The sequence below is a fragment of the Hemicordylus capensis genome, chromosome 6, assembly GCF_027244095.1.
Source record: "Hemicordylus capensis ecotype Gifberg chromosome 6, rHemCap1.1.pri, whole genome shotgun sequence".
Lineage (NCBI taxonomy): Eukaryota > Metazoa > Chordata > Lepidosauria > Squamata > Cordylidae > Hemicordylus > Hemicordylus capensis.
This window is the reverse complement of record NC_069662.1, coordinates 155,681,158-155,742,105: the sequence shown is the minus strand read 5'-3', so window position 1 is coordinate 155,742,105 and position 60,948 is coordinate 155,681,158. Positions and strand designations below refer to the sequence as shown.

The 60,948-nt window shown below is 44.6% G+C and overlaps 1 protein-coding gene across 1 annotated transcript; it reads left to right on the top strand.

Annotated features, from left to right (window-relative positions):
* Positions 1-12,865: 12,865 nt before the first annotated feature.
* On the top strand, positions 12,866-40,944 carry NOM1 (nucleolar protein with MIF4G domain 1). Its single transcript, XM_053264745.1, has 11 exons — positions 12,866-13,939; positions 14,536-14,660; positions 15,637-15,832; positions 17,358-17,681; positions 18,489-18,599; positions 19,569-19,736; positions 21,199-21,320; positions 33,168-33,300; positions 35,047-35,178; positions 39,125-39,234; positions 40,533-40,944. Exons 1-11 carry the CDS (start codon positions 12,944-12,946, stop codon positions 40,708-40,710), a joined length of 2,595 nt encoding a protein of 864 aa, XP_053120720.1. The 5' UTR covers positions 12,866-12,943; the 3' UTR covers positions 40,711-40,944.
* Positions 40,945-60,948: the final 20,004 nt, after the last annotated feature.

Here is a 60,948-nt window from a genome sequence, read left to right as displayed (position 1 = left end):
GAAAACAAACAGAGAAGGAGATGCTCATTCCATCAGGAGGATATTCCAAAGCCCCAGGGCAGCCACAGAGAAAGCCCAGGCCCGGGTTGTCACCGGACAAGCCAGCAGCTCCATAACCAGACCTCTCCAAAAGATCGTAACAGGCGGCAGGGTTCATGACAAAGAAGGCGCTCTCTTAAAAAACCTGGGCCCAAGCTGTTAAGGGCTTTATAGGTAATAACTTTTATAGGTAATTCTGCCTCATCCCCAAATTGCAGGAAGAACATAAGGACATAGGAAGAGCCCTGCTGGATCAGGCCCATGGCCTATCTAGTTCAGCTTCTTGTTTCCCACAGTGGCCCACCAGATACCTCTAGGACACCCACAAACCAGCAGATGAAGGCATGCCCCCTCTCCATTGCTCTCCTGCAACTGATATACAGTATTCAGAGGCATTCTTCTGCTGAACCTGGAGGTAGCCTACAGCCATCAAGACTAGTAGCTATTCATAGACCTGTCCTCCATGAATTTGTCTAAGCCCTGTTTAAAGCCATCCAAGCTGGTGGCCCTCACCACATCACATGTCCAGAGGTCCTGGTCATGTGACTATGTGATAATGTGACTGTGACTATGCATAATAATTGCTACATCCAAATTACAGATATTGTTGTGGCTTAATGGAAGTAAGGAGTGATGCTCACTGAGGCCTCGGTCCAGTGGCGTAACGGGGGGAAACGGCGCCCAGGGCAAGCTCTGCCCCTGAAATTGCACCCCTCCAGGCCCCCACATACCTGCGCTGGCGCCCCTGAGCACGGCGGCGGCGGCAGATTGCACGGCGTTGGCGGGCGGCGGCGGATTGCCGAGTGCGGCGGTGGCAGCAGATCACCGAGTGCGGCGGTGGTGGGTGGCGATCCCGCCAAGTGCGGCGGCGGCGGATCACCGAGTGCAGCAGAGCAACACCGAGGCCTGCCGTCTGGCCTGGCGTCACTTCCCAACTGCACAGGCACGCCCGCGCAGTTCAACTGTGCAGGCGCGCCTGTGCAGTTTGGGAAGTGATGCCAGGCCAGATGGCAGGCCTCGGCGTCGCTCTGCTGCACTCGGCGATCTGCCGCCACCGCCGCACTCGGCGATCCGCCACCGCCGCACGATCCAGGGGGGGTCGGGGGGCATGCCACTTTTTGGCGCCCCCCACGTGGCCCACCAGAGTTGCGCCCAGGGCACGTGCCCTGCCTGCCCCCCCTATCGTTACGCCCCTGCCTCGGTCAGAAAGGAGTGACATTTTTATTCGCAAAAATTAAGCCAGTGATTTTGCAAATATGGAGAGAGGATGGAGGGGAAAAGCAACATCCTTTAGATATTTACCACTTGAGCTTCAATAAAAAGCACCCTATAAATGACAATATAATGCAAGCAAGTGTTCCCAAGGTTAGGTCAACTTTCAGATTGAAGTTAAGTGTCTCATGGAGGGAAGAATTACACTTCTTGGCATGGACACATTAATTATATAAATTTCATAAAGGAAATGCAAAGTCCTTTAATGTGCGACATTGATTAATTACACTCCTCTGATTTATAGTTGTGTATTTTTGAACTGTGAAATTTAACAAGCAGCTAATTTAAAAGCTGGGTTTCTTTTTCAACTTTTATGCTTCCAGCAATCCCATGGGTAACATGAAAATTATTGTTAACACTTCTACAGCCATCGCATGTTGCAATTCTGATAGTCTTACCTTAGGAACATAGGAAACTGCCATATACTGAGTCAGACCATTGGTCTATCTAGCTCAGTATTGTCTTCACAGACTGGCAGCGGCTTCTTCAAGGTTACAAGCAGGAATCTCTCTCAGCCCTGTCTTGGAGAAGCCAGGGAGGGAACTTGAAACCTTCTGCTCTTCCCAGAGTGGCTTCATCCCCTGAGGGGGAATATCTTGCAGTGCTCACACATCAAGTCTCCCATTCATACGCAACCAGAGCAGACCCTGCTTAGCTATGGGGACAAGTCATGCTTGCTACCACAAGACCAGCTCTCCTCTTCTTCTTTTTTTCCTATCAAGAAAATAACAAGTAATAACTAATAATAATAACTAGTAATAACTAATCAGCCTACTTTCCTTTCTCTATGTCTACATCTGGACTAAATCTGGTGCAAATTGAGTCCACAAGTTAGATCTCCTGTGCCTCAAATGTTTGTGTCTGGCATCTTGGATTGGGGTGAATGTCATCATTACAAACTGTACCATTGAGGTGTCCTTGTGTGTCACTCACTACAGCTGTTCACAATTTGCTTCAAATTGGTTAGACAGTACTCAAGTTAGTGCACTTGTGCCTCAAAAGTTAATGCATCTACCATCTTGGATTAGGGTGGGTGACATCATCACAAACTACACCACTGGGGCATCCCTATGTGTCCATTCATCTGTAGCAAATTTGGTTCAAATTGGTTAGACTGTCCACAAGTTAGCTCACTTGCGGCTCAAAGATTTACATGTCCACCATCTTGAATCAGGGTGGATGACATCATCACAAACTACACCACTGAGGTGTCCACAAATTAGCCTGCTTGCACCTCAAATGTTCACATGACCGCCATTTTGAACTGGAGTGATCGCACACCACACCATTTGGGCATCCCTATGTGTCCCTACAGCTGTAGAAAATTTGGTTCAAATCAGTTAAGTGGTTCACAAGTTAGCCCACTTGTGCCTCAAAAGTTTAAGCATCTGCCATCTTGAATCAATGCGGATGACATCATCACAAACTATGCCATTGAGATGTCCCTGTGTGTCACTCACTGCAATTGTACCCAATTTGGTTCGTATGGGTTAGGCAGTCCACAAATTAGCTCACTTGCGCCTCAAAAGTTTACACGTCTGCCATCTTGGATCGAGGTAGATGGCATCATCACAAACTACACTGTTGCGGTGTCCCTATGTGTCCCTACAACTGTACCAGATTTGGTTCATATTGGTCCAGGTGTTGCAAAGTTGATAGGTGGGGACACACAGACACAGAATGCCAGGTGATCTCATAAGCCTACTGGGAAGTAGGCTAAAAATTGCAATAGAGTAGCAAACTGGTAGAGTCCATTTTTCATTCCTTATATATATCAGACCTCTCCTCATATGCATCACTGTTAATTTCTGGTGGTAAGGCCTTGCTTAGGGCCAACTTGATGTTACACGAAACATCTGTTCTGGACTGGATGGGGGCAAACAAGCTGAAATCTAATCAAGATGACAGAAATGCTCTGCTTTGGCCATCTGAGCAGTGAGGTAAATGTGGTCTTGTACAAGGTCACACTTGGTCTGAAAGACAACATCCGCAGCTTGTAGGTAGGGGTGTGCACGAAACCACGGAGCTGCGGTCCGGCACGGGGGGGGTCCAATAAAGACGGGGGCTTTACTTACCCCCCCAAGAACGGCACCGTATTTTTTGTAGCACTCGGGCGGCAGGATATCTCCCCGCCGCCCGCTTCAATCCCCGCTCGGCGCGGCTCCTCCATTGGTATACATAATCGGGCGGCAGGATAGCTCCCAGTCCCTGCCGCCCCCTTCAAACTAAGCCCCGCTCGGCTGGCGGCCGCCCCCTGCAGCTCTCAAGAGGACCCCTCCCGCCCCCTTCTTGCTAAATGTCCCCCCATTGCAAGAAGGACAGCAGGAGAGCTCCCTGCCGTCCCCTTCCCCTTTGCTGGCTGGGAAGGCTTCCTAGAAGCCATGGCCCTCTGCTCAGCATCTCAGGCCCTGCTCATGGCCTCATCACTAACAGAGATCCGGTTGGCAGGGACAAGAGACAGGGCCTTTTCGGTTGTGGCTTTGGAACACTTTCCCTGAAGACCTTTGCCATTCTCCCCCCTCAATGTTTTTTGTTTGTTTAATTTAAAACACATGTTTTTAATGTGGTTTTTAAATGTTTTATCTGCTGATTATATCTGATAGGTTATTTAGTTCTGAGTTTTTATAGTTCTCAGTTTTTAGCTTTTTATTAATAACTTTTAATTTGAAACTTTTTTTAAAAAAATGGTTTTACCTGGTCTTTTAATTTGTTTTAACTTTATTAATCTTTTATTTTACATTGTATCTATTTTATTAATGTTGTGAGCTGCCCTGAGCAGTAGTGTACTGGAGGGGCGGGATATAAATGTTATAGATAGATAGATAGATAGATAGATAGATAGATAGATAGATAGATAGATAGATAGAATTAAAATACACACACGGTTGCTGCTGAAAACAACAATTATGTGTCCAGCCCGTCTTACCAATCTAAAATGTAAATAGAACTTCCCCATGTTCTGACAACGTGATACTCTGGGCTGGATCTCATGATGATCTCAGTCCCAGGAGGAGGAGGCTCCAGCTAGTATTTGGAAGCTGTGCACCCTCCCAATATGCAGTCATGGGGGCGAGGGGTGGGGGTAATGTCAGGCAGACGACTGGGAAGTGATTGTGTGCTTCAAGCAATCCTGGTAGGTCAGCACAAGCAGCTGACGCCGGTGATCTGAGATAGTGAAGGTTGGCTGCCTGTGCCAACCTACCAGGATTGCTTGAAGCATATGATCACTTTCTGATCCTCCACCTGACATTACCCAGCCACACGATTGCTTTTTGTTGGACCACAACTGGGGAGTCCTCAATCCAAATCCACAAAACTTCCAATCCATTTTAGCCATGAAACTTATAGGGTGACCTTGGGTCTCTCAGCCTATCTCTCAGTATCTCTCAGCCTAATCTAACTCACAGAGTTGTTGTGAGGATGATATTGGATGGGAGGACACTGCCCTGAGCTACTTGGAGAAAGGGTAGGACAAACATGTGGATAGTAATAAACATTACAGAGGGGGAGCAAGACACACAGCTGGCATTTTTGGTGGCAGCTGTGCATTTAGCATCACATCTAATTTGTGTGTGTGTGTGTTTTAAAAGTTTATACAACTAAAAGTATTTCTGTGACAGCAGCAAGGAAGTATTATATGAATTACTATCCACATTATAAAGATTGTTCAAAAAGACAACACAGTGTATCCAAGCCTTTACAAAGGCTTCTTTCTGTTTACCTTCACAAATGTGGACATAAACAGTCCATATGCCCATTAAAGCTAACTTCTAAACCATTAATCTTTGAAAGCATAACATCCAGTTTGGCCCTTAAGCGTAAAGCTATTAAGTGAAGTACATTTTTGAAGTAAAATGATGCATAAATATATTTTACAACCAGCGCACTGCCTGCGACAAAGAATTACCTTATTTCACTGCACTGACATCTATCTTTGTCTTTGCTCTTCATGCTTGACTTTGTTTTTGTCCTGTCTTTTCCAAAAGCGACTTTGATTTGAGCAGGTATAACAGACCCAGCAAAGGAGGAAGAAGTGCCCTGCCCAACATTGCACCTTTATGAGGTCTGCTCAGAGCGCACGAATGGATTGTTAACAGCTCTGGCTTCCTGTTCATTCACTGACTCCTTGGTGCCAGCTTGGAGCCAGCATGGTGCAGTGGTTAGAGTGCTGGACTAGGACCGGGGAGACCCAAGTTCAAATCCCCATTCAGCCATAATACTAGCTGGGTGACTCTGGGCCAGTCACTTCTCTCTCAGCCTAACCTACTTCACAGGGTTGTTGTGAGGAGAAACTTAAGTATGTAGTACACCGCTCTGGGCTCCTTGGAGGAAGAGCGGGATATAAATGTAATAATAATAATAATAATAATAATAATATTCAAGAACTGAACAGCTACAGAATGTATCCCAGCAATCATTTGGAATGTCTCCTTCGGACTGTGATATGCTTTTGGTACAATGCCTTAGTCCCCATTTCTTCTTCTCCTCCCCATAACTAAGCTCAGGTATGTGTAACAGAAACATTAGCATTTTCTGTATTCTTCCCCTGCTTCTTTCTGCCTCTATTTTCCTTCCTTTCCTCTGTTGTTTTCCTTATGTCAGTACTGAAATTGTAAGCCCCTTGGGGCAGAGACCTGTCCTCTCCTTGCAGTGATATATACAGTGTCAGTTCTTCAGTACAGTGTTATGTCCATGTACAGAGCAATAATAATAATTTTAAAATTCAAACTTTAGACATCTATACACTGCAAAATTATACTATTTTTGTACCATTATAACTTCCTACAAAGGATCCCAGGGATTGTAATTTGGTGTGGACGCTAAGAATTTTGCTAGGGATCCTTAGCCACTTCACCAGGGTTCAGTGGTCAATCCCAAAGGAAATGACTATTAATCCAATTTTAGATCTGTAATATAGATATCTCTTTACATCTCTTGATCTTGGCTTTTTTAAAATGCTGCATGCAGAACAATCCTGCTTCATTATTTGCATCTTGCTTTTCAGCATTGACTCCTGCCTTGTTATTGGGATTTCCTAATGCTTCCTATAATTCCTTTCTACTATGGGCCCTTTTCTTCTTTCCCCCTCCCCTAATTATGTTATCTGCCTGCAGATACCTTGACTTACCCTGCCCTGATCCTGCAGAAAACAGACCGGCCAAAATTCACTGGTCTCTGAAGCTAATGGAATATCCTCATCAGACTACTAATAAAATGAAGCTTCCATGTGACTTTTCATTTGCATGAGTAAATCATGGTTTAACCTTGGAATGGTCCAGAAAAATATAGCTGGAAATATAACCCCTAAATATTTTGACCAATCAACTTGTGCCAATTATGGAGAAATAGTCATTAGATACAAAGGACTTTGTCTTGGAACTGAAAAGCTGTAGTCCTGACGCTCGTGCAACCTAAGATACATGATGTAATAACTGAAAAAGGAGAAATGCATAGAAGGTAACAAACCATCTTCTGAAAATTAATGAGCTATTAAAGTTTTCAAGCCAGAATTGGATACAAATGTTCAATATTTAGGAGGAGGACAAGGAATGACAGGCATGGGACAGGAGCCCAGGGACACGGAGTCCACACTGGGCACTGCAGCAGTTACAAATAAGACAAAGCTGGTCTGGCAGCTAGGTTTCCTGCTGGCAGTCTCAGCAATTTGGCTGAAGGGTGGTCAGACATAGACACTCAGTTTCCTTTTCACCTTGAGTTCCTTACCTTTGAGGATAAGATATGAATAAGAAGATACTGGCTGTTTCCCTCCATCCTCTGTGTGTGTGTGTGTGTGTATGTGTGTGTGTGTATACACACACACACACACACACACACACACACACACACACACACAGAGAACCGGCTCACACAATCACAGCAAAAATCTAGTAACCATTATGTCTGAGATCCCCAAGGCACACGTGCTCCCATGGAGTATGTTGTGACTGAGAACCCACACATTTTTGCCAATGGTGCCCTGCCAACCTGACTTTTAATCAGGATTGTTAATCTTAGATCTGAACTCAACTTATCGATCCAGTATGCTGTGTATGGATCTGGGATCAGTGAAAATGCCCAGGTTCTCATGATATGCTCAGTAGAGTTGTTCACGCCACGACAATCTCAGATTTAACAGTTACCAGCTATTACTGTGGTTGTGTAAACCCGTCCATATTAAATTATCTTGCCTGGCTGTGCTTTCGGCATCTACTTAAGTCTATCAAGAGTAGAATGAAGCAGCAGATTCCTGTGATCTGCTCCTCAGGATGCCCAGAGGATCTTCCCAGTGAACCACATGCATTTTGTAGAGGGAAGCAGGGGCATAGCAAGGTTGGAGTGGGCCCAGAGACAAGATTTTTCAAATGGGCCCCCACTTCACTGAAGCTCAGCTCATAAAGTAAAGAAATCTTAAATGAGGCTGAATAGTGGTAACAAAAAGCATATATATATATATATATATATATATATATATATATATATATATACACACACACACACACACACACATACATACACACACATTTATATATATATTAATGTATATAACCTATGTGCCACAATAGAACACCATCCTAAATTATTATTTTTTTAAGGTTTTGTAAATTGTGGATGATGCAAGTCATTTAATGGTACTAGAGAAAGACATGCTGTTCTGGTAGCTCCAGGTCTTAACACTCGCATCAATTTCGGAGGATGGATACAACTGAAGGAAGCCCGGGTGGGTGTGCGGCTGGGGGAGTGAGTCATGTGACTTGTCTTGGGGTGAGGGCAGACAACTGTCTCCCCTTGCCCTATTGTAGTTACGCCCCTGGAGGGAAGCACTGATACCTTCAAAGTGAAGGATGCAGGAGATATCAGAAATGGGTCTTCATCTGTTTGTCAGCCACCTTAAATGGTCTGAGTCAGGGGTCCCCAACTGTGATATTCCAGAGGTTGATGCCTACAACTCCCATAATCCTCAATTACAATTTATTGTGGCTGGGGATGATGGGCATTGTAGTCCAGCAACATCTGCAGTACCACAGGTTGGAAATCCCTGGCCTGAGTGAAAGGATAGAAATAATTCAATAAACATTAACTGAAAAAAATTACATCAAAATAAGCCTTAGCAACTTCATTGATACTCACTGTCACTGTTTTATATGAAGGGCCTCCACTTAGGATTGCCAACCAACTCTAACTTAACCAACCAGACTGGTTTGAGGCATTTCCAGCAAGGGGGAGAAAGCTGATTTTCCCATCCCAGTCTGCTCCCCCACCCCAATGTTTTAACATTCTGTCTTGTCTATTGGGCATGTGAACATTGTGCACACCTGCCATTTACTGTAAAATCTATCTATCTATCTATCTATCTATCTATCTATCTATCTATCTGAATATAATCCATTTTTAAAGAGTATATACACTACATCATTTCTCTTTAACAAACATGAGACTTGACAGAGAATGCTGATATACTGTATCAAGATGCAGCATTTCTCAGATATGTTTTAACTCTTCTGTGGCATTACAAGATATATCAATAGTTCTAGACATGAGACATACGATGCAAGCTTGTCAATATCAGTATATGTCACAGGTTAAAAAAATACTTCCTTCTTAGAACCGTCCCCATAGGAAACCGCATGATCTAAATTCTAACTTTAAAAATGGTTATAAGTCATTACTACACACTTAGAATTTAGATAATTAGTTCTCCGGTGGGGAAAGTTCTCAGAGGAAAGTGGTTTTTTTAAACCTATGAAGGATATTGACATTGACAAGCCTCCATTATATGTCTGAAGTTTCCGACAATTTATATATCTTGTAATGTCACGAAAGAAAACCTGTTGGAGTCAAAACACATCTGGGAAACACTGCATCTCTATATATCAGCATTATGTCAAGTCTCGTGTATGTTAAATTAATGTATATACTCTTTAAAAATTGATAGCATATATATCTGGCTCTGGTCTGTATAATAAATGGCAGGAGTCAACACCAACTCGATGGCACACTTTACCTTTATGCACAATGGACATGTGCAAAATAGACAAAATGTTAAAACCTTGTGCAGTTCGCTAACAATTCATTTATTGGGCTAAAGTATCTAAATGGCCGTCTCCTTCCACACGAACATGTGTATTATGATTTTCTTCAGAGTCCCTTCTGTGATCAGGTAGTTGGCTATTGGTCTTCTCTGCAAAGGCACCCAATCTATGAAACTCTCTCCCAAATCATATTCACCTGGCCCTATCTCTGCTACTTCTTGGGCTCTATTTTTATTGTGATTTTACTGGTGCTTCTTCACTGATGGTGTTTTATTGTATTTACTGACTGCTGTAAGTTGTCTTGAAGGCATTCAGTTCAAAAGCTTGAACTGGCCTTGGTTGGCTTGATAGATGACCTTTGCCAGGGAATTGACAGTCTAACTCTGCTGGTTCTTTTGGATCTCCTTGTGGCTTTTGATACCTTCAACCATGGTATCCTTCTGGATCACCTGAGGGATTTGGGGAAAGGGATTTGGGGCACTGCTTTGCAGTGGTTCTGCTCCTATGTCTCGGGTAGATTTCAGATGGTGGTGCTTTGTGACAGTTCTTCAAAATGGGAGCTGCTATATGGAGTCCTTCGGGGCTCTGTTCTGTCACCAATGCTTTTTAACATCTACATGAAACAGCTGGGTGAGGTCATCAGGGGATTTGGTGCTGGGTATTATCAATATGCTGATGACACTCAAATCTATTTTTCCTTGTCATCAACATCAAGAAATGGCATTAGCCCCTGAAATGCCTGACTACAAGCAGTGATGGCCTGAATGAGGGATAATAAATTAAAGCTGAATCCAAACAAGATGGAGGTGCTTATTGTTGGAATCCATAATCTGCAAGACGGGATAGAACTTCCTGTTCTGGATGGGGTTAAAGTTGGTAGTACTCTTGGATCCAGGTCTCACCCTGGTGTCTCAGGCTGAGGTTGTGGCCAGGAGTGCTTTTTACGAACTGCAATTGATTCGACACCCTCGCCTGTTCCTTGAGGAGAATGACCTGAAAACAATGGTGCCCCAGCTGGTAACGTCCAGGTTGGACTACTGCAATGTGCTCTATGTAGGGCTGCCTTTGTGCATAGTTCAGAAACATCAGAAACATGCATAGTTTTGAAATGTTAGTCCAAAATTCAGCAGTCAGATTGGCCTCTGGGGTCTCCTGGGGAGACCACATTTTGCTTGTTCTTAAACAGTTGCACTGGCTGCCGATACATTTCTAGGCAAAGTGCGGGTTATTACCTTTAAAGCCCTGAATGGCTTAAGTCCAGGTTACCTGAGAGAGCACCTTTCTCTACAAGATCCCCACCGCTCATTAAGATCATCAGGAGGGATCTGTTTTCAGGTGCCACCAGTTCATCTGGTGGCAACTTGGGACCCGGCCTTCTCAGCTGCCGCCCCTAAGTTATGGAACGTGCTCCCTGTGGATATAAGAGGATATAAAAGAGGACTGTCTTCCTTGGAGGCCTTCAGGAGAGCCATAAAGACCCATATCTTCAGCCTGGATTTTAATATCTTAATTAAATTAAACTCTCTTAATTTTAATGATATTTAATCTAGTCTAAATGTTTCTTGATTTTAATTGTTTTATTGTGTGTTTTTTATTTTAATGTAAACCGCCCTAAGCCACTTCGGTATATCAATTGAATGAATGAATAAACAAACGAACAACAATGGGGCCCCCTTTGTTGGGTCAGCTCAACTCACGAGCATGCAGTCCAATGGAAGACCAAAGGTGTTTTGCCCTAAGCTCCTCCCCAGTAGCCTGGCCCTCTCATGAGAGTGCTAGCCCACCAGAAGCAAGCGGCCAGGGGAGCAGGAGTGTGGTTTGGTCTGCATGGATTGCTTTGCTGTGGTGAGCCCTCACAAGAGCATCCTTGGTCATAGCAGAACAGCCCCCCACCCCGCCACCAGGAACCATTGCCCTCCCTCATATAAATATTCCCTCCTAGGAAGTCATCATCATGTTCTCTTCCCTTTCCTGAGTAACAGGGGAAAAGTGCCCCCCAAGCCCCCCACCATCATGTTTGTGTGGGATAGTTTTGTTAGGGGCTCTTAGGAGGGCAGCAATGCAATTGCTGTCAGAAGTGCTGGCATGGCATTTAAAGGGCTTTACTGCAACAACTACAACAAATATGTATATACCGCTTTTCAACAAAAGTTTCAAAAGCGGTGTACATATAGAAATAATAAAATTAAATAAAAACATAAAGATCCCTGTCCCAAAGGGCTCACAATCTAAAAAGAAACATAAGATGGACACCAGCAATAGCCACTTGAAGGATGCTGTGCTGGGGGTGGATAGGGCCAGTTGCTCTCCCCCTTTTAAAAGGTGCCTCTTTGCCCAGTTAGCAGCAGGAAAGAGGCACCTTTTTAAAATGGTGGTTCTCTTTATTTAGCAGGGGGAGAGCAACTGGCCCTGACCACCCCCTTCACAGTACCCCACCACCAGTGGCTGTTGCTGGCATCTATCTTATTTTTCTTTTTAGATTGTGAGCCCTTTCTTTTTAGATTTGTGAGGGGATAAAGATCCATCTTATTTATTTATTTATTAAACGCCCTTTCACTGAAGAGGGCAGGTGGCCCATTCCAAAAAGCCACAATCGCACTTGGCACACCCCATTGAAGATTGTGGACAATAGCAGGTGACGTGCTGATGTCTTGCCCATAGTCTGGTGACAAAAGCGCTACAGAGCTTGCTGGGATGTGACTTCAGTGGACATTAAAGGGGGGGGGGCTCCACTATCCTGAAACTGGAGGGTGAGGCTGGTAGGGAAATGCACGAACCTCTTCAAAGGCCTGGTCCTCCAAACCAATTTGAATGACCGGCTGTTCGGCCAGTTCAGAGGTGGGGGGGCATACATTTAAGGGCGGGGGAGGGTGCCCTTACCCCTCCTGTCACGTTTCCCCCACTAGTGCCCCCACGTTTAAAAGTGTCCATTGGGGTGGCAGCGTACTTCCCTGGGCGCGCATGCACATGCTGCACAAGCGCCAGTGGGGGAAACATGGCAGAAGGGGTAAGGGCACCCTCCCCCGCTTAAAGGTATGCCCCCCCCTTTGAGCCATCTCACCCCCTGCCAGTTCTGTGCACATCACTAGCGGTTGGACAAAACATCTATGATGTGATTCGAGGTTACAAACTGCAACCGCGGCCTTGCTTCCGAATAAGGACGCATCAATTGACCTGTTTTTATTCAGAAACAAGACTCATTGAGTTCAGTAGGACTTGTGTTGTGCAGTCACTGGGGCTAACTCTTGATGGCGGCCCCGGGCCCACAAAAAGCCTGAGAATGGAAGTTTTGTGTTGCGGGGTGTGTGCGTGTGAACATTGTCACCCTAAGCCCGTCAACAAAAAACTACACTTCCCAGGAGGAGCAGGAGGGCTTGACGCCTTGGCCGTCCCAGCCTTGGTATGGCTCGCAACAGTTGAGTTCCAAAGTTTTTCTCCTTCCACCCTCCATGCAACATTGTGCTGTCTCCCCAGTAGGTGGCGCTGCCGCCATCACCACCACCACCACCCCTCCTAGGCTTCTTCCCCCCGCCAATTTTTTCCAAGATGGCGGCGCCCATGAAGCGCAACGCGTGAGTAGAAAGGCCTGGTCTGCGAGCACCATGAAGCAAGCGGCCTCTTCCTCCTTTTTATCGCCCGGGAATGGCCGGGGCCAGACTAGGAGACGAGAGAGGCAACGGCGGCAGAAGCAGCAACAGCAGGCTGGGAAGCTGCAGAAACTGGGGTTGGCTGTGCGGGAGTTCGTGGAGGCCGCGGCTGGATCCGAAGGCGGCGGCGGCGGCGGCGGCGGCGGCCTCCAGACCCCACCCGGAGCACGACCGCAGCAACAGCCGGTGGCGGCAGCAGCTTTGAGCAACCGGAGGAACCGCCGGGAGCTGAGGCGGGAGAAGCGCAAGTTGAAGCGGGGCCGCCGCCGCCTCCTCCTGAACGGCAGAGAGGTGGCCGAGGAGAAGCACAAGCCTCGGCCGCCCTGCGGGGCTCCGGCAGCCCCCGCCAAGAAGCAGCAGCAGCCGCCGAAGAAGGAAGAAAGGCCGCCGGGCCCGGAGGAAAAGAGGCACCTCGTGTCCGCCGCAGCCAGGCGAGAGCCGCCCGCACTGGCCACTTCAACCTCCTCAGCGCGCAAACGCGCCCTGCTAGCGGCCAACGAGGCTGAGGAGCGGGAGATCCGGCGGCTGGAGAGGCAGCTGGGCCTCCGCAAGCGCCGAAAGAAGAAGCAGCAGCAGCAGCAAGGGCAGCGGGAGGAGGCGGCCCTGCCGCAGAGCTTCGTCAGGGACGGGCTGGGCTACGTGCTGGGAGCCCTGGAGTCAGGGGCTACCCTCTCCGGCCTGTACGAGAGCAGTGAGGAGGAGGAGGAGGGGAAAGTGGAGGAGACCTCCGAGGAGGAGGGACTGACCCTGATCCATGGAGGAGAGGAGAGAGTGAGTGAGGAAAATGAGGAGGAGGAGGAAGACCTGGTTATGGAAGAAGATCCAGGAAGCTCAGAAGAATCCAGTGTGGAGGGAGAAGAAGCAGCTGCTGGAGAAGAAACCATTCCCCAAGATTTCAGAAACTCAGGGGCTGGGGCCAAGGAACCCAGGCCTCCCATAGAGGAGGAGGAGGTCTGTTCTAAGGCTTCTGTGGTGGGCTCTTAAAGGGACTTAATCAGCAGGGTATGTAGCTTATACGGGGGAAACACCAGGCTCAATCCTAGACCAGTTAAAGAAAAGAGGGTAACGTGGCTGGCGAAAAAGGTTCTGCCTGAGATCTGGGAAGCTGCTGCTGTTCCTCAGATTATTTTGAAGGATTGACACAATATAAGACCGCTTCATGTGTTCATACATTACACAGTATAAAAAGTTATGGAGTGCTATGGCCAATCCCAGCCTGCTGACAAGTGTACCTGAGTACCTCTCTAATACATGTTTGCACATTTGCATTTGTCACAGTTACTTTTTTTTTTAAAGGAATGTAAATCCTTGATGAGGCCTTGTTAGTTTGTATTTGTTTAAACTACATAACTTCTAGATCTGTAGAACAAGGGATCAGAATTTTATCTTGGCCAGTTGTCACATATTCCCTACTTACATAACTTGTTGCAATAGTCATCCATAACACCTGGATGAATATTTTTTCAAGTGTTGGAGTGTAATGGGACTATTATTATTCTAGTAAAACATGAATGGAAAAAAATCTGTCTCTTTTTTAAAAAATCTAGGGTCTTTGCCCTGGTCCTACAAAGTATGTCCCCCCTCAGCTGCGAAGGTCCGAAGAGACAATAGACGCCAAAAAGAGGGAAGAATTAGAAAGACTGAAGAAAACATTGAAAGGACTAATTAATAGGTAGTATTGGAATGTGCTAAACTGTTTTCTTTACAGAAATAATCTTGTTGAAAAAACATGGGTAGGACTACTATTGCACTGCTGCATTTTAATTTGCAGCTCTGTCTTTTATTGGCCATTCATATTGAATTGCTTGTTTTCTTGTGGATATGTTTTCATAATGTGCTAGATATGGTATAAAGCATAGTTGTTTCAGCTACAAATGTGGTGTTCTAAATATTTTGATAGCTTACATCTGGTATTCTGGATCTTGAGGAAAAACTGATTCTGGAGATAAAAGTATTCTATTTAAATTGATGGAGCTATCCTTAAGTTTGGAATGAAAATCTTTGTGTTAAGTACTTGCAAAAATGTTCATTCTAAACGTTCCATATATACATGCATGTTGCAACTTTTAAGGAGTCATCTCTGAATTAAAATGGGGAAGAACCAAAGATGTTTCTCAAACACTTTATAAAAATATATTATTTTTTTACCCTATATTCTATCTATTTTATTAATGTTGAAAGCCACCCCAAGCAGTAGTGCACTGAAGGGGTGGAGTATAAATACTTTTAATAATATGTCTTGTGGTAGCAAGCATGAATTGTCCCCTTTGCTTGGCAGGGTGTGCCCTGGAGAGGCAACATATGAGCATTATAAAATATTCCCCTTAGAGGATGGGGCTGCTCTGGGAAGGGCATCTGCATGCTTGCATGCAGAAGGTTCCAAGTTCCCTCCCTAGCAATTCCAAGACAGGGCTGAGAGAGACACCTGCCTGCAACCCTGGAGAAGCCACTGCCAGTCTGTGTAGACAACACTGAGCTAGATGGACCAATCACCTAACTCAGAATATGGCAGCTTCCTATGTAATATTCATTTTTCTCCATTTCAAAATGAATGTATGTTGTTTCACATGACTGAGCACTAATGAGGAGGAGGATGAACTGGGACATAAAAACGAACACTTAATTTTTTTTTCCTCATTTCCCACCAGGTTGAGTGAACCAAATTTAGCCTCCATAAGTGGGCAGTTGGAGGACCTCTATATGGCAAACAGTAGGAAAGATATGAATGATACGCTAACAAATATTCTTATAAGTGCCTGTGTTACAGCATCAACAATGCCTTCCAGACTGGTAATGGAACATGTTGTTTTGATTGGCATTCTTCATCGTACAGTGGGAATTGAGGTATTTTTTCTTCTTTATGGGCTTTTAAAAACTTCTCCAGTATTGATCTTGTAGGGCTTTCAGAATTGTGTTTAGGTAATAATTAATTGCAGTTTGGGCAATATTTTTTTAAATCTCTGGCGAGCAAAATAGTGCAATAAATATTGTTTTAGAAAGCACAAATTAATGCCTGAGGTCTTTGAGATGCTAAATGCTATTAGTAAAGAAGTCATTTCCTTCTAATTCTCCTGTAATCTCCAGCACTGCTCTTTTCCTGATATAGTGATAATCTCTGGCAACATTTGTTGTCCTGCCAATCAATAAAGAGGTTTAACACCTGTTCTAGGAGCAGCATTGCATTCTTTGCCAACTGTGTCTGAAATTAGACTTAAATAAAGGAATGTCCCATTTAACTTCATATAGTTGCTAGAGAATTGACTAAAGAGTTGTTTGTTCAATATGCCTCACATCGCACTTCTGATAGCAGTCTCAGATATAGGGCATAGGTGCATCTACTCCATCTTTGGGACCCTGTATCTTTGTGGAAAATGCATTGTGTGGTGTTTGGTCCTATGTGTGATCACTGGCCAGTTTTCACAATCACAGCTCCACTTTAAAGGACCACTGACCTGTGTCTGTGATTACCCTCATCCATGACAATCTAAGGTCATTTTCATTAAGTGCTAGTTAAGTGAACCAACCTGTGCATCATATTAAAAAATCATGTGAATTATGAACATACCTGTGAATCATATTAAAAAGCTATATTGCTTGCAAAAATGACTCTTCCACTCTAAACCCATTAACATTTGCAAGTGAAGCATTCCAAGCTACAAGGCATTAGGGATGTGCATGGAGGCGCGGTCTGGTGCCGGCAGGGGTCTCCCTTTACATGCGGGGGGGTTTGCACTTACCCCTCCCACTGCTTTTCCTCCACCGGCGCTCTGTTTTAGTGAAAGGTTTTTGGGGCGGCAGTGTTCCTCGCTGCCGCCTCGCCCCCGTTATTGTCCGGAAATACCGGAAGTAACGAGTACATGTGCGTGCGCCGCGCACATCACACGCTGCATTCGCACGCAGCCTGTGACGTGTGTCGCAGGCGGGCGGCGGGCGCATGTGTTATTTCAGGACAGTAATGGGGGCGGGTGGCAGGGAGGAACGCTGCCGCCCCAAAAACTTTTCACTAAAACCGCCGGCGGGGGGAAAGCAGCAGGAGGGGTAAGTGCAACCCCCCCCCCCACTGCCCTTAAAGGGAGACACTGCCCCACTGCTGGACCACCGGACCAGCCCAAGTTCGAACCAATTCGGAGGCCTCTGTAATGGCCTCCGGACCGGTCCGTGCACATCCCTACAAGTCATTTGATAATCGCTTGTGAAAGACTCTGACTTGACTGAGGGCTTGTCTATGCATTCCTTTGCTGCCCATTGCTTGGTCAGCAAGTTTTAGAACCACAACATTAGTTTAAAAAATCACTGTTTATTTTAACATGAAGTGCTAAATAGTCAGCTGTTCACTGATCATTTGTGTGGGTGTGTTTAATTATTCCAGGTTGGAGCTCACTTTTTGGAAACTGTGGTGAGGAAATTTGATGACGTCTACAACAGTGAGGTTGAAGGGAAAGAATGTGAGAATCTGCTTACCTTAATTGCCCATTTGTATAACTTCTACATAGTGCATTCATTGCTGATCTTTGACATCTTAAAGAAGCTGGTTAGCACTTTTTCTGAAAAGGATATTGAACTAATTCTGCTGCTGCTGAAAAATGTGGGTTTCTCCTTGAGGAAAGATGATGCTCTGGCACTAAAAGAGCTTATCACTGAGGCCCAGAAAAAAGCAAACGCAGTAGGGAAGCAATTCCAGGACCAGTCAAGGGTATGAATCTTTTTTTAAAAGTACTTTCTGTGTCAGTCTTCCACAAAAACAGAACTTGGCAGGAGCTTTCTCCAGCTTGCATTAAGATATAACCAAGGGTCCCGTTGCCTGAAGTCTGACTAGTAAAGCTGTCTTACTGGACTGGAGACACCATGTCTGGCCCCCTCTCTGCAGACTAGGTGGATGGAAGTGTGCAGTAATACACACTTAATGTGTAGTAATACTCTTATAATTAGATAGCTGACACTCTCAGTAATCTTCACAACAATCCTGTAAAGTAGGTCAGTATTTATTCTTATAGTGCAGGAAGAGGGTAAGGATCAGATTGCCTATAAGTTCATGACACAGGCAAAATTTGGACCCAGGACTTCCTTGTCCCCAGCTCTTAGCTTTTATCCTGCACTAGCTCTTGGCACTTACAGTGAAGTGTGTTGTACCCAAACAAGTCTGTAGGTTTAGACACATCTTAAGGCAGTATAAGCATCCAGATTTGTACACTACATCACAAAACAAAAGAGAAGAAAGTGGGCCACGATGTTTGCCCTTTACCTGCAGATTTGAACATTCTCCAGAAGAGCTGTAAACTGGAGAATGTTCAAATCAGAGCTGTAAACTGGAGCTTTTTTATGTCTGAATAAAAATTTTCCTAAATCATGAAAAGCTTGATTTTTTGTTTGACAAATTTTAATATCAGCCTTAGAAGAACAAGATATAAAATAACATTTTGACTGTGGTCCAGTGATGATCTTTATGCTGGAGATCCTTGCCATTTTAGGTATAATAATTCAGATTTGTCTTTCTTGAAAGGTTTGCTTTATGTTGGAGACTATGTTGGCACTAAAAAATAATGACATGAGGAAAATCCCTGGTTATGATCCAGAGCCAGTTGAGAAACTACAGAAGCTGCAAAGAACACTGGTAAAGTACAGGGGTGGGGGGGCAGGAATCTTGCTGTATCTATTTGCTGTATCTATTTGTGACTTGCAACTTCTAAACCAAGGCTGCACAACTTTGACCTTCCTCCAGATGTTGGACTACGGCTATTGTCCTCTGTGGTTGAGGATGATGGAAATTGTAGTCCAGCTGGAGAGCCAAAGATGTGCAGCCTTTTTTGAAACAAAGAATAATAATAATAATTATTATTATTATTATTATTATTATTATTTCTTGTTTACACAGTCAGACAGGTGTTATTGATTGGTTTGTTTTATCCAGACATCGAGTCCTTCCCAAGGACCTGGGATGGCTGAATTTTATTGTCAGTTGTTATAGATATCGTCGCAGAATATAGGCTGTTCCCAGTAAAGCTGCTTTTTGTAATTGGCAATAATTTATTATTATTATTATTATTATTATTATTTATTCAATTTCTATACCGCCCTTCCAAAAATGGCTCAGGGCGGTTTACACAGAGAAATAACAAACAAATAAGAAGGAACCCTGTCCCCAAAGGGCTCACATTCTAAAAAGATAGACACCAGCAACAGTCACTGGAAGTACTGTGCTGGGGGTGGATAGGGCCAGTTACTCTCTCCCTGCTAAATAGAATCACCATGGTAAAAAGTGCCTCTTTGCCCAGTTAGCAGGGGTTGCCCAGTTAGCAGAATGAGAAACTATTGCTTATATCATCATAGGCCTTAGGAATTGTTAATGTTGAATGACTGACTCTTAATGTAATGAGATTTGATATGCCAAATAGAGAAGTGACTATTGAGTTTACCCTCATTTCTCAAAAAGAGGTCCTCGGGAGCAACTGAGTTTAAGTAAGCCATATAGTAAGACTTCTCCAGCCACCTTTGGTAGCGAAGACACAGGGGAGGTCTAATTACATTGACCAGTTTTGGAGTGTAATTTTTTAAACCCTGAAAACACTTTTTCTCTTATAAGATTCATGGCAGTGGTACTGGAAAAGAGTCTCAGCTCCGGGTGTCATTGGAATGTCTCCTCAGTGCTGATCAGGTCGGTCGTTGGTGGATTGTTGGATCCTCTTGGAGTGGAGCTCCAATGATTGACAGCACCAGCAACAAAATTAAACAAATACTACCTATAGGGAAGGTAAATATGATTCACATTATTAGCTCAAACAGGGTGCCTTTTCTAGCAGTGTGGTTCAGTGCTATTGTTGGGATCTTTTCTTACCAACAAGAATGAAGGTGGTTTTGTAACTTACTTATTCTAAACATACTATATATTCAAGAATATAATTGACAAGGGGTGTGTGAGCCAGCTCGACTCAAAGGGTTTGGGTCAAACCAGGTACAGTTTGTCATCGAATTTGAGCCAAACCGGGCCTGGTTCAGTTCGACCCCACTCAGAAATTACTGGTAAAGGGGAATCTGTTAAGGTGTAAAGTGGGGGGCAAGGGGGCTTCACTGAAGTGAGTTGGGATGGAAGGGGAGTGAATTTTTACCTTTAAAATTGCTGCCAAAGGGGTGGGTGGAGGTGTCTCCCCCAATGGAGCAGGCAGGGCTGGTTCAGCCTCTGCAAATGTGCAGAGGCCTGCACTGGCTCTACCGAAGCTGCTCTCCCCTCCCCCCCCCCCGCCACTGAGGTAAAAATTCACTCTTCTCCCACCCCAACTCGTTTTAGCGAAGTTCCCCTGCTCTCCCCTCTACCAGTAATTTTCAAGCTGAGCTTGGTTCAAACTGAACCAGGCCCACCTCAAGTGTGCTCAGAACCAACTGGACCCAGTTCGGTTTAAGTCCAGTTCGATTTGAGCCGAACTGGATTTTCTGGTTTTCTGTACACCTCCTACAATTGACGTACACATTCCCAGTCATCCAATACAAAATGGGGAGATGCAACTCTTCCTCCTGCCCATCTTCCTATTGGATTGAAGGAGCAAACAGTTCCATCCTCTTCCACCCAAATCCATCTTTGTCTCCCTTCCAAATAAAAATAGGTATCTATGAGCACCTTATGACCTAGTTCTCACATGAAAACAAAGAGATGACTTTCACTGATACCCCTGAACCCCCCTGAAAATATATCACTGAGGTCCTGCAACCATTACAAGGACGTATGTTCTAGGGATGTGCACGAACTGGTCCGAAGGCCATGTAAGAGGCCTCCGAACTGGTTCATGCTGGTGCTGGTTCGAAGTTCGACTCTGGCAGGGGTCTCCCTTCAAGGGCGGGGGGGTTTGCACTTACCCCTCCCGCCGCTTTCCCCCCGCCAGTGCTCCATCTAAAAAAAAAGTTTTCAGGGCGGCAGCGTTCCTCCCTGCAACGTGCGCTGTGTGCGGCCAATGCGCATGCGCAGCCCAAACTTCCTTTATTTCCGGGCAACAATGGGGGCAGGGGCAGCAGGGAGGAACGCTGCCGCCCATTTTGAAAATTCCCAGATAGCATGACTATTAGTTTGATCTTCCTGACCATACCTCGTTAGCAAATTTCGTTACTTGAAAATCAGGCCTTTGAAAACATGAGCAATGGAACACTAAACTCTTATCCAAGATAGGCATATTTTTAATATCTTGTAAATGTCCACCCCTTTCTTTTTCTCCACCTCTTTTCAGATGAGTTCAAAGATAATGGAGCTTGCTCGTAAGCAGAGAATGAACACAGACATCAGAAAGAATATATTTTGTATCTTGATGACCAGTGAAGATTTTTTGGATGCCTTTGAGAAACTTTTAAAGTAAGTGTTCTCCATGATAAAATATTCCTTAGGAGTTAAACTGCTGTTTGGCTGTGGAATAAGTGGCCTACGTACGGAGTAATACTCACTAATTTAATGTTGTTGCACTAGCGCAACAATGTAACTCATTGATATTGTGGGAAGATCTGCTCCAGACTATTTATTGCACTAGTGGAACATGTTGACACCTTGTACAACTGAAGAAGGTTTTCACTAGCAGTTGTGCAGCCTCATGAGCACTCAGTTTCCTGCAGCTGCACAAACTTCAGTCCATGCACCTTCTTTCATTGCACTACTGCAACACTACTCTGGATGTCAGATAGTGCCTCCAAAGCATATGCAGAAGGTTACATCAGCAATAGCTAAGATGCATTTTGTTTAATGCATTTGAATTATAAGCCAGAAACAAGTAGAGAAAGCCTTCTAGAATATAATCAAGGCTTGTTAACCTGAATTGTTAACCTGAAGGGGTACCCATTGATATTGTTGTTTGGCCTGAATCTTATACTACACATGATATTAACTAAACCTTCCCATTAAGCAGGAGAAAAGAAGTTTTTGAAATCTTGGCTCAAAATACCATTGTGAGTTTAGCCTTCTGATTACTGTGAAGGGATCTGTATCTGTGGTTTGCTTAAAATGTTGCCTGATAGAAGTTGGAGATTGGACAAAATACCCTTAATGTTCCTTTAATGGCTATATATGTCCTCTTGAATGAGCAGTCTATCTGCAGGGAGTGAGGTCGGAAACCTGTGTGTGTGTGAGAGAGAGAGAGAGAGAGAGAAACATTGGACTTACCATCAAGAGTTCTTTTGCACAGCCGAGGAGGTTATCCTCAAAATGTGCAGGTTGTGGACTGGCCATGCTCTAAGACAGGACCAATTAGAAAACTTGAAGGCATGGCTAGCCCCTTAGCATGAGAGGCGACCCAGCCCCAGTTCTGGGACTGACATGCTCTCATAGAAAAGGAAAAGATTAGTCGTAGTAGTAGTAGTAGTAGTAGTAGTACAAGACAAGCAGGAAGAAACAGTATAGTATAAAAACAGCCTACAAAGCAAAGCGCCCTAAGAGTCGACTCCACCCAGGAGAATGCGCCTCCCTGAATGTAAGTAACGCACCCCCAGAGCAGAAGAGCAGCATCCGAGGGCAGGCTGAATGACCACCTTGGCTGTGAAAAAGAACCCTTCACAGTAAGTCCAATGTTTCTTTTTCCACAGCCCGAGAAGGTCATCCTCCAAATGTGGAGGACATACCCAAGCTAACAGTAAGTCGGGTGGGTACAGAGAGGATGCAAGTTAGACCACTTGCTGAAGTACGGTGTGGCCCAAAGCCATCTGAGAATCATGAAAGGAAGAGAACTTATAATGCTTAATGAAGGGAGTGATAGACTACCAGGTGGCTGCCTTACAGATCTCAAGCAGGGGTGCATTGGCCACAAAGGCGGCTGAAGTAGCCGCACTTCTAGTTGAATGTGCGGTAATACCCGAAGGCGGAGGAAGATTGAGAGACTCATACGCCACAGAAATGCAGCTCTTAATCCATGAAGTGATCGTGACCTTAGAAACCTTAGCTCCCAGTGAAGCTTGCTGGAAGGAAACAAAAACCGAATCAGAGCGCCGAAGCTGCCTAGTTCTACATAAGTAGATGTGGAGGGCGTGTCTCACGTCCAGTGAGTGCCACAATTTTTTCTTGTATGGCTTGGAAAGGGGCAGAAGGAAGGAAGGACGATGTCCTGAGACCGATGAAAAGCAAAATTTATCTTTGGTATGAAAGTAGGATCCAATTTTAGGATGACAGCGTCTGATTGGAATACACAGAACTCCTTCCACACAGATAGGGCTCCCAGTTCACTCTGTGAGCCGAGGTGATAGCCACCAAGAAGAGGACCTTAAGCGAAAGATGACAGAGGCTCAAAGGGAGTCTTCGTAAGGTCATTAAGGACTTTATTAAGGTTCCAAGTGGGAAACCTATGGATTGGAGGTGGCACCAAGTTGGATGCTCCTTTTAAGAATCTCCGCAGATGTGGATGAAGCTGCGAGGAAGCGCCGGAGTGAAGATGCAGAATAGAAGAGAGGGCTGACGCCTGCCATTTCAGTGTGCTGAAGTCCCATCTCAAGACCCGACTGGAGGAAGGAAAGGACCTTGGGAACTCCTGCCGACAGGAGAGAGACATTTTCTGCGGCCCCATCTGGAAAAGGCCGTCCACGAATTTTGATAGATGCAGTTTGTGGACGGTCACCTTGATGCCAAGATAGTTGCCATGACCGCAAGGGAATATCCTTTCTGAGCTAAGACTGAGCGCTCAATTTTCAGGCGGTCAGATAGAGCCACTGTGGGTCCAGGTGCAGTAGAAGACCCTGAGTGAGAAGGTCCCATTGAGCGGGAAGGTGCTACAGCCTGGAGACCAAGAGTTGGTGGAGGTCGGAGAACCACGGCCTCCGAGGCCAGAATGGTGCAATCAAGATAAGGGTTGCTCTCTCAGTGTGGAGTTTTTGAATGAGACGGCCGATCACCGCGGTGAAGGCATATAGCAGGCCAGGCAGCCACTGAGAGGTCAGGATATCCGTCACCTCCGCATGGGGTGAGAGGAAGCGAGAGAGAAACCTCAGAACCTGATGACTGAGCAGGGAAGCAAAATAGGTCTACCACTGGCTGACCAAATCGCCTCACTACCTGGAGAAAGTCCTCGTGATGGAGTGACCATTTCACTTGGTCTATCGTGCGTCGGCTGAGCCAATCCGCTTGTATATCAGCCATGCCCTCTAGATGTTCCTAGTGATGAAAGATGCTGTTCTGCCCAAAGGAATATCTTGTTGGCCTCTGCCATGAGTGCTCGGGAGCGAGTGCCTCCCTGGCAGTTGATGTGAGACTTGGCGGTCAGATTGTCCATAAGGACTAGGACATCGGCCAGGTAGATCATAGGAAGAAACTGGAGAAGGTCTAAACGGATGACTCAAAGCTTCAGCCAGTTGATATTGTTGAACTGCACCTGAGGTGACCAAATGCCTTGTGTGTATTCGCCGTTGCAATAAAGCCCCCCAGCCCGACAGGCTTGTGTCTGTGGTTATCAGAATCCACATGGGGGTCGTGAGGGGGAGACCTTTCAGCAAGGCGGGTGATAACCACCACCTGAGAGACAGGCAGACCTTGGGCAGCAGGCAGATCTCTTTGTGGACACAGGCCATGATGTCCTCCTGGAACGGGAGGAGGTGCCACTTCAGAGGCCAGGAGTGCCAGTGAGCCCACGGGATGCACTTGAGGCATGAGATCATCAGCCCGAGCAGCTGGGCCAGCAACATCAGGTCCGCGGATGTTGCCTGAAGAAGAGGACGGATGAGGGGCGCCAGTTTTTGGCGGCGGTCCGGGGGCAGGGAGATTGATGGTTGACGGGTGTTGAAGACCACCCCCAGATGTTGAAGAGTGTGTGAAGGCACCAGGTGACTCTTTTGATGATTCACTATGGACCCATGGGAGGCCAGGGCAGACAGGGTATGTTGCACAAAATCCTTCGCTAGTGGGTATGAGGACGCTCGGAGGAGCAGATCGTCCAAATATGGATATATATATGGATTCCGCTTGTCCGAAGACTGGCCACCAGAGCCACCATTATCTTGGTAAATACCCTCGGGGCCGATAAAGGCCAAAGGGTAGGGCTCTGTATAGATAGTGGTTCATGTCATAGCAGAACCGGAGGAATCGGTGGTGACTGGTAGAATAGGTACATGGAGATAAGCCTCGGACAAATCGATGGAAATCAGGAAGTCCTGCAGTAGAATCACCTCCTTGATAGAGCGGAGAGACTCCATGCGGAACTTCCGATTGCGGATGAACCGGTTGAGTGAACACAGGTTCAGTACTGCTTTCCAAGATCCGCCCTTCTTTGGCACAAGAAAAAACAGAATAAACGCTTTGCCATAATTCGGTCAATGGCACTGGTTCGACGGCATTGATCAGAAGATGCTGAATGGCTAGATACATCCGCTCATGCTTGTCCTGTAGCGTGGACCTGGGAGAGATGGTGACCTGATCTGAAGGCTGCGCTTGGAAGTCCAGGGCATAACCAAGGGCAACGGTAGACAGGACCCAACAGAGTGCATAACAGGCCGATAACAGGCCGAAGCCCAGGTGAGAACTGGGGCTGGGTTACCTCCCATGCTAAGGGGCTAGCCACGCCTTCAAGTTCTCTGATTGGTCCTGTCTTGGAGCATGGTCAGTCCACAACCCACACATCTGGAGGATGACCTCCTCGGGCTGTGGAAAAATAATTTGGAGGAGAGAGTTGAGATTTATAGCTGATGTTAGCCAAACTGAAATGCAGCTTTGTGTGAATTGCTGTACTCTTTGGGGATTTGATGCAGTAGCATTAGATTTGCTGCCTACTGAAGGAGTGCCTACTTACTTCCAAGATGCTTTATTTACAAATATATTGTTTGTAAATAAATCGTATGACAAACACATCACAAATCTCTCTCATCAATCTCTCTCAAGTGGTCTCTCAAAGGCAACTAAGCCCTGTGGCATTTACTCCAGAATACAGCCATGAAGAAGATAGATTGAAAAGTGCTTCTTGCCTGTCATTTCTGATTGACACTTTGACTAATTTGATTAGAGTTTCCTATATTCATGGGAACAAGCTTAGAGGTCGTTTGCCAAGCAGAAGTAATTGGTATGGATATGGGATTCTACTCAACCAATGGATGAGAGAAGCACAGCTTATCAAGGAAAACGTGTGTGGTGGTGATTCAGAATTATAAAAAGCTATCCTCGCACACATCAGGGGTTTGAAATGTCTAGGAATAAAGGTATTACAATGTGAGCTGCCAAACTGTATTTGGGGACAGCAAAGGAAAAAGAACCAGTTTGGTTGCTGAACTTTTATGCTTGTTTTGGTGAAACTCCATTAATCTTATGCAGTTGCTAAGTACTGGAGGACAGAGGAAGGGTTGGCTATAGTTAAGGAAATTCTAACCTGTGTTAAGAGCAGCACAAAAGAAACTGGTAACCAAAGGGAGGGAACCAAGATTAGGTAATGTGGGTGCTACACATTGCCTTTTAGATTTGCTGTTGTTGATGGTTTGAAGAGAGAGAATGTTTTTTGTCTATGGGAAGAAAACATTTTCTGGTGAAGATGGGTGGTTGAGGGGACATACTATATTGTATGTAAATAGCCAACCATCAATCATTTGGTCTGTTTTTGTTGTCCAGTTGTCTCTTCTCGCAGTCTTAAGATACCTTGCATGATAGCTGAGCCTCTTTCTGAGAGTGAGGATGGTTGTGTGAATCTGATTACTGTGAATGGTCTATCACTGTGGTTTTGCCTAAAGTGTTTCCTGATGGTGTTTGACAGAAGAACATTAATGTTCTCCTATTCACATCCATAGGCATATCTAGGGTAGGGTAGGCAGGGCACGTGCCCCGGGCATCACTTGAAGGGGGCGCCACTTTTTAAAAAAAAAAAAAAAAAATTTTAAGGGCTGCCAAAAACAGAATGGCCACCGCGCATGCTCAAATAGCTGCTGAGAGGCCCTAAGCCATGCCCGGCCTCACAGAAGCCATTTGAGCATGCGTGGCGGCCTCCAAAATGGCCACAACGCCGATCTTTGCAGACTCAAACAGGCCCAAAAATCAGCCCGGGACGGACTGCGGCGGTGAATTGAGGCTGGCGGGGGAGGGGGAACCTTTGCAGACCCCCCATGGACTTTAGGAAGCCCACCGAAGGGGCTACAGGTAATTTTTTTTAATATAATATAAGTCACTGTACACATATTCAGTTTGACACTATGTACAGAGAATCAGGGCTTGTGAATACTGAGCTGAATGGTGAGTTTGTCTTCGAATCAGTGTGAAATCCTTAGTATTAAGGCCCACTGGGAGTTTCTTGCTCTCTCTCTCTCATTTTAACTGTCTTTCTGAAATACTAGAATATATTCCAAGCAGTGACACAGTTTACTCTGCATATCCTTTAATTATTTTCAGAGTATCTGGGAAAAGTCAAATTCTCCATTTATTTTTAAAACTTATGTAATAGTGATGCTACAATGCATAGTAGGGAATTAGACAGGCACTTCTGTTTAGTTTTCCAGGTACACCTCCACATAGTATTTGGGTATTTCATGAGCCCCAGCTTACTGAAATTTGTAGTTCTGCAGCATTTTTTGGTCTGGCTACGTCCACTGCTAAATAGTTTTTGAAATATTAAAAGATTAACGAGCTTGACTTGTATTTTTGAGCTGATATTATGGTAAAGTTATCTGAAAGATGGGTGTCAGATGTTTAGACAGGGGGCACAATTTCAGTGCTTGCCTTAGGCACTATTTCCCCTAGATACGCCTCTGTTCACATCCATTCAGCTAAATGGCTGTGGATGCACTCCTTGAATAGGCAATCTACTTGCAGGGGGTAGGATCAGAGATCAGTGAATTGGGGGAGTGGAGGGTGAGAGGGAGAAAAGACCATTTTGCAGTTTGAACCCAGAGAAGAGAGCGATGAGATTTCTAGCTGGAATTGATGTGAGATAAAGCCTTGTAACAGCTACTTTCTAAAGATTAGAATCAGCATCAGCAGATACAATGCCTGCTGAAGGAATGTCTTTTTGCTTCTAATACACCTTTCTTATACATTTGTAAATCAAACTGATATCTCAAAGAGACTGCAAGTCCCCAGTGGACTCTTAACAGTGTACCAAGGAGGGGCCATCCATGTCTGTCCAGCCCCAATAAAATACCACTTCTGGAAGATGCTCATGCTCAGTCCAGAGTCCAAGGGGAGGGAGTTTCACAGTTGAAGAGCACCTACAGGAAATATTTTTCTGTGCACCCTTGTTTGAATGTGATACATAGACAGCATTCTTTAGAGGGTGTTCAGAATCGGTCCTTGTGGTTTATTTTAACATTTATATCCCATCAACCGGCCCAGCTGTGGATTCACTTGGTAACTTAAGTTGGAGGCAGTCTGTGATTTATAGCTTGTTTTTCAAAGAAGCTGTGCACCTCCCCAGTACCTAAAACTAGATGCAGACAGGAAACAGTTAAATGCATTGGGCAACCTCTAGACTAGTCAAACATGGCAAAGTCCTATTGTAATTAATGAGAGTTAAATTAGTAATGACTAATCTGTGTCATTGATTTCATTGGTGTTTAATCCTGACGGGATGGGGATGGAGCTCAGTGGTGGAGCATCTACTTTGCATGCAGAAGGTCCCAGGTTCAATCCCTGGCATGTCCAGGTAGAGCTGGGAAAGACTTCTGCCTGAAACTTTGGAGAGCTGCCACCAGTCAGTGTAGATAAAACTAAGCTAGATGGACCAGTGGTCTGACTCTGTATAAGGCAGGCTCCTGTGACTAGTCCGGATGGTACCTATGAACTAAAATTCCCACAATGGAATATTTTATTCAATTTATATACCGCTCTTCCTAAAGTGGCTCATGGTGGTTTAAATCAAAATAAAAACACATATTAAAACATATTATTTTTTAAAAACCCATTTAAACTAGATTAAAATTGAAACTAGACATCATAAAAAGCCAGGCTAAAAAGATACGTGTTTAAGGCTCTCCTAAAGGTCTCCAAGGAAGATAATCCTCTTATATCCACGGGGAACACAACCTAGGATGACAACTGAGAAGGCCCAATCCCAGGTCACCACCAAATGAACTCGTGGCTCCTGAAGATGGATCCCTCCTGATTACCTTAATGAACGGTGAGGATCTTGTAGAGAACGGTGCTCTCTCAGGTAACCTGGGCCTAAGCCACTCAGGGCCTTAAAGGTAATAACCAGCACTTTGTACTTTGCCAAGAAACATATTGACAGCCAGTGCAACTGTTTAAGAACATGCTTAATGAGGTTCTCTCTGTGATACCCCAGAGATCAATCTAGCTGCTGCATTTGAACTAACTGAAATTTCTGAACTACATACAAGACAGCTCTACATAGAGCACATTGCAGTAGTACAACCTGGAGGTTACCAGCTGATGTACCACTGTTTTCAAGTCATTCTCCTCAAGGACCGGGTGGAGTTTTTGAATCAATCGTAGCTGGTTAAAAAGCTCTTTTGGCCACAGCCTGAGGCACCAGGGTAAGACCCAGATCCAAGAGCACTCCCAAGCTATGAACATGGGGGTTTTTTGCGGGGGGGGGGGGTTGTTTTTGTTTTTTGTGGGGATTGTAACTTCATCCAGAACAGGAAATTGTATCCTGTCTTGCAGGTTATGACCCTCAAACAATGAGCACCTCCTTCTTGCTTGGATTCAGCTTCATTTTATTATCCCTCATCCATCCCATTACTGCCTGTAGGCAGGCATTTAAGGAGCTAATACCATTTCCTGATATTGATGACAGAGAAATAGATTTGAGTGTCGTCAACATATTGATAACACCCAGCACCAGTTCCCCTTATGACTTTTCCTAGCTGTTTCATGTAGATGTTAAAAAGCATTGGTGACAGAATGGAGCCCTTAGGGACTCCGTATAGCAGCTCCCGTTTTGAAGATAAACTGTCACCAAGCACCATAATCTGAAATATACCCAAGATGTAGAAGCAGAATCACTGCAAAACAGTGCCTCCTATCCCCAAATCCATCAGGCATTCCAGAAGGATATCATGGTCGATGGCATCGAAAGCTAGTGAGAGGAGAATAATAACAATAATAATAACGATGATAATAATAATCCCTCTGTCAATTCCCTGGTGAAAGTCATATATCGGTGCCAGTCCCATAGCCCTCCCTAAAGCCAGTGTGAAATGGGTCTAGATAATTGATTTCCTCCAAGACTCCTTGGAGATTATCAGCCACCACCATCTGAATCATCTTACCCAACCATGGGAGGTTGGAGACTGTCCTATAATTATCCATCACCAGGGCATCCAGAGTGGGCTTCTTAAAAACGAGTCTAACCATTATCTTCTTCAAACAAGGTGGCATCTTGCCCTGCCTCAGTGAGGTATTAATTATATCAACTAGGCCAGCTCCCTGCAACTTCCCTGCAAGATGAAATCAACCATGTTGGGCAAAGATCCAAAGAACAGGTGGTAGGCTATACCACTCCAAGCAGCTCGTCCACATACTCAGGAGTCACAAACTGAAACTGATTCAATCTCATCTTGCAAGAAGGATTGTTGGACACCTCCCTAACTAGCCCTGCAGAAATACTGGAGTCCAGATCAGCCCAAAGGCAAGAAATTTTATCTGCAAATAACTCATTGAATGCCTCACAGTGAGACGTTGTATCTGGAAACAGATTTGAAACAGAAGGAGCTTGAGTTAAACCCCTAACAATCTGGAACAGTTCTGCTGGACGAGAACTTGCAGACACAATATGCACAGAATAAAATCGCTCCCTTGCTGCCCATGTATTGCCACAAATGGGCTCTATGTTGTGTCTTATCAAATACAAGATGAGTCCTCCTCCATTTGCACTCCAGTCATCTACCTTGCTGCTTCAGCTCCCATAGCTCTTCTGTATACCATGGAGCTAATTTTGAAGCAGGTTGGAAGGATGCTTAGGAACGATTGTGTCTGCTGCCCTGTTAAGTTCACTATTCCAGGTATCCACCAGGGCATCGACAGAATCAGTGGCGGAACTAACTCCAAAACCCTCCAAGGCCCTTCGGGATCCTACTGGATCCAACAGCCTCCTTGGGTGGACCATTCTAATCGGTCCTCCACCCTTGTAGGGGTCAGACGTGACTGTGAGATCAACCTTAACCAGGAACTGGTCACAACAATGGAACTACAGAAGACTAGTGGTGTGCACGGAACCGCCGCGGCACGGTCCGGCACTGAGGGGGGTCTACCTTTAAGGGCGGGGGGTAGTACTTACCCCTCCCACCGCTCTTCCCCCTCCGGCGCTGCATTTAAACTCAAAGTTTTGGGGGCGGCCGCGTTCCTCCCTGCTGCCCCTGCCCCCGTTGTTGCCCGGAAGTCTCGGAAAGACAATTACGCATGCACACGGCCATGCATACTCATCTTTCCGAGACTTCCAGGGAACGACGGCGGCAGGGAGGAACGCTGCCGCCCCCAAAACTTCGAGTTTAAATGCAGCGCCGGAGGGGGAAGAGCGGCGGGAGGGGTAAGTACTACCCCCCGCCCTTAAAGGTAGACCCCCCCTCAATGGCGGACCGCTGGACCGGTCCGGTTCCGAACCAGTTCGGAGGCCTCCAACATGGCCTCCGAACCGGTTCGTGCACATCCCTACAGAAGACCCCACCCATGGAACACCCCTAATTTAAGCAAAAGTCCAAATCCAGCATGTGACCAACAACATATGTAGGTTCTAGGACTAATTGGAATAGGCCCATAGATGTCATGGCTGCTATGAACTCCTGAGCAGCACCAGACAAGTGCGTTCCAAAGTGAGCATTGAAATCACATTGAAATATTGTCTTATTTATTCATAAAACGTGTTTAGGTTCCACTGCTCTAGCTTTAAAAAGCCCCCCAATGCACTATCAAAATTAAATTAACATACAATACAAACATAATCAAACTACAATTAAAAGCATTAAATTAGTCAGGAGATATAGTTCATCATCCTGGTAGACCCTTGCCAATTGCTTTATTTAAAAAAAAGGTCTCAACAATGGCAGAAGACTTATTAATGATAGGCCTCTCTTACAAGTGCATTGTACCACTGTCTGAAGCTATAGCATAAGATCGTAGGCCACTGCTGTATTGGTTAGAACCAGTATTTTGTCAGATAACCACTACAAATACTACCGAGGAGATACACGGAGTAGGCATTTTGACATATACTCTCTCCCCTCTGTTAATTCTCAGAATCTAGATCTATAAACTGTTTGCATCACTTTGGCTAATAATGTTTTGCGGGGCTGTCAGTGGCATTATTTGTTTCAAGTTACACATTGTTCTTCCATTGGCTTCACTGAAGCATGCCTTACTACAAAGTTAAAACAGGTGCTGCATTTTAGCAGAACTGGGACATCGCAGGCAGGCAGTTCATCGCGGACTTAGAAGCTACAGATGAAAACTTTGTCTTGAAACGATGCAAATTATGCAGTTGACACTCTCTGCATTATAATATTAAGCATTTTTCATTTTAATTGGCTTTAGTGCTGCCAAGCATCTGACAGCTCTGGAAGCTAAATCAGACTTATTTGACAGAACAGGTACAGCACAAGTTAAGACCATTCCCTGCCAATGTGTCTTAATCTTCCTCTATGTGGGCCAGCTATACAAGCAAGAAGACAATTCAGTCTTGCCAGACTTTCTGCTGAGACAGCCAGTGGGAACTCATTAATGCTGATTATATTTTGTAATTAGGTTGGTTCCCAGTCTAAACTCCCAACACTCTCAGGAGTTAGAAAAATTAAGAGATTAGTTTGCTCTTCAGTCACTACACACTCTCAGGTAGCAACTTCTTGATTCCTTGTGCATTATAAGGTTGACTTGGTAGACTGGAGGTTGAAGGCTACAAAATCTCTGATAAAGGGATTCATTTTCCTCCATTCCTTTGAATCTATAACATTAAAAAAAATGGGCAGAATTTAACTATCACTGTTCTTTCTAACAACTGTTTTACTCCTCCCAGTAATGTAAAATAATTCAAATGATATACTGTACTGTGCAGAGCACTCAATTAAGAAAGCTTTCCTTTCTAGAAATGCCCGATATGCTTTCACTGATGCATTTTTGTTAGCATTGCACAGCAATATGCTGCAATCAAGATTCCAGCTTGGCCTACACTATTGTAACTTGAAGCTTAATGGATTGCTCAAGTCAAGAGAGTATTTGCTCCTGGTGGTTTGTGGGTTGGCAGGAACTATTTTATGATGATTTAGCTTAAAAGTTCAAGAAATTGTTTTTGCATAATGACAATTTATGTTTTAGGCTTAGACTTAAAGATCAGCAGGAGAGAGAGATTGTCCATGTCCTCGTAGACTGTTGTCTGCAGGAGAAGACTTATAACCCCTTCTATGCGTTCTTGTCTGCCAAATTCTGTGAATATGAAAGGCGATTCCAGGTAAGCTGAGAACTGGCCCTTCCTCTTTACGGGTTGCACCATTTGAATAGAGATGTTTCTGGGAATGAAAGTGATTTTGTCAAATGCAAAAATAATGTAACTAAAATATGTGGTTTCTAAAGATAATAGCTACATTTGTGTGGAGAATCTGCTTCAGGAAAAATGACTTCAGTTCTTTAACATCATTTATAAAGCCAAAAAAAGTCTTGTCTAAGAAGAAGCCATACCTCAGTGACAGAGCACATGCTTTACATGCAGAAGGTCTCTGTTTAATGTGATGTCTTCAATTAGAAGGATTTCAGGTAGCCAGGCTGGAAAGGCATCTGCCTGGGCCACTGTCGGTTGGGCTAGACCAGGGCTTGACGAATCTCAGGAGCTAGGGATCCATGACGTCTAGACATTTTAACCATGGGACTCAGACCGGGATATGAAAGAGGTAGAGTTATTTGATAAAAATCTCTCTTTGTCCCAGGCACCCTGTCTCTGTTCTAAGTAAATGTGAAAAGGGGGTGAAGAATAGCACCTTCCCCACCCCACCCCACAATATCTGTCACAAAGCTGATTTTGTCAAGTGTCCACTGTCTAGCTCCTAGATTTGGGGGGCTGGCTCCTAGAGCCAAAGGAAATTTGTCAAGGCCTGGACTATATGGCACTAGGGTAAATAGGTCAATGAACTGATTTCATACAAAGCCACTTCAAATCATCATATGACCTCCATATTGGACTCTAATTGTAATTGTCCGTACAGTAATGACATCTTCAGAGTGAACATGGGGTGAGTTATAGCATGTTTCGTATTAGCTTACTGTAAACTCACAAAATGTCAGAAGTCTTGGGTCAAAGCGAACCTGTTCCCTGTATGTGATATTTCCCTTTTTAGGAGACTAATTTGTAATTTTGTGGTAATTTGAAAGTGACACAGTGCAGTGTATAAACTGTAGTAATGTTGCAGTGTGTCAGTTTCAAACTACTGAGCAATTCCTGGCAAACCTGTTCCAAATTAGTTTTCCTATTTATTGAAAGTAGGAAAAGCCAGCTACCCAGAATACAAATTCTGAGAATAGGTGCTCCAGTGCTTAAGTCAATCCACAATTGTACATTTTAGTAAGAGAGATAAGCCCTGTTCGGGGTTCTTGTACTTGTGGACGCTGCGTTTGAGTACTCTTTAACCTGGCCTGCCACGCATCATAAGGACAACCGTTGCCTCTTCAAACACTGTCCTTTTGTGCTTATTGGGGGACCAGGTTAAGAGTGATCAGTGCAGGGGCTTGCAGGTTGTGTACCCAGCAGGGTTACTGCCTGCCTCCAGCTGCCAACTTTCTCACTTTCTTGCAACAACTGTGAAGTAGGAAAAGACTGAATGTGGAATAGAGGGAATAATCCTCTTGCAGGTGTATTCTGCTCTGTTTCTGCCTGCTTACCTCCTGAAAAATGGAATGGAATTCTAGACCAGTGTAAATTAGGCAGTGGTCCCCCTTTCCATTTGGGTGGGGACAGTGGCTGGACTTGCTGGCAGTTCACTTGGGATTGGGGTCTTGGCTCTCCACCCATGCCTCCCTCAGAGTGGCTTGTTTCTAAAAATAGTTGCCAACCAAAGTCAGAGGTTTGTCATCTTGGCATCTCTTAGCAAATCAAAATGTGTGCTGTACTGCTGGAACAAGTCCTTGGAGGCTTAAATGAAGACACCGACTATAGTTCTTGAAAAATGATTTAAGAATAAACTTTTTCTCTTACTTTGTTGTTTAGATGACATTCCAGTTCAGCATGTGGGACAAAATCAGAGATCTGGAAAACCTGTCCACTACTGCTTTCTCAAACTTGGTTAATCTCTTGGCTCATCTGTTAAAGACTAAATCCGTCTCCCTCTCTGTGTTCAAGGTCAGCAGAACTGAATTTGCAAAATATTATTGTACTTTTACATCTCCTTTTAAAGCTTTTTTACAATATGTTTGTGCTTTGATGTTTAATTTGAGGGGCTTCAAAATTTGGCCCTTGGTATTATAACTATAGGAGCTGAAGTGGCAAGGTAGACGACTGGAGCACAAGTGGAGAAAGACTACTCAAATCCAACGGATTACAACATAGAGCACGTTTGAAGACCTATGCTCAGGCAATATGTGCGGCAAATAAATGATTCTTTTCTGCCCACATTGCCTCCACAAGCTCATGTTCGGTGGAGTTATTTAGGGTTGTGAGACGGCTAATACATCACCCTCCTCCCTTGAATCAGAATTTGGAACCATCAGTTACCCGCTGTGACACTTTTAATGGGTTCTTTTTTGATAAAATCTGTCGTATTCGTGCCAACTTAGATTCAGACCCTACAATTATGGCAGAGTCTAATGTGGATGTGTCCAGTAACTCCTCTTATGTGGTTAGGCTAGATCAGTTTCCGTTTGTGACTCCTGATAAGCTGTTTGGAACAGTGCCGCCTATCACCTCTTGACCGTTGTTCGACATGGCTTATACTGTCTCGCAGGGGGGACGTTGTAGAAGGCCTGCTAGATATTATAAGAGGGGCCAGTCTTGTCTTAAGGAGGCAGTCCTTAGACGTCTTCTGTAGAAGCCTGCATTGGATCCCTCAGAGTTAAGCAACTATAGGCCTGTCTTCCAATTTTCCATGGCTGAGCAAGGTAATTGAGAGAGTGGTGGCCTCCCAACTCCAGACAAACTGATTATCTTCGAACCCATTTCAAACTGGTTTTCAGGTGGGCTGTGGGTTGGAGACTGCTTTGGTCAGCCTGATGGGTAATCTCCAATGGGGAATTGACAAAGGGAGTGCGACTTGGTTCATCCTTTTGGATCTCTCTGCGGCTTTCAATACTATCAACCATGGTATCCTTCTAGAGCGTCTGAGGGTATTGGGGAGCAATGTTCACTCTAATTTTTTCCTCTATGCATGGAATGAATTTTGTTCTGGGTGGCAGTATCAGGGCAGTGTGTGCACACATGTAGTCAGAATGAGGCTTTCTTGATTCAACCTGAGTGGGATCAACGACTAACTGAACAGACATTTTAAAACTTGTGTGCGCATGCACATGTGCACACCTTAGCGGGAACAATGGTTGGGAGTGGGAAACACTGCTTTGCAGTGGTTCTGCTCCTATCTCTCAGGCAGATTCCAGATGATGTCACTTGGAGACTATTCTTCAAAACATGAACTTTTATATGGTGTCCCCAAAGGCATCATATTACATTCAATGCTTTTTTTTAACATCTACATGAAACCACTGGGAGAGATCATCAGGAGATTTGATGCAGGGTGTTATCAGTATGCTGATGACACCCAAATCTATTTCTCCATGTCATCATCATCAGGAGAAGGCATAACCTCCCTAAATGCCTGCCTGGAGGCAGTGATTAGCTAGATGAGAGATAACAAACGGAGACTGAATTCAGATAAGAAGGAGGTACTTATTGTTTCATGGTGGGAACTCAGGAGACAGTTTTAATCTGCTGGTTCTCAGTGGGATCACACTTCCCCAGAAGGGACAGCTATGCATTCTGGGAATGATTCTGGATCCAAATCTCTCCCTGTTGTCTCAAATTGAGGCAGTGGCCAGAGGTGCTTTCTGTCGGCTCCGGCATGTGTTACTTGAGATAAACAACCTCCTAACAGTGGTACTGTAGTGATCAGCCTCCCCTCCCTCTAAAGACTTAACAGGGAGTGAACCCTTGTCTCGACTGACAGGCTAGTGAACTCCAGAGCAGCCAATCAGTACACCATCTGGGTGGGACCTATAGAGCGGTTGCTGGGAATTCTGGGAACAAGAAGGGTAATCGTTGTTGGAGAGAAGTGCGTGCAGAAAGACTTAGTGAGGGGCAGTGGAGTTTTGCTCCCTCATGGTTATGTTGCTGGGGAGAATGAGCCTCCCCATCTCTGACAACTTTTTAAAAATTCTCTAAAGACACATTTATTCACTCAAGCTTTTTAACTAGACTTGTGGTTTTAAATTGTTTTAAGGTTTTAATTTCTGTTTTGATTTGTTTATGTTGCTGTAAACTGCCCAGAGACAGAAGTTTGGGCTGGTGTACAAATCAATTCAATCAATCAATCAGTTTGCTTTGATTGATTTACATGACTCGTTCATAACTTGAGGCACAAATATAGGTTTATCCCTTTTCTTCTCATTTGTATCCATCAGGGTGTTGCATAGACCAGATTATAATAGGCATGTGCCCGAAACATTTCGGAGGCCATTATGAAGGCCTCCGAAACGTTTCGGCGCTGGGGGCGGTTTCGGTGCCGGCGGGGGTAACGCTTTAAGGGCGGGGGAGGGTGTACTCACCCCTCCCGCTGCATTTCCCCCACTGGCGTGTTGTTGTTTTTAAGCCCCTCGGGGCGGCAGCGTTCCTCCACGCCGCCCCGTTTTCCCCGTCGGCCGGAAGTGGCCGGAGGTCGCAAGTGCGCATGCGCCTGTTGCGTGTGCGCACACGACGGGCGCACGCACACTCACGACTTCTGGCCACTTCCAGCCAACGGGGAAAACGGGGCAGCGGGGAGGAACGCTGCCACCCCGAGGGGCTTAAAAAAAACAACACGCCGGCGGGGGAAATGCGGCGGGAGGGGTGAGTACACCCTCCCCCGCCCTTAAAGCGCTACCCCCGCCGGCGCCGAAGATTTCCGTGCACATCCCTAGATTATAATAGCTTTACATTTTAGGCAAGCAATTGTTTCTGTAGCTTAATTTAAGAGAGAATGGAAAAGGAGACCTGACCTGGAAAGTTTCAGATTTTGTTTGCTAAGAGCATTGCTGAAAGCTGTAGCTCATTTATTGTCTGCTCTTTTTAAAATAAATAATGGGTAGGATCCAGACCATGTCAGACATTTCAATAGTACTTAATCCAGACTAAGTCTGGGACCTGTCCAGAGGTTGTGTTCCATCTGGCTGATTTCTTAAATGGTAGAGAGAATCGTCTAATCTTTAAGGAAATACCCATTGACTAACTGAATCACTGCCAGCCGTGGTGTATAAAAATGCTAGGGAATCTGTTGAATTCAAAGTCTCCAGAATGTATGTCTAGGGACTAGATTCTCAAAGATTAGGTTAAATATATCTCAGTCCAAGACCAGAAACCAAACAAACAAACAAACAAAAGGAAAGGTTCTCAAAAGAGATGCTTGTGTTTCCTGTATTGCATTTTTGGGGCAAGTCACTGTCGATCATTTCATTTCTCATGGAAATTATTTCTCCTCTCTGTTGATTTGACAAGTAAATAAATAATAAAAATAAAGTAGTGAGACTGATCAGTGCTTTTGTATTAGTGTCACAATTAAACTTTAACTGTAATTGTATATGCAGATAAATGAGGTTGGTTCTTTTGACTTATATATATTTATATTTTTTGAAGAGTAATTCATCTCAGGTGTGAGCAGGCTTCAGCCTTGTGGAATCTATTTTGTTTTTCACCAGAACTCTGAGGTCCATCAGCTGGAGCCAGATAATGAATAGTGACTTGGGCAGAAATACACTTTGATTTAAATATGCCTCTGTACACACGTTCAGCCCAGGAGTTGATTTTCAGTACCAAAACTCTGTTCATAGTCATTTCACACAAAAATCCACTCCTGGTTTTCCCCTCACTTTCTTGATCCCAGCACCTGAACTTAGAGGAAAAGGCTTTTTGGTTGTTGCTGCAAAACAATTTCAAAACAATTATAGATCTGCTATAATTCTACCAGTAGATCCCGATCTACTTTCTGTCTACCCTCTGATTTACATAATATTAATAAGATTCGCATTTTTAAAGACAGCTTATTAGCTTAACAGTATCTTAAGAGTTTTTGCTTTTAAATCTTGACATTTTATTGCCTTTTAACTAGGTAATTGAATTCAGTGAACTAGACAAGCCAAAAGTCCACTTCTTACGACAAGTGCTATCTGTACTATTCCTAACAACAGACCCAGAAGAGCTCATTCACATCTTTGGAAAGTAAGTCATTTGAGCAGGGGTTCTGGGCTGCATTTGCAAAATGGTGGCTTAACAGCCAAAAAGGGGCTTTGCTTGTTTTCCATTAATTTACTGTGATGAACCAGCTTGTCTGTGGGAGGAGAGCTGGTCTTGTGGTAAACGTAAAGTGTGCCGTCGAGTCGGTGTCAGCTCCTGGTGACCACAGAGCCCTGTGGTTGTCTTTGGTAGAATACAGGAGGGGTTTACCATTGCCTCCTCCATGCAGAAGCTCCCAAGTTCCCTCCCTGGCATCTCCAAGATAGGGCTGAGAGAGACTTCTGCCTGCAACCTTGGAGAAGCTGCTGCCAGCCTGTGTAGACCAGTGTTTCTCAACCGCCGGTCCGTGAGGTGCTGGGTACCAGTCTGTGAGGCATCACTCATAAAAATGACCCCCCAAAAAAACAATTTTGTGCTGGCAGGAGCCGCCACCAGGAGCTCGCTGAAGCTTATTTCCAGGCAGCCCTCACTGCTGGATAATGTTCATTTTGAGGAAGCAAAATGAACGGTATCCAGCAGTGAGGGCTGCCTGCCTAGAAATGAGCTCTGGAGAGCTTGCCTGGGCTTCGTGGACCCTGGACCGCCGCCCCCTTTGCACATGACATCACTGGGGATAGGGGTGGCGGCAAGGGAGGCGACCCCTTTACTAACTGCTGGTCTGGGAAACTGTGCATGAAGAATGTACCAGTCCATGACTCCAAACCTGTTGCGAAACACTGGTGTAGACGATACTGAACTAAATGGACCAGTGGTCTGATTCGGTATAAGGCAGTTTCCTATGTTCCTCTGGCTACAAGCTGTAACTTGGAACTGAAGTATCTCCGTTCTGCTTGAGAACTTGAATATGATTAGCTGATAGTTATATCTGAGCTAGATAAGCCATTTCCCACAATTTCTAGTAAATCTCTATTTCATTCACTGATCATACTTTTAAATTACCCCTGCTAACTGGGCAAAGAGGCACCTTTTACCGTGGTGATTCTCTTTATTTAGCAGGGAGAGAGTAACTGGCCCTATCCACCCCCAGCACAGTACTTCCAGTGACTGTTGCTGGTGTGTGTCTTATGTTTCCTTTTAGAATGTGAGCCCTTTGGGGACAGGGAGCCATCTTATTCGTTTGTTATCTCTCTTTGTAAACCGCCCTGAGCCATTTTTGGAAGGGTGGTATAGAAATCGAATTAATAATAATAATAATAATGATAATGATAATGATGATGATGTAATATTTCCTTAGCACAAAAAATGGAACATTTAAATTCATAATTCTGTGTATTTTATTTTAGGTTGGCTGACAATCCCAAGCTGGGAATGCTATATGAAGGCTTGAAGCTTTTCCTCACTCACTTCTTGCTGAAGAATATTCAAGCTCACAAAAGTGTTGAAAAAGCTACTCTGCTAAAAGAGAGAATTGAACTAGTAAATAAATCCTTAAAATCAAAAGAATCAAGATTAAAATTGTAGTATCCAAATGATCAGACCCGCCACCTGTGTGGGAAATGAGGACTTAACATTCTATTCATATGTTTTGAATCACCTTTTTTAGCAGACAAAAGACTTTATGTTCTTACTTCCAACACAAGAATATGGAACTAGATTCAGTTTGATATTCAAACTTCCTTGTATTTATTTTAAAAATCTGCCCATATTTGAATCCTGGTGCTGATGGCTGAAATAAAGATTTTTGTTATTCTTCAATCTTCTCTTTATAAAACAAGCCACAAGAAAAATCACTGGTAAAAACTAAGCATATGCAATATGTTCTACATTTTTGTATAGTTTGTACTCTGACAATTTGAGACTCTTTCAAAGTAGGACTAGATAGGTTAATGTTGTATTATTGGCATACATCCCTAATTTAAAGTGCTTATTTCTCACCCTATTCTGTTGTCTTTCTTCAGCTTTAATTTATGTTAAACATTTTAATTAAAGGACCCATATAGACTTACAAATCCAGTGCAACAATGTATTACACATTCCAAATACTTTCAAAGCTTTCTTGAGAGTGTCTCACTCTCTGCAGTCAAACACTTTTTGTGCATACAAAAAGATTACTCTCTTCTATTATATTCCATAGAAACCAGTATATTCAGTTTCCTTACATTATCAGTCCAACTTCTTCCTGGTGGAAAATCAGTCTGATCATCCTATCTAATAAAAGGCTTGGTGTCCGTCCGTGGACAGACACCAAGCGTGTGTCCGTGCCTCGCTCGGACCTTTTGGGCATGCGCGGAGCCAGAGGGAGACAAGAACACCCAGCACCCGGCAGCCATGAGAAGCCGGAGAAGCGGAGGAGGGGGAAACTGAGCGAGGCGGCCTCTGCCATGAGCAGCAACGAAGGGGAGAAACTCGGCCCCAGCAGAACCAAAAAAACCAGGGCCAATGGCGGCGGAGAAAACAACAACAAAAGTAAAAAGAGGAAAAAAAGGAGCGGGGAATGCTTTGAAAACAGGAGGACCAGAACACTAAACGGAAGACAGGAACGCTGGCCGAGTTGGCAGCGAAGCCAAAAACACTCACCCGCCCTCCCAGCTGTCCAGGATCACCTTCCCCACCCCCCACCATTAAACATTTGCACGTCGCCCCTGCGTGTCGGACTCCCGCCCAACCAACTGCCCAAACCCACTTTACTCACACCAGCCCATGGTAGTCACAAGAAAAAAAACCATTAAAGAAGAGAGGAGCACACAAAAAGAGCTCCTCCCTGTGCTAAACCACTGCCCAAACTGCCGCTATGAACGAAACGGACGCCTAATGCGTACTTAACGTTCATTGAAACAGTATGGGCAGCAGCATAGCTCAGGGAGGAGCTCTTTTTGAGTGCTCCACACATCCACTTGCTTTTCCTCCGTCAGCAGATTCAGCACACTTCCCAGCCATGGGGAGATTAGAGACACACACCAAAAAAATTACACTAAGCACTACACTAAATCCCCAAACACAAAAAGTAACACGAAGCACCACACACACCCAGAAGACAAAACTACACACACAAAAAAACACAGACTAGAGCAGCGGCCAGTGGCGTGCCCCACATTCCCCCCCCCAAAAAAACCAAGAGAGTCCCCCACCCACAGCCAAGGGCGGAGGAACCGTTATTTGCGCTCGCACCCACAGACTGACAGCCTAACAGTCGTCAGCAGTGGACTCCTGCAGTGCCATTAGCACTAAAGCAGCTGAGCAAGATAACCGATAAAAAAAGGAAAGACAGATACTCTAATAGCCCTACTCTACAGAACAGCATAGAGCAGGCAAGGCAGAGAAAAAGGCAGTCTTAACACGCTCAGGTGAGCCAAAAGAGAGCATAGACAGACCTCCCCTACATCCCAACTGACTCTGCCAACCAACCCCCCACCCCAAAAAAAACCTGTCAAAATAATCAAAATAATAATAAACAAAAACAGCCCATCACCAAGCAGAAATAAATTGATGCTGCTGTGCTGAGTACACCAAACCAATAATAAAAATAAAACTCTGAAGGGAAGACTGCCCTACAGTAAATTACTACAGAAACCAGAAGCCAGAAAAGAATCTTTAAAAAAGGGGGGGTGGGGCCAAGGGAGAGGAAAGAGCCAAGGGAGAGGAAAGCAAACAGGGGCAAAAGGTAAAATAAACAAGGACAAGAGAGCGGAAAGGGGGGGGGGGAGAATGCAGAAAAGACAGACCAAGAGACAATGAGCAAAAACCAGAAAAAGAAACACAAAAACGAAAAGAAAAAAAAACCCAAGGAAGAGAAGGCTAGCGCCCATTAATATAACGGGCTTAAAAATACTAGTTCACTGCATAATTCCTTATCTTTTCAACTAAATAGCCAACATGGATGATTTTGTGATTTTGTTTGTTAAGAGATTTAATATATTGTCCAGTCCACACAAATCAGATTTTTAAAAAAATTAAAGGGCAAATGCCTGGCAGAAAAGAAATGTCTTCAATAAAGTTTTAAAGGCTGAAAGGGAGGAGGCAGACCAAATCGGGGGATGGGAGAGAATTCCAAAGTGAAGGGGCAGCAACAGAGAAAGCCCTAGTACTCCGGACCTCTCTGGGACCAGGGACCGAAAGAAGGGCAACCTGAGAAGATCTTACAAGACGGGACAGGACTGGCTGGGAGAGGCGGTCCTGCAGGTAAGCAGGTGCTAAGCCCTGAAGGGTTTTAAAGGTGAGAACCAGCACTTTGAATTGGACCCGGAAGCAAATAGGTAACCAGTGCAGCATCCGCAAGAGAGGTGTCACACTTATCATATCTCCTAGCACCCATAAGCAGGTGGGCTGCCACATTAGGGACCAACTGAAGCTTCCAGGTTGTCTTCAAAGGCAACCCCAGATAGAGTGAATTACAGTTAATCCAGAGGAGAGATGACAAGGGCATGAGTTACCATTGCCAGGGCCTGCCAGTTGAGATAGGACCACAACTGGCGGACCAGCCGAAGCTGGGCAAAGGCATCTCTGGTCATGACCTCTACCTGCTGCTCAAGCAGAAGCCATGAGTCCAAGAGGACCCCTGTCGCGGACCACCTCCTCCAGGGGCAAAAGCAACTCAGTCTTGGAGGGATTAAGTCTGAGCTTGATTTAGCCCATCCAGACCCTGACAGCCTCCAGACACTGAGCAAACATAGAAACCGCATCTCCGGAGTGGCAATATACAACTGAGTATCATCGGCATATTGATGGAATCTCACCCCAAACCAATGGATGACCTGCCCCAGCAAAGAGTGGGTGCAAGAACCGAGCCCGGAGGCACCCCACAAAGGAGTAGCCACAGGGCAGAGCACTCGCCACCAATGCACACCGACTGAAAGCGCCCACTAAGGAAGGAAATTTGTGCTTTGTTTTTTCTTGTGGCCATTCTATATTATTATTTTGTATCTATTTTACCCTGTTTTATTGTAAGTGGCTTCAGGAGCATTTTGGTCAGAGAAGTGGATATAAATGTAATACATAAATACTCTTGCTTCCAGCTAATTCCTGTGATCCCTGAAAGTCAGAATGTCAATGCAGGATGTGCCAATCCATTCCTTTCCTTGCAAACAGATGGGCACGTGACACAGTGCAAAATGCTGTCCAGCCCCTACCCTACTGAACAATTAACACCATATATTTTAACCTTTAACTGTTTTAAGTTGTGTTTGGTAAGATTTAAGGATTTATGTAGTAAGTTAGCAGGAGGAGGAGGAGACCATCTTACCAAAAAACCTTTTTCTCAGTCCACTGAGATGTTTGTTAGCAGAACCTTGTTGTTTTCCTCATTTAACATCTTGCTTTTTGTAATGCAGTTCTCAAATATCGTACACTTTTAAGACTGCTGTGCTTTTAATCTATAGTACAAAATAGTTTCTTCCCCCACCCTTTGTTTTTGCTTGAGTGGATGAAAGTTTTAACAGCTGGAGAATAGTTTAATGTTTTAAACAGTGGGAATAGTTTAATGTTTTAAAGGGTTTGTTGTAGCAGTGGATGATGTGATTTGTAGTCCAACAACATCTGGGGACACAAGTTCAAGAACTCCTAAAGAACTATTCTGAAATAGACTCATTAGAATCATTGGTGCAAGTTCCAACAGAACTCAGCAGAATACATTTATTATTATTTTTGGTAAAAGGGCATAGGCATATTACACACTCCGTAGGCAATGTATTGTCTAGGCTGCAGTGCCACTTTGGGAGCATGGGAAGCTGTTGGCTGCTGAAGTCCTGTCCTACGAAAGGACAAAAGCAGAGAACCATGAGAGAACTTTTTCATTGCAGTGTGGTAGGCTTTTCTGCCTTCCTGTCTCCAAGTTATTAGGAAGCGGGTTAGATGTGCATCAGTAAATAATATAATTGCAATTGAGTATCAAGCCTTGGCATTCCCCCAGGTCTAACGCACTGATTCTGACAGCACTGAAAGTTCCACACCTAGCCACTCAAGAGGTGCTGCCAAAAGTTCTAACTAGCCACTTAGGAGGTGACAGGTTCCACCAAAGCTCTTCGGTGGTGGAATTTACCTTAATATGTAACTGTCAGGACAGGAGAGTTATGTATACACTTTTGGTGCTAGATGCCAATTCTGGCATCTTCTCCCCCCTGCCCCATTACCTCCCATTGAAGCATCATTTTGTGTCTCAAAGGGAAGGTTTGAGTAGAAGCCTGTTTCAGCTCATAGCTCTTGCAGGATGAGTGAAAATGTTTGCTGTAGCCTTATAAATCAAACATTCTTCTCCTGAATCATATACTGGGCTCTGCTTCATGTGCTATTTTCTTCTCCGTATTCTTGCACAAAAGCACCTAAAAGGTGGCTTCATGTGCAGTACCAGAAGGGTAGCCATGTCTTGCTCTTGTCGCAAAAGTATTCTTGTGGCTCCTTAAAACCAACATTGTATTTTACGTAGGCAAAACAAAAGCTTATACTTTATTTATTTTTAGAATGTGTCCCCTTTAGGGACAGGGAAGCATCTTACTATTAATGTAAACCTCTTTGAGAATCTTTTGTTAAAAAGTGATGCGTGTATTTGTTGTACTGGTAGTATTTGTGACATTGGCAAGTCAAGTCAACTCTTTATTTCCCCATAGAGTGGACTGGACATGCGATTATTTCAAAAGTCAGTGTGTCTTGGCCGACCTTCTAGAAACTAAATGCAAAAGGACATGACTTATCATTTGGAGTAATGGCGAAAGAATCGCTGAATGGGTTCATTTGGCAAAGTAAAAAAGTCCACGTAAAAAATGAGGACATGCTTAGACAATCTGCCTTTGTCTATACAAAGTGAACTACAGAATGGTGGAGTGACTGGAGTGCTTTAGTGGGGGGTGGGATGGGGATGCTACCAATGGTTACTTGGTCATGTATAAATTGCCTTGGAAGTGATGATAAAGTGAATTCCTAATCATAGCAAATGCTGTTAAGAAAACCTCTCGTGCTGGTTCTAAAGAGGACTTGTGGTAGGGTGTAGTGCAAGGGTTCTCAACCCTTTTTAACAAGTATACCCCTTCTGTCACAAACCTTTAGCTCAGGTACCTTTTTATAGGGAGGTTTTGTACAATGAGAACTCCCACTGAAATTGTCCCATTGCTTTCAGTAAGAATGCTTATGAGTAACTTAATCTGGACATAAGCCAGTGACTGGAGCAGCCCATCTCATTACTGTAACACTTGTGTGTGCACGCACACGTGCACACACATGCACACAAAAAACACAAACTTCAGTGTTGCTGCTTAAAAACTACTTCAGTTCACATCCACATTAAATTACCCATAGGCAGTCTTACTGAAATGAGACAAACACACTTTAACATCCTACAAAGCTACAAACAACCCTAAAACCCAGAGGCGTATCTAGGGAAAATAGCGCCTAGGGCAAGCACTGAAATTGCGCCCCCTGTCCAAACATCTGACACCCATCTTTCAGATAACTTTGCCATAATATCAGCTCAAAAACACAAGTCAAGCTCGTTAATCTTTTAATCTTTCAAAAACTATTTAGCAGCAGACGTAGCCAGACAAAAAAATGCTCACAAACTACAAATTTCAGTATGCTGGGGCTCATGAAATACCCAAATACTATGTGGAGATGTACTTGGAAAACTAAACAGAAGTGCCTGTCTAATTCTCTACTATGCATTGCAGCAGCATCATTACATAAGTTTTAAAAATAAATGGAGAATTTGACTTTTCCCAGATACTAGGGCCTTGCAGAGGCCATTTGAGCATGCGTGGTAGCCATTATGTTTTTGGTGGCCATTTTAATTTTTTTTTTCCATTTAAAAAAATGGCACCCCCCTTCAAGTGGTGCCTGGGGCACATGCCCTGCCTGCCCTACCCTAGATACGCCACTGCTAAAACCAACTACTGATATGCTGAACTGTCTCAAAAGGAAAACAAGAAGTTTGCTTGATGCCAAAGGGGCATCAAAGTTAATGCCAGGCAAGCTTCTTGGAGGAGGGTGTTTTATATTAGTGGCAGGCTGGCAGCTTGACCTAAGCAGCAGTCTCTTTGGTCTACTGTGTGCTTTATCTGCAGAAAGTCCCAGTTCAATCCCTGGCCTCTCCATGTAAGGCTGGGATAGACCCCGCTATCTGAAAATCTGGAGAGTTGCTGCCAGTCAATGTAGACCAGGCCTACTCAGCCAGAAGCAGCCCCCCCAGCTGCTTCTTTATTACAACTCCCATAATACTCAGCCATAGGGGCCAATAGCCAGGGATTATGGGAACTGTAGGCCAACGTCTACCGGAGGGCCGAAGTTGAGCAGCCCTGGTGCAGAGCTAGATGGGCCAATGGTCTGACTTGGTATAAGGCAGCTTCATATGTTCCTAATAGCCTCCAATATTTCACAGACGAAAATAGCAATGCTCTATTCTCCTGCTGAGAATTAGTGCCTAAGGGTACATCTGCCATCACACATGGCTGAAGGCTGTACTTTATCTGCAGGATGCTACATTCATTTACTCTTCAATAGCTTGCCCAACAAATGCCAGTAAGATTTGTGTGTTTTAGGTTAGAGATATGCAGGAGAAACATAATTGTCCTACAGCTATACAAAAGGAGCCTCCCCCACACATGAAATGGCAGGCTGTGCTCTGGAGAGGAGATTTCCCCGCCCACCGCCCACCCCCACCCCATGCTCAGATTAGAGACCCCAGGGAGAAAATCCAGACCCTGATCCCTGACAATACAAATCTAGTGGTTCACACCACACCCCCAACATTCCCCAGAAGGCAAAAACTGGACCATGGTTGTCCAGAGACAGGCACCAAAGGATAGGGACTGTGCTTGATAAATAAAGACAGAGCAGATGCAAGAATTTGGGAAATGCTGACTGAGCTTGTAAGCTCAAGATTTGATTAGAGATATGTTGCAGTACATCTTTCAAAAAAAATATTTCTTCAGTCTCCGAGATCTAATCCACATAGAAGCATTGTCATGGATTGTAGCTTTTTTGAAAAGTTGGACAATGAGATGCTAAACCCCTGCTCTGGATTTTGGATCAACATTAACAGGAGTACACAAAGAAATCTGTTTTTCAGCTTTGGAGAAAGTGTTACAGAAATAAATCACACTGAAGTCTCCTTTGGCAGAGAGCACTGCAGCACCTGAAAACTCTGAGTTTCTGCAGGCCTCCTCTTTGTCCCCCCACCCCCCACCCCCCGCACTTTCCCCATTGTGGTGCATGAAGGGGGAGGATGAGTTTGATATCAGCACTTCTCCTTAAAGCACAAATGTGTGAGCATGACCATCCAGCTTGGCTTTGACAACTTAATATTGTCCTTAAAACATCTGGAATAGTTTACTTTGCATTGTTCAAGAGAACCTGATCTATTAAGCTGTCAGAGGCTGAGGGTCCAAAGTTGTGCCAAGTACATTTCTTCTGGGATACTATGCCCTGATAGTCTCGATTCTTGACTCCCAACCCTGGGTCTCTAGATGTTGTTGGACTACAACTCCCATCATCCCCAGCCACAATGGCCAACAGCCAACAACACCCGCAGACCTTAGGAACCCCTGCCATAGCAGATTCCAGCATGTTTTCTGCACAAGTCATCATTTTTGACAATGTAACTGAGTTGACTTCGCCTCCAACGGCTTTCTGTCTAGAAATGAAGCTGTTTAGCATGCTAGTTCTTTGCAGATAATGCTGAAAATGTTTCTTAACTTGTGGCTGTAATTAGAGAACACTCAAACATCAGCACATTAAAAGATTTGGGTATATTCCTCTGGTTCAGTTTGGAAATCGATCAGACCAAATGGGCTGTTTGCCTGCTCATTAGAAGTAATGACCATTGGTTTAGATTGCAATTTAAAAAAAAAAAAACATTTATGGAGGACAGGTCTATTGATGGACATTGGCTCTGATAGCTATGTGGAATATCCATGTTCAGAAACAGCAGGAATGACTCAAAGCGGGGTAGTGAGCACTCATCAAATATTTCCCGTTTCCCCATCCACCTGATTGGAACTTTACACTACAGCAAAAGTGTTAGACAATCCAGTCATGGTATATTATGGACCTACAGCTTGGAATTAATTATTTAAAAAGGATCCTGTTGTTTAAATAAGCTTTATTCACTCATTCAGCCCAAGAACAAGTAGCAGAGACCAGTGCAGTCAGGTAGGTAGCAGACTCCTCCAGTCTACCAGAAGTCACCTCTTATATTAGTTTCCTTCCTAGCCTGGGCTGTCTGAGACCATGAGTGCAGGGTCATCTCTCCTGCAGATTTCAGCTAGTCCTGCCGCATACGTCACACGCAGCGTGTGTGTGACGTATGCAGCGCGCGCACACACGGCGGCAACAGGCACGCACACCGCGACGAGCGCATGCGTGCTTGTGTTTACCAGACTTCCGGGCAACGACGGGAGCAGGGGTGGCAGGGAGGAACGCTGCCGCCCCCAAAACTTCGTTCTTAAATGCAGCGCCAGAGGGGGAAGTGCGGTGGGAGGGGTAAGTACTACCCCCCCGCCCTTAAAGGTAGACCCCCCCTCAGTGCCGGACCGCCGGACCGGTCCGGTTCCGAACCGGTTCGGAGGCCTCCAACATGGCCTCCGAACCGGTTCGTGCACATCCCTAATCTGCTAGAGCATCGTGTTGTAGTCCAAAAATATCTGGGGACCCAAGTTTGAGAACTCCTGATGTAAGACACTGGGAAAGTACATATTTTCTGGAGGGAACCCTAGGCTGAATTCCCTATCCAGTCACAGAGCACAGCCTTTGCATGCAGAAGGTTTCTGATTCCATAGAAACATAGGAAGCTACCTTATACCGATGCAGACTATTGGTCCATCAAGCTCAGTTTTGTCTACCCAGACTGGCAGCGGCTTCTCCAAGGCTGCAGGCAGGAGTCTCTCTCAGCCCTATCTTGGAGATGCCAAGGAGGAAACTTGCTACCTTCTGCATGAAAGCATGCAGGTGCTCTTCCCAGAGCAGCCCCATCCCATAAAAGGGAATATCTTACAGTGCTCACACATGTCTCCCATTCAAATGCAAACCAGAGTGGACTCTGCTTAGCAAAGGGGACAATTCCTGCTTGCTATCCCCAGGCAGGGCTGGAAAGACTCCTGTCTGGAATCCCAGGGACCTGCTTCTTCCACCACCAGGGCAGCATACCGAGTTACATGAATCAATGGTCTCTGTAAGGCAACTTCCTGTGCTCCATACTATGTTTCTACATTTTAAAGGAGGACTCTAAAATGGTCATCCTTTTTCCCAATTTTATCTTATTCCACTATATATATTTTTGTAATATGAAGACTCCCAAGCACTATTCAGTGACAGGGAAGTCACAGGCGAAATCAGATTCTTATTCTTTCTTGTTCCGACACCAGGTAAGTTTGTGAAGGTAGCAAGTATCAATGGAGCCATCCTTTATGCCTGAGAGAGCACTTATAACATGGAGCTAACTCTTTTTCCAGCTGTCAGCTCACAATTTCAGGTCTCCTAAGATAGATGCCTGTCCTTTCCAATAAAGCTTAATTTGCCTGTAGACTCAGAGGCATATGAATCACAGCTGCTCCTATAAAACAGCTACTTTGCCACCATAACCTGTTAGAATCTGCATTCTCACTTAAGATAAAAGCCACAATTGCCTCTCACTAACACAGATCTGCTCATCTGCCCTAAGAGTTGTCAGCTTTTCAGCTGACCCCTGATGCTATGCCTTGAACAGCACCTTGATCTGCAGCAATTTGGAGGTTATAAAATTATGTGAAAGTTTTTACTGCTCATTTTTCATCATCATCATCATCATCAATAAATAAATAATTCATAAACTTTGTTAGCCACCCCATAACAAATTGTTCTCCAGGCAGCTCACAGCAGAGGATTAAAACATACAATAAAAACACCTCACATTAAATCAAACGGGGCGGGGAGGGGAGGTAAAAACAAAATACAAAATATAATACAAAGAAGCTTAAAAACTCATTTTAAAATTAGTTAAAAATCTGAAAAAATCTGAGAGCCCTGAATTTGAAAGGCTCGAGTGAACAAAAAAAAAGGGTATCTACCTGGCGTCTAAAAGAACAAAGTGATGAAGCCAGGAGAACCTCACTGGGGAGGCTATTCCATAAACTGAATGCAACCACCGAAAAGACCCTCTCCCTGCTTTGATTCTTGCAGATCAAACCTCTGTTAAAGGCACTATAAGCAAGGCCATTTGAAATGCTAGCAACTATTTCTGGACCTAGAAAGGATTGCATTGTAATATGTAACTAAGAACAAGACTTGTTAGCACAGGAGCTGAGAAAATGTGAAATATATTTTGATAAGGCCAAGACTGTCTACTTCAGCTCCCAACTGGTTTACTGTGCAAATCAATGGTTAGGATCAGAGACTATACATTGATTCCTGTTGTTCTGGTGCAACTTCACAAAATGTTGCTTTGGCATTACAGTCAGAGCCCATGATCTAGGTGGTGGTAGGATATGAAATAGTAAATGGTATAAATCTTTATCCAATGTAATGCCCTTTGGTATGAGAAAGCTTGATAATTCTGCCATCTGATCTCCATAACGGAAAAGACTTTGCTGTAGGTATGAATGGCTAAGGACTAGGTGGTTGCATCCTTCAGTAGAGACAAGGTGGTTGCATCTTTCAGTAGAGACAAGGTGGTTGCATCCTTCAGTGTGTGCTTGGCTCATCTAGTGTCATTTGCTCTATAGCAGGGCTGCTCAACTTCGGCCCTCCTGCAGATATTGGCCTACAACTCCCATAATCCCTGGCTACTGGCCATGGTGGCTGGGGATTATGGGAGTTATAGTCCAAAAACAGTTGGTGGGGGCCTAAATTGAGCAGGCCTGCTCTACAGACATCATTCTATAATGATCTAGATTGTGTAAATAGGCTGGTCCTGATAGCCTAGGGGTCAAGGACATGAGTTGGTGATGGATGGTCCAGGATCAGCTGAAGTGATGGAATAAAATATGGATATTTTCCCTCTTGTCACTTGATTACTCAACACTTGATTACTCATAGGGCTGGGCTACATCTCATAAGCATGTTCAGAGTGAAAACTAATTTGAGGGCAACAACAGTGGGGAAGAGGGATGCCTTCATCTCCTGCTTGTGGGCTTCCCAGAGGCATCTAGTGGGCCACCATGGAAAACAGGATGATGGACTAGATGGGTCTTTGCTCTGAGTTGGAATGCCCTCCCCAAAGAGCTTTGTCATGCTCCCTCCATGTTTTTTTTTTAAGCAATTAAAAACATATCTTTTTAAGAGGCTTTTTAATGTTTTATCTGTTACTTATATCTGGTAGGTTCTTTAGTTTTTATAGCTCCCAGTAACTTTTAATTTGAAACTTTTTTTAAAATGTAATTTTAATTGTGGTTTTAGCCTGGTCTTTTAACTTAACTTAATTTGGTTAACTTTATTAGTCTTATTTTACATTGTATCAATTTTATTAATGTTGTGAGGCACTCGACTAGTAGTGTACTGGAGGGGCAGGGTATAAATATTTTAAATAAATGAAATAAAATTCAGTAGGGCTCTTCTTAGGCTCTCACTTGATGGCTGCAAGATCATGTAGTAGCTGTATGTGTGAACAAGGCATCACAGATCAAACACCAATGATACAACTGTTTACAAACAGCTGTGAATCAAGTGTTATCCAGAGATCAATGTACACTCATGTGTGAACTGGCCCTTAACTAAATGTATAAACTGTCTTCCCTGACAACCATAGTGTATGAGACGACAATAGGGGATATGGAAGTTCCAGCTGGGCTGATGAATCTGCAATTGTCGATTTGCACATTTCATAATCCAATGATAAATCAATGGGTGATGAACACGCATGTGTGAACCAAGCCTAAGAGAGGGCCTGCCGCAAATATCTCCATCATCATCACTGCATACCACATACAGGTGAAACTCGGAAAATTAGAATATCGTGCAAAAGTCCATTAATTTCAGTAATGCAAATTAAAAGGTGAAACTGATATATGAGACAGACGCATTACATGCAAAGTGAGATAAGTCAAGCCTTAATTTGTTATAATAACCAAGAAGACAAGGATTGTACTGAATACATATGCATGCTTATACTTTTCAGAGGTCCGATATTGTTCTATTCTACAATCCTTGTCTTCTTGGTTCCATGTAATATTCTAATTTTCTAGGATTGTGGATTTGGGGTTTTCATGAGCTGTACGCCATGATCATCACAATTATAACAAATTAAGGCTTGACTTATCTCGCTTTGCATGTAATGCGTCTGTCTCATATATCAGTTTCACCTTTTAATTTGCATTACTGAAATTAATGGACTTTTGCACTATATTCTAATTTTCCGAGTTTCACCTGTAATGTACCTTCAACAGAAGCCCCACTACCGGCTGCAGATTTCTCCTTCTTCAAATGGATGCTTTCCAAGTCAGCTTTTGTGTCCAGCTGCTGCAGCACTTCTGCTAAAAGTAGGTGGTGGATTTATGGAGCCGCTTTGGAGACATCTCCTTGCCAGGAGCACCCAGTATTCTTATGTCCCTGGGAGAACAGAAATTAGTAGACTGGCGAATGCTAGAAGTGGCCACTCCAACCGCCACCGACTGTACTATATTGGCTGCCTTTTTAGGAGCCTAAAACGGGCAGAGAAGAATTGCAATATGTGTCTCTGCATTGACACTTTAAGTGGGGCAGCGGGGAAATGTTTGACGAACAAGCAGAAGGTTGCTGGTTCGAATCCCCGCTGTTACTATATCGGGCAGAAGTGATATAGGACGATGCCAAAAGGCACCATCTCATACTGCTGGGGAAGAGGCAATGGTAAACCCCTCCTGTATTCTACCAAAGAAAACCACAGGGCTCTGTGGGCTCCAGGAGTTGAAATCGACTTGACGGCACACTTTACCGTTATCTGCATTGAAAGGGTTATAGAAGTAGTGCTGATCCTTTATGAAGCTTAACTGCCTTGTACCTATTGTCAGACCACAGGTCTATCTAGCTCAGCATTGTCTACACCGGGGCTGCTCAACTTCGGCCCTCAAGCTGGTTTTGGACTAGAACTTCCATAATCCCCAGCGGCCAATAATCAGGGATTATGGGATTTGTAGGCCGATATCTGCAGGAAGTCTGCAGTTGAGCAGCCCTGGTCTACACTGATTGGTAACAGCTTTCCAGGGTTTCAGACAGGAGTCTTCCCAGCCCTAACTGGAGATGTCAGAGACTGAGCCTGGGGCAGGGGTGTAGCTATAATTGAGCAGATGGGTTCAAAGAACCCAGGGCCCAAAGATCCTGAGGGCCCCCCATCTCCACCCCTCCCTATTTTCTTCATTGTCTCCCTCACTCTGAGGGGCCACTGTGGAGGGGGAGAACACAGGCCCCCTCTCCCCTAGCTACGGCCCTGGGCTGGGACCCTCTGGATGCACAGCATGTGCCCAATCCCCCAGCTACAACTCTCCGCATGTAAGAGGATGGAACTGCAGCTCAGTGACAGAGCCTCTGCTTGGCATGCCGACGGTCCCAGGTTCAGTTCCCAGCCCCTTCTGGCAGAGCTGGGAAAGACTCCTGCCAGATATGCCTGGGGAGCTGCTGCCAGTCAGTGTTGACCAGGGATTCCCAATCCTGGGCCTCCAGCTGTAGTTTTCCCTCTAACAGGGATTCCCAGATGTTATTGACTACAACTCCCAGAATCCCCAAACAAAGGCCGTTGCAGGTGGGGATTCTGGGAGTTGTAGTCAACAACTTCTGGGAATCCCTATTAGAGGGAACACTGTCCAGCTGTGTTGGACTACTGGTCCTTTGGCCACTGTCACTGAAGATTATGGGAGCTACAGTCCAACAATATCTATGGACCCAAGATTGGGAACCTCTGGTGTGGACTACACCAGGGATTCTCAGCGTTGGGTCCCCAGATGTTGGACTTCAACTCCCATAATCCCCAACCAAAGGCCACTGGGGCTGGAGATTATGGGAGTTGAAGTCCGATAATATCTGGAGACCCAATGTTGAGAATTCCTGGACTATACTGAGCTAGGGGAAGCAATGGTCTGATTCAGTGGGATGCAACTTCATATACATTCATTATTACTCATATGGTTTTCTCAATGAAGATCTGAGAAAGATTTCAGTCTGAAACCCTGTTACACAGACAGTGCCTTGACTCAGTATGAGTTGAGCAGCTTCATTCATGTGGCCTTACAGTAGTTAATCCTACAAGCAGTTCTTGTCCATTAGACCACTGCATGCTCCGTAGATGCTTAAAACGTACAAGGCAGCCATACATAATTGAACTGCATTTGAACTATCAACCTGTTGGTGAAAGGTTCCGTATCCCATTACTAATCATTTGAACAAGTAGCTCACACCACCAGCCAAAAGGCCAGTGTGAGTCAAGAGTGAAACTTCAACCTTTATATGGTCTCATGATATAGCCCTGAAGGAATTCAAATGCCGGTCAAAAGAGATACCAGATGTTCAGCAACTCTGCAAACAAGCAAATATAGCTAAGGAAACTGGGGAAATAAGGCCGTTCAGCTAAGTCACAGAATACTAGATATAGAGAGAGACAAAATGAGCCACACAGGGCAAAGCTGTCTCTATGATGAAGCCAAGTAGAGGCCCCATTTGAGTGATAATGGGAACCTGATTTCAGGAAACAATTAAGCTGTCCGAATTGTGTTCCTTCATCGCTTTGTCACTTCCTAGTGGCTATAGGCTATCTCCAGGACCATTTGAGGAGGAGCAGCAACAGGGGAGGGGACATCTCCTGGTTGCGTGGCCTCCCAAGGCATCTGGTGGGCCACTGTGTGAAAAAAGGCGCTGGACTAGACAGCCTTAGGCCTCCTCCAGCAAGGCTGCTCTTATATTCTAAGGCTAGAAGCAATGAGAGGAGAGCTGGTCTTGTGGTAGCAAGCATGACTTGTCCCCTTAGCTAAGCAGGGTCCACCTTGGTTGCATATGAATGGGAGACTAGAAGTGTGAACACTGTAAGATATTCCCCTCAGGGGATGGAGCCACTCTAGGAAGAGCAGAAGTTTCCAAGTTCCCTCCCTGGCATCTCCAAGATAGGGCTGAGAGAGATTGCTGTGTAGACAATACTGAGCTAGATAGACCAATGGTCTGATGGAGACCACCTCCCTGGAGATGCCAGGGAGGGAACTTGGAACCTTCTGCTTTTCCCAGAGCAGCTCCATCCCCTGGGGGAATATCTTACAGTGCTCACATGTGGTCTCCCATTCAAATGCAACCAGGGTGGACCCTGCTTAGCTGGGGGACAAGTCATGCTTGCTACCACAAGACCAGCTCTCCTTCATTTGCATTTGAGATAGTTATTTGTAATGACATGCTCTTCAATATCTCAGGGATATCTGTTGAATAGATTAATCTATCTCAAACTTTTCAACCTAAGAAGACACATTTATCCGGGACATGGATAAACTGTAAACCATATACAACCTTTCAATAGAACTGTTGATAAAAATAAACTATGCTTGTTTCCCTTGATGTTTCTAGCCATATGCACATTAAAAATCTTGTTTTGCTTGTCTTGTTGACTTACCTTTCCTTTTAGGGACTGCAGATCAAGTGCTTTTGGGGCAGGGGGACCAGGAACTTTAAGAAAAAGGAGAGCAGGTCCTTACCTGCTCTCTCCTGCCCCATGCAGCTTCCTATTGAGGATGTGTGCCACCCCAGCAAAAACTGTTTGAACCGCAGTTCATGCACATCCCTATTTCTTTTGTCCGCTGATTCACTGACTGAATATCACAGCCCAGGTAGGACCCCCTAAATCTATAAGCAAAACCAAAGGATTATAGCAAAGATTATTAAAATACCTTCTCATGAATATACGTCTTGCTGAAGCAGAACTACACGGAGTATAATTAGAATGACACTGAAGTATAATCTTGTTTTCTGCATCAAGCCTACAAAGTGTAGTACACTCTGGAGGCTTGATGTAGAAAACAAGATTATACTTCATAAACCATCAGTATTCCTTTCATTAATGAAATCTGTTGTTCACATGGTGCTCATGGCCGGGGAGCCTAGCGCTTATGGACATGGTTTCTCATCAGTCAAGTTTTTAACAGCTTTTCTTAAAACAGATGGATCTGATTTGGGCTTGCTTGTTACAGCTCTTAATCTTTATGAAATTGTTTGTTAATGACATCCATGTGGTCGTGTTTAAAATAAGAGGACTGCGAGAGGCCCGTGTTTCTACTTACTGCCTCTAAAACACAGCAATGGGGGGGAAATTAAAACCTTGTTACCTAATGAGTCTTAAGTTGTGTTTGACTGAAGAATGAAAATTAAAACCATAGCGGTGTAAGATTAAAGGGTGTGTGTGTGTGTGAGAGAGAGAGAGAGAGAGAGTATATATTACAAAACTAAGCAAAAGATATAAGACTAGTTCACATGACCACCTTTCTCTCCTCCCTGGGTAAATAGCTGGGACAGAATCTGGGTAGGGCATGTTCATCAAACCCAGTTCCCTCCTTGCAAATGCTGTATGTTTTGCTTGCATAAGAGGGTGATTTTCACATATTGCCTCCTTCTGAAAAGATGACCCTGTGAGTTGGAGGAACCTCAAGAGCAGATTGCCGGGGGGGGGGGTGGTATCCAAAGGGCAGAAGAGGAAAGGGAGGATTGGTAGGTATCACCCCACCCACCCTCTCTCCGTTTGTGCAAGTGGAACATCTTCCCCTCACAGAATGACTAGTCAGGATGCCACCCAACATATAAAAATGGAGGGGCTTTGGCTGAGGAAATGATCCTTGGTATACTATTAGAGATGTTGCTTGCATGTCCCTGTTTCGATCTCTGAAATCTTGGAGGGTTTTTGTTTGTTTTTTAGATAGCATCAGTAAACAATCCTTAAGCTTCTTACTCCACAGCAGTCCTGCAAACTGTGCCAGTGTGCAACCCACAAACCAATCGCCCTGGCATGATATGAAAATTCTGTGTATGTGCAGGCTTTTGAGTTACACAGGACAATTTGTCAGCCAAAAGTCTGAAGTAAGTGGTTTGGTTCCCGAAGGCTATGGTTCTCTGCTATGATGTAACCTAAGGCCTTCACATGTTCTCAGCATTCCATGGTGCTTAATGAAGACTCCTGTGGAGCTCGAAAGCTCACACACTCTGAAAAGTGAAATCAAAGGACCCTTCCCTTTAGTTGACATTTTGGCTTAACTTGCCCCCTGGATATGTAAACTCTCCTGTGACCCCGGTGAACTAAGCCCTTTCCCTGACTCAACTCTCTTCCCTATCCCTAGAAGGGCCTTGTTTGCACCAGTGTTGACTCTGTTCCATTGGCCTGAGGAAGGTAGCCCGGAGTACTCAGCCAGGCCTTCATTGAGATAAGGGACCTTTGTTCTTCTACAGCTGGGTAAACCAAAATAAATTATGCCACCGTGCTAAATTGCTTATAAACCAAGGCCCGTGTTCTCAGTTAGGTGGCCGCCAGCGAACACTCCCTGTCGGAAAGGGAGATCCCCCTATTGTGTGACTGCAGGGCACACAGAGTTAAATTTACCTTAAGCAAATGCAAAAGGGAAATGAATGAATGCAGGTGGCAGAGGCCCCTGAGAAGGTGTGCTTCCTGCAGTTAACGGTGGGTTAGAAGGGAGGAGAGAAAGCATTATTCTCCAGCCACATACTTTGCAATCAACAATTGCAACCCAAGAACTACTCCGGAGTAAGTAATTTGAGGCTTGTAAACTCAGATACCAATTCTAAAGATATTTCCTTGGGGCGGGGTGTTAAGGTGCTTGGTGGATTAAAAAAAAGTTCACAAAACAATCTTTTATGGTTTTTTGCTAGAGGCATCTACACCACAGAGTAGAGTGAGGCAGTTCCTTGCAGGGAGGTTTTGCAGATCAGAAAGAGCAAATAGAGGAAGCAGTTGTCTGTCTCACTGAGTTCCCAGCACACCTTCCCCTCCCCACCCCTGCTAACTGATCAGAGGCACCTTTTTAAAATGGTGATTCTCTTTATTGAGCAGGGGGGAGAACAACTGGCCTTCTCCATCCACAGCACAGCATCTCTCCAGTGGCTGCTGTTGCTGGTGTCTATCTTATGTTTCTTTTTTAGATTGTGAGAACATTCTAACATTGAGGGAACACTCTCTCTCTCTCTTTCTGTAAACCACTTTGGGAACACTGGTTGAAATGCGGTAAATAAATATTCCAGGGGTGTAGCAAGGTTGGAGTGGGCCAAGAGACAAGATTTTAAAATGGGCCCCTCCCTCACTGAAGCTCAGCTCATGAAGTAAAGAAATCTTAAATGGGGCATAGTTATATATATATATATATATATATATATATATATATATATATATATATATATATCTCCTATGTGCCACAATAGAACAGCATCCTAAATTATTTTTTAAAAGGTTTTGTAATTTGTGGACGATGCAAGTCATTTAATGGTACTAGAGAAAGACACGCTGTTCTGGTAGCTCCAGGTCTTAACACTCACATCAATTTCAGAGGATGAATACAACTGAAGGACGCCTGGGCGGGTGCACGGCTGGGGGAGTCAGTCATGTGACTTGCCTCTGCCCCCCCCCCCCAAGGCAGGGGGCCCCCAGACAACTGTCTCCCCTTGCCCTATTATAGTTACGCCCCTGAAATATTCATCATAGTCGTATTTGAGAACTTATATGGGGCAGTAGCCAAGCCTCAAGATTAAGGACTGATTGAAGGCCAGTCTAACCCCCATGATGGGTGTTCATCACTTAATGCCTACAGCACCAAGTGAGGGCCTGCATGTGTGAATGGACCATCGCAGATCATAGCACCACAGGCAGAATTCTTGTTTTGCGCTCTGTCGCCTCACACACAATGCTCTTCTATGGCCGTGCTTTCAGCTGCCAGTCATCAAGTGCACACACACATATACAGAGACACTGTAGAGATAGCAAGTGATGTGTATATACATGTGTGTGAACCAGGTTACAGACTCAGGCCTGGTTCATATACCTCTCCTCTACCACACAGACATGATATCATTCAAATGCTAATATCATCATGCCCTTATACAGATTTATGTTGCAGCCACATTTGGAGTACTGAATGCAGTTCTAGTCTCCGTATGGTAAAGAAGAAATTGTAGAATGGAGAAGGTGCAGAAGAGGGCAACCAAGATGATCAGGGGCTTGGAGCACCTTCCCTATGAGGCAAGGCTACAGTATCTGGGGCTTTTAAGTTTGGAAAAGAGGCAACTATGTGAAGAGATGTATAAAATTATGCATGGAGTAGAGAGAGTGGACAGAGAGAAAATTTTCTTCCTCTCTCACAATACTAGAATCAGGGGTCATCCCATGAAACTGACAGCCAGGAAATTTAGGACCAACAGAAGGAAGTATTTTTTACACAGCGCATCATTAGTCTATGGAATTATCTGCCACAAGATGTGGTGATGGCCACTAGTTTGCGTAGCTTTAAAAGGGGCTTAGACCAATTCACGGAGGACAGGTCTATCAACAGCTACTAGTCTGGTGTCTATTGGCAAGATGCCTCAAAATACCAGTTGTAGTGGGGAAGCAACTGGAGAGAGGGCATGCCCTCACCTCTTGCCTGTGGGCTTCTCAGAAGCATTTGGTGGGCCTCGGTATGAAACAGGATGCTGGACTAGATAGGCCTTGGGCCTGATCCATCAGGACTGTTCTTATGTTCTTTATATCACTCACTGTGTATGCTTCTTGAGTTCTGTACTGAGGCAAAGATAGTGGCTTTTTCAAGAACATGCAAACTATTCCCCCAACCCAGTCAGAGCTTCTCAAGTTGGACTCTAGATATCTCCAGT

Bases quoted from the DNA above. Each gene is read 5' to 3' on its own strand.
- NOM1 (XM_053264745.1), top strand. From the start codon at position 12,944: ATGAAGCAAGCGGCCTCTTCCTCCTTTTTATCGCCCGGGAATGGCCGG. The intron at 18,600-19,568 runs GTAAAGTACAGG...TTCTCTTATAAG, and splicing joins AGAAGCTGCAAAGAACACTG to ATTCATGGCAGTGGTACTGG. The intron at 33,301-35,046 runs GTAAGCTGAGAA...TTTGTTGTTTAG, and splicing joins AATATGAAAGGCGATTCCAG to ATGACATTCCAGTTCAGCAT.